General features: G+C 43.0%; 1 protein-coding gene and 1 long non-coding RNA gene across 2 annotated transcripts; one reads left to right on the forward strand and one right to left on the reverse strand.

Moving 5' to 3' along the window:
• Positions 1-5,645: 5,645 nt before the first annotated feature.
• LOC132868550 (uncharacterized) lies at positions 5,646-13,732 on the forward strand. Its single transcript, XR_009650854.1, has 2 exons — positions 5,646-5,898; positions 13,348-13,732. It is a non-coding gene; the product is annotated as an uncharacterized LOC132868550 (long non-coding RNA).
• A 9,784-nt stretch (positions 13,733-23,516) lies between these two features.
• dhps (deoxyhypusine synthase) lies at positions 23,517-46,440 on the reverse strand. Its single transcript, XM_060901513.1, has 10 exons — positions 46,327-46,440; positions 44,373-44,572; positions 42,937-43,089; positions 42,705-42,826; positions 40,845-40,941; positions 38,747-38,833; positions 38,354-38,459; positions 34,906-35,009; positions 34,685-34,810; positions 23,517-24,891 (listed from the first exon to the last, which is right to left on the reverse strand). The coding sequence occupies exons 2-10, from the start codon at positions 44,565-44,567 to the stop codon at positions 24,802-24,804; spliced, it is 1,080 nt and encodes a 359-aa protein (XP_060757496.1). The 5' UTR covers positions 44,568-44,572; positions 46,327-46,440; the 3' UTR covers positions 23,517-24,801.
• Between the last annotated feature and the right edge of the window lie 15,913 nt (positions 46,441-62,353).

Below are 62,353 nucleotides of genomic sequence, written 5' to 3' on the forward strand. Positions count from 1 at the left end.
TTGTCATGCACTTTTCCAACATGATAATGATCCTAAACACACATCTAAGGCCACTGTTGGATTTCTGAAGAAGAACAGGGTGAAAGTGATTCAGCGGCCAAGTATGGCTCCTGATCTGAACCCAATTGAACACCTATGGGGAATTCTGAAGACACAAGTTGAGCATCACTCTCCATCCAGCATTCAGTCACTAAAAGAGGTCATTGTTGAAGAATGGAAAAAGATTGATGTTGCAAAATGTCGCCAACTTGTTCATTCCATGCCTAGAAGACTTGGTGCTGTCATTAAAAATCATGGAGGCCTTACAAAGTACTAGATGTAGTAGTTTTTGTTGTGGGGTGTACTCATTTTTGCACCACCCTAATTTGAGTAAAACTGAAAAAATGTGTAATCTAAGTTATATTATTAACCTTACTTTCACGTTATAAGTTAAACAGATGTTATATTAAACTTTGTCTGGTCAACATTTTGGAAATTGTTTGTGTTCATTGATATTTTGTTTAAAATGTTACTTTTCAAAGGGGGTGTACTCATTTACGCTGAGCACTGTATACATAGTATCAGAAAGTTACACCAACAACTATAACCCCTTCAGACACAAGCAAAAATTCTCTGGAACTTCATGTGTACAATTGTACACATTATATCCGAAGGGGATAATATAACTGCTGAGTAGTGTGCACTGTTACCAAAAAAGACCATCAAACGACTTCAGCTGGTTCAAAATGCAGCGGCTAGGGTTCTCACACGAACGAAAAGAACAGAGCACATTACTCCAATTCTAAGGTCCCTTCACTGGCTTCCAGTAAGCTACAGAATTGACTTTAAAGCATTGTTGCTGGTGTACAAATCTCTAAATGGTACAGGGCCCAATTACCGGTACCTCTCTGATATGTTGCAGCGGCCTAACCCAATCAGATCTACCAGATCGCAGCAGCAAAATTCACTGGTAAAACCTGTAAAACCTGTACTTCACCAAAGTGTGGTGAAGCAGCTTTTAGCTACTATGCAGTACAGCTATGGAACCAACTCCCAGAGGACATCAAAAATGCTCCTGCTGTTGGCAGCTTCAAATCTAGATTAAAGACCAAGCTGTTCTCAGATGCTTTCTGCTAACTGATAAATGTCATTATCTTTACATGTTTTAAACTTTACTTAACTTTTACAGTCTTTGCATGTTTTAAATTTTACTTAACTTTTATTCCATTTTATCCTGCTGTTTTTTACTGAACTTTTACTTCATTTTATTACTTTATTTCTGCTATTGCTTAATTCTCATATTATTTTTATTTTTCTCTCTTCTTCCCCTTTATTTTATGTAATTTTATTTTTTATTGTTTACTGTTTTGCCTTTACCTCTGTAAAGCACATTGAACTGCGACTGTGTATGAAATGCGCTATATAAATAAACTTGCCTTGCCTTGCCTTGTTACGTCGACTGTTACAGAACAGATGTGTATAAAGATCATCCACTTCATCGTATCATGACTGTTTTAACAGGACATCCTCTCTCAGGTTTCACAGGTGCAAGACAATTACATTTGTATTATCATAGATTTTCAAATGATTGATCATTCCTGATAGATGATACTGTTTTTTTTCTGGGTTTGCATCTTTCAACACAAATTATGATACATGGATGATATAAAAGCTAGACTTTATAATCTTACTTGTGTAAGCCAATATGAGCCAATGCTATAGTACGTGTGTACTTACAAAACATCTATTGCTGTAAATCTTCTCAAATAGTCAGTATGTTTACATGCACACTAACATTCCACCATTATTTCGAACATGACATTATTTGTAATTTGATACGGGTCATGTAAACAGCATATTCTGTTTGGATATTCTGAATTTAGCATTTTCAAATTAAGACATGTGGAATATGCCAATATTACTGGGATTTAGGAGCGTGTGATTGTCCACTGATGGTGTTATTTCCAATTTCTCAGTTAATTGTTGATGTTTATTTCACAGATGTTTACATACGTCACAAGGATATCACATTTTCTGAAGTTGGTTTATCAACTTAGGAATCAGTAATTAGATTAAAGAAGTTGCTCAGCCTCTCTGTGTAGGCACATGCTTAGTTTATATACATTATTGTCAAGGAACTTCCTATATACAGTATTTCCCACCATCCATCCATCCATCCATCCATCCATTATCTATACCACTTATCCATCAAGGTCTCATAGGGGCAATCCCAGCTGACCTCAGGCGAGAGGTGGGGGTCACCCTGGGCAGGTCACCAAACTATCACAGGGCTAACACAGAGACGAACAGCCATTCACACTCACATTCACACCTATGGGGAATGTAGAGTAGTCAGTTGACCTAATCCACATATCTTTGGACTGTAGGAGGAAACCGGATCACCTGGAGGAAAGCCACACAGGCACAGAGAGAACATGCAAACTCCAGACAGAAAGGCCCCAGTTGATCGCGAGGTCCAAACCCAGAACATCCTTGCTGTGAGGCGATAGTACTAACGACCTGTGCTGTAGCAACTGCTGTGGGAAAACAGATATAGGTACTGATTGTGCTGGTATTGAATTAGGACTGAGAGAGAGAGAGAGAGAGACCTGTTTCCTCTTAGGAATGCTTGTATAATTAGATCCCTGCTGTCATGACAACCAAACTGGATTTTTTTAGGGGCCTGAGGCTGAGAGTAGAGTCAGTTATAGCAGTATGACTCAGAGTCTGAGACACACAGTCATACTGACACCGCACATGACACACGCACACACAGAGTTTTGACACTTATGTTGTTTTACACACTATACTCCTGAACAGAACATATTTGTCAAACAGGACTGTGAACTTTAGGCTTCTCACATTTGTTTGTTTAATCTCTTAATTATCACACACACACACACACACACACACACACACACACACACTCATGCATGCACGCATGTACACACATGCATGTTTGCCTTACTATATGAGGACCTTTCATTGACATAATTATTATTGTAGTGAATTAACTCTATACCTACACCTAAATCTAACCCTAATCTTTAACGCTAAACCCCTAACCCTAACTGTAAAAGAGCATTTTACCTCATGGGGACCAGCCAATTGTCTGCATGAGGTAAAAAGTTTCAAGGTCATGATCCATAGATACTAGGTCTGATGTATGTATGGCGCTTACACTGAACAAATATTTTCTTAACTGTATAATCCAAAGGGTGGCACGGTGGTGTAGTGGTTAGCGCTGTCGCCTCACAGCAAGAAGGTCCGGATTCGAGCCCCGTGGCCGGCAGGGACCTTTCTGTGTGGACTTTGCATGTTCTCCCTGTGTCCGCGTGGGTTTGCTCCAGGTGCTCCGGTTTCCCCCACAGTCCAAAGACATGCAGGTTAGGTTAACTGGTGACTCTAAATTGACCGTAGGTGTGAATGTGAATGGTTGTCTGTGTCTATGTGTCGGCCCTGTGATGACCTGGTGACTTGTCCAGGGTGTACCCTGCCTTTCGCCCGTAGTCAGCTGGGATAGGCTCCAGCTTGCCTGCGACCCTGTAGAACAGGATAAAGCGGCTAGAGATAATGAGATGAGATGAATATAATCTGAAGTAATGGTGTGTAACCACCGATCTCCACAACATCATATCTGCCAAGAGCAACATTCTGACCTGTCAACACAAACATCTCATCTCATCTCATCTCATTATCTCTAGCCGCTTTATCCTGTTCTACAGGGTCGCAGGCAAGCTGGAGCCTATCCCAGCTGACTATGGGTGAAAGGCGGGGTACACCCTGGACAAGTCGCCAGGTCATCACAGGGCTGACACACAGACACAGACAACCATTCACACACATTCACACCTACGGTCAATTTAGAGTTACCAGTTAACCTAACCTGCATGTCTTTGGACTGTGGGGGAAACCGGAGCACCCGGAGAAAACCCACGCGGACACGGGGAGAACATGCAAACTCCACACAGAAAGGCCCCCGCCGGCCACGGGACTCGAACCCGGACCTTCTTGCTGTGAGGCGACAGCGCTAACCACTACACCACCATGCCGCCCCCAACACAAACATATAGCATTATATTAATATAGTCTTCTGTATGTAACAAATCTAAATCCAAAATGAGTCATCTAATACTACAGCATGCATCTGGCTTCTTACAGCAATACACCATCTCTCTCGCTCTCTCTCTCTCTCACACACACGCAAGTACATGCACCCAAAGGACTGAATGAGGGTTATTATACAGTTCAGTATCACAGATAAATAAACTTTTAATCACATTTCAGAAGTTCCCAGATCATTCTGCTTGCATGTGCATTTGTGTGGGTTGCTAGGAGACAGTGTGTGTGTATGTGTGTCTCTGTGTACGTGTGTGTATGTGTATGTGTGTGCTGGGAAGAGGAATGTGTGACGTGTGTACAGCACTTAGATGGGCGTAGATGTCTGAGAGGCTCTGTTCTCACCGATAGACCGAGGGTTCTAACTGGAGGAGAGACGAAAGGAGGGGACGAGGAGAGAGGAGGCGAGGCACTGGAAGTCGTAAAGTGTGTAATAGCTCTGTCGGTAAAGAGCAGCTTCCCCTTGGGGCCTTCAGCACTGGGGAAGGGTGTGTGTTTGTTTTGTCAACAGTACCGTACATAGGTGCAGGGTTTAAGTAGCCTTCTCATAAGGCCTAACAAGACTCTCACAACCTGATCTACACAAATCACTTTAGAGAGCCACTGAAGGTGAGCTCGCATCATACCAAAGCTGAAGTGCATGTGTGTGTGAGGAAACCCATGGCTGGAAAGATTTTGTCACATTTTGTATTATTCCAGTGACTGTCTTTGGTTCCTAACTGCATAAAATAACATGTGTGCTTCCATGAACAAGGATCTGATATTAGACCACTCACATGCTAGATAAGTTAATTAGCTAATGTTAGCTAATTAACAATTAGCAACTAGCCAGTTGCTAATTCAACTTTACACAACTTTATTCAACATTACACAACTCCACTGGTGGAACAAATGAAATTGTTGGGCTGTTAATATAATTTTAATTTTAAATTACAAGACTTAACTAGCTTGCTATTACATTAAAAAAATGTTTTCTAGCTTTTCTGTTTACTCTTAACAAATGAATGTATGGCCTGATATCAGGGACGTTTAAAAGTATCATTTCCAAGACAAATATTTTACTATAATACATTTAAAGTGTTTCCATTTTAAGAACCACATTTCCCTTTCCAAATGGGTTGTATTTAATTTGTTTCAAGGTGATAAAAGTAGTAATAAAAGAGCTCAGTTTCTCTCAAACTCCAGGCCCTGTAATTCACATCCGAGGAGCAAACTGATTTTATATCCATGTGCATCAGTAAAGAATTGGTTTGACAAATGTAGTTTTTGGAAGATCAAACATCTCACACGCATGCACACACATGGACTGGCTAGACTGAGAAGCAAATGAGTAGGTGGAACAGCTCATCAAACAGGGAAAATAAAAGGCTGAGTACGTCGTGCGAGTGTGTTATTGCCTGCTGTCTACTGCCTGAAAGAGGGGAAACAGGCTTGCTCTTTTATTAGCAGCACTGTGGTGTAATTGCACCCTGCCTCTTCCTGTACTCCACACTGCCAGGGAGTGGAAGGAGGGAGGGAGGAGGGGGGACTGGGCTTCTGACGTTATACAAATCGGAATTCCCTTCCGATGCACACTCGTTCACTCACTCACACCCTCGCTCTAACCCCGTCTGGCTCCCAGACACTCACTCACTCTCTCTCTCTCTCTCTCTCTCTCTCTCTTTCTTTCACACACTTGCACACATGGTGTCTGCGAGGCTGCCGGACGCTCCCTCTGAAAACTCACTGCGATCTTCAGGATTCTCTCAGTCTCTGAGTTTTAGGAAGGGAGAGTGGGAAAAAGTGCAAAAAAAGTAACAGGTAAGCATTTGAGCCTTCTCTTTTACAACTTTAAAAGTTTGGTTCAGGTCTGGAGACCATTTCTGGCATCTCACTGGAGCTCTTGTTTATGTTAAAATGTCTGTGTGGCACTTAAGCTCTGAAAGTACACTCGCTGGGTGTGTGATGGGGATGTTTGTGAGAAGGGAGGCCGGCCTTTTCAGGATGGTTTGTCCTTAGTTGGTCATGCATGCATGAGCACTGCAATTAGGAGCGAGGAATCACCCCAGTCCGCGGTGCCCGTGAAGTCCCGTCTGCCAGAAAGGTCATCTGTAAATAAGTCCTCTGAATGGGATTTCGGTCTGTCTGATAGTGTGGGTCTGTCTTTGTGTGCGCACTGACGTCTGTCAGCCAGACGTGCATTTTTGGCCGGGCAAAGCGGAGGTCGTAAAAAGTTCTGGAAGAGTGGGCTGTGAAGCCACACAGAGCGCTGAAACATTCCAGTCATTGTTCTTGGGGCTCGTAAGGCCGAGCCAGATGCCGCACAGCCTAAACAACTCGGAAGAACGGGGTATGAAGTAGGAGTGAGAAAAATATGCCCAAGGTCCCACTCTGGAGACATAGGAAAGACGAGAAAACTCTATCAGGGTGATAATTTGTCTCACATTGTGCTCAGTAAAGACCAAAGTGTTACTGCATGAAGAAAAGGAGCATGAGAGATGGAAAAAGGCAAGACTTATGGCCTTAAACCTGTCACTCTTGTCACTTTACGCTAGCTGTGGACTGGGACAAGAACCAGGAAAGAGTGTGCTAGTGGAACAAGTGCAGTGTGTGTGTGTGTGTGTGTGTGTGTGTGAGGGGATAACTTGACCCCTGACACTTCCATGGCTTTATGATGTGTGGAAGCATGGCTGGGAGTTTGGTTTACACACACACACACACACACACAGAGAGAAAGAGAGTAAAGGCGAAAGCTTTAATCCAATCTTCATTTTTCATGTTTCTTTCAGACCAAACTTTTTACCACCTCAAAGCATTTCAACCATGAGCTTTAAAAAGCAGCTTATTAAATGGAATTGGATTTGACTTTATTTGGCTTAATCGTATTTGAGAGAATAAAGTCTTTCGGCAAAATGAATCCACTTCACTCAATGTCACTCACTGCGGCAAGAATGCCGGTCGCTGCACCCTTTGGCTACTTTTGTTGAGTCATGAGTATAACGAGCTGTATATTTACAGCTTGGAATTTACAAAGTTTTTAAATAGTCTTTGACCCATAAAGTCCTCAGTAGGAGTTTCACTGCATAGTAATCAGCCTCCGAATCATTTTCAGGACATTTTCAATTTAGTAACCCATAAAAATCGGCATCCACACAAAATCTCGTAACAGAATCAAACTTGACAACGTTAACCAGCCTTGTGAGTAGAGAAAAAGAGGAACATAAATTGACAAAAGAGATTGAGGTTTGGACAGGGTGTGTACTGTTAATCGGCTTCTGTGCAACACACACACACAGTACACACAGGGGACAAGCATATCTAAAGTGTGTGGAGAAGAGGACCCAGCTGTTTCAGCTCTCCATTGGGGAAACAGCCATTATTCTCTCTCTCTCTCTCTGTGTGTGTGTGTGTGTGTGTGTGTGTGTGTGTCTGTCTGTCTGTCTGTCTGTCTGCAGGCCTACACACTCAGGCACCCACCATGACACACTGTAGTCATAGACGATAGCACATCCGAACTACACACTGATACTTTTCATCAAACTGGATAATTTAGTATAAAAGTAGACTGATCACTTCTCAGTTTTTTGTGCAATTTGTTGCTGTAGCTCAGTTCTAAAATGGCACATTGCAAGGATCTACTTATATATGAATTAAGGTGTGTCTATCGGCCTGAACGGCGGGGCGTTAGACTAAGTGCTCATAGTGTGGAAAACAGATCTCTCAGCGTTCTGAGGAAAAGTTGGATTTGTCCCTTTGCCTCAGTCCTTGCTATGTTCTCTCTCCTCTGGCATCTTCAGAGGCTGAACCACTTTTGCCACACCACCCTATGAGCTGTCACTCACAAGAGGGAAAGACTGAGCTCATTGGTGTTAAAAACCACCACTTCAACCAAATAGAGGAAAGCGGAAAGGAGGGAAAAGATCTGATGGAAAATATTAATGGATGGAGTGAGCGAGAGAGAGAATTTAAGTGTCAGGATCCTCCCTTCACCCATCTTTGCTCCATCAAGAGTGGAGGAGAAGCTTTCTAAATGGCTCAGTGTGGTTGGTGGAGGCAATTGGGAAAATGCATTTACTCTCCTTCTTCAAATAGCATCAGTGACTCAGATGATCTCTTTACTCATTTCTCCTCCTGTATTGGGTTTTGCATCACTCCAGGCCATTTCAAGTGAAAGTTCCTGAAAAAGTTTTTTCTGATTTTAGGGAATATGTGGGGAAAGAGCAAATTTATGAAAACAAATATTTCAAATAGCAGGTTTTTTTATTTTGTTGATTCAATTTTCTTTTTACAGTTTTCGCTGCACAGCCTCGTCCTGTGTGTGAAAGTGTGTATGAGTGATAACGTATGTTATCCCTTCACAGCCAGTCACACTTCCCCTTAAAAACCTCCTCTTGCATAGATGTAGAAAGTGTCTCTCTCACACACACACACACACACACACACACACACACACACTGCACTCGCCATATTCAGCTGTGGATTGAGTGCTGTAAATGTAAGTGCTGAGGGTCATTCAGCTTTTAGCATTAGACAGTAGCAACAGTGAAAGAGAGGAGGAAAGAGGTTTGGCCAGCACACTTTACTCCTAGTTTGCTTGTTGCAGTGGGACACACACACACACAATGTACACATATGCACACATAAAAGAAGGGGTTTGTTTAGGTTTAGGATAGGAGTTCCCCATGTGGGCGATTCTGCTCTTGAAATGTTCCTGTCACTGACTGTGTGGGATCGAGATGGAGTTCGAGATCAGAAGATTACTTTCGTGATAATCCCTCTTTACAAAACATCAAACAGTAATTATGAGAGCCCAGTATTTAAAAAATGAGCTTGATAATAATATATTGATTTGTGATCAGTGTATAGATTAAAAAACTACAATTACAGAGTACCTTTAAATTTATGTTAGTATTTATAATTATTATTATTTTATATAATTATTATTATGTGATTAATGGCGGCACAGTGGTGTAGTGGTTAGCACTGTTGCCTCACAGCAAGAAGGTCCTGAGTTCAAGCCCAGTGGCCAACGAGGGTCTTTCTGTGTGGAGTTTGCATGTTCTCCCTGTGTCTGCATGGGTTTCCTCCAGGTGCTCCAGTTTTCCCCACAGTCCAAAGACATGCAGGTTAGGTTAACTGGTGGCTCTAAATTGACTGTAGGTGAGAGTGTGAATGATTGTTTGTCTCTATGTGTCAGCCCTGAGTTGATCTGGCAACATGTCCAGGCCACCTCTTGCCCATAGTCAGCTGGGATAGGCTCCAGCTTGCCTGCGACCCTGTAGAACAGGATAAGCAGCTACAGATAATGGATGGATGGATTTGGCCAATGTTTTGTCCGATATCTCGTTGGGCGTAAATCCGTACAAGCAAATTATGAGATCACCTGCAAAATTCAGCAATTCTAATGAACAAGTGATTTCTTTCGATTTTACACATCTGTCATTTTACTGTCTGTGTGGAGTTTCTTATGTTCTCCCCCATGTGGGTTTCCTCTGGATTCTCCAGTTTCCTCCTTCTGTCCAAAAACAGATAGGCAGATTGGTTACGCTAAATAGCCCCAGGCGTGCGTGCGTGTGTGTGTGTGTGTGTGTGTGTGTGTGTGTGTGTGTGTGTGTGTGTGTGTGTGTGTGTGTGTGCGCGCGCTGCCCTGTGATAGACTGGCGTCCCCTTCAGGGAGAATTCTCTCATCTTGTACTCAGTGTTCCCAGCAGCCTCCAGATCCACTGCATCCCTCATCAGGATATATTAATAATATTATAAAACATTTTTTCAAAATTGATATCAATAAATGAATAAATTATGAATAAGCTATAATTATTGCTGAACTTATAATAATAATAATAATAATAATAATAATAATAATAATAATAATAATAATAATAGTTATTATTATTATTATGGAATTATGATTCAGGCAGACATATTTTGTCTAATACCCTCAATATCCTTCCAGCAAAACAAGAGCTCATATGCAAAATGTGTAGGGATTCTAATCAGCAAATGATTTTGTTGACGAATAAGGTCACAAGACAAGCTCTGGCCCTCTCTCTAACCTTGACAGTTATTAACCAGTGTGAATTTTTATTCATTTGTACTCATGAGGCTGTTCTGGTAGAAGTAACTAAATGCCTGTGACGTTGCTGTCCCTTTTGTAACCAGGCATCAGAGAGATTCTTTATCTCAAAGTAGAAGTTGATCCCTCCTGAATGAAAAATCAAGCTGATCCTGAGACGGAGCTCAGCTCATACTTCCTGTCTGACCTCACTGAGAGAAGGCCTGTCATTGAGAAGCTATTTTTATAAGCTCACAGGAAGCCTGGGTACCGGGCATTGCGAAGCTCTAAGAGGACAAGAGGTGACCACAATGATCTGCAGCTGCACGACAAAGAGAAGACTCACACTCTGAATGTACTATACGGAGCCGAACGGAGCCCGATGCCTCAGCTAGGATGACCTCACACACGTTCACACGTACCCTTCCCTCCTCCCCCTCTTCCCCCCAGTGTACCTGCTGCTGGCCAGGGGAATTCCTGGCAGAGTGATTTTTAACCTTAATGACTGAATCACATTGCCAGGGATTTCCAATGGCTGGTTTGAAGAAACAACCCAGACAGTGCATGCTTCCCCTCACAGACCCAGACAGATGCACAGACACACAACTACACATAAACATGCAGGCTCTTAATCCTACTGGAATGTGTGTGTGTGCCCACGTGAATACTGGAAGGCGCCGACACACCCTCTCGAGCCAGTATGTGCATGCACGAAGCTACTTTTACACACACACACACACACACACACACACACACACACACACACACTAATGCATATACACATACCAGAAAAATATACAGTATTGCCTCCTGGCTCCGTGGTAGCAGGACTTAACCACATGTGAACAGTGTACTGAACCTCCATGTTCACAGTGGTTAAGTTCTGCCCCCCAGAGTCAGCACACGAGTCCAGACAAGGCTTGCCCATGAGCATCTGCCAAACCATCACCCTGATCTTGATTTCTACTTTATTAAACAGATTTCTGAATATAATATCATATCTTTCCCATTATCCCAGCTAATAACATATTATTTGAACAGTTACTACGTAATCAAAAGGTTCTAGGAAGGTTAGCCTGTAACATTCCAAAAATGTTTTTGTGGTGTTCTTGATAAATCTCCATTGTGAAGTAAGGGTTTGCTTCACAATGTTATTAGAATGCTGCTAACACTACACTCCAAGCTTAACAAAAACATTATGGAAACATTAACATTCCTATGTTGCATCAATGTTGTAGGAATGTTTACAAATGTTATATAAAAAGTGCCCAGAAAACTTGATGTTCTTTGAACCGAACATTCCTGGGACTGTTTAATTAAAGAAAAAAAAGTTATTGTACCTAAAATCTAACTATATAAATGACATTTTTTCAGTCATAATATGAGTTAATTTCTTTAAGACCTTTCTTTAAAATTCTACTTTTGACACATTATCACCTTTTCCTGCATGTTTTTTATTTATTTATTTATTTATTTATTTATTTTGCACACCCAACTTCATACTGCTGACTGGTGTTTCACTGTAAAATCTCAATCTGAATCAATCTGTGGTGTCTGTCTATTTGCACATCAGCAATCTGTTCTCATTTTGTGTATTTTGTAATGTGTACCAGTTTCAGCTAGTCTTCAGTCTTTAGTTATCATCCGTCATGCATCATCAGCTTTCCTTTCAAAGCGCTGCAGAACCCAGTCAAGTCAGTCAGTCAATCACAAAAGCTGTTTGTCTGCCCAAACACCCCAAGCTGGAGTGGAAAGAGTCCTGAGGAAATATTCACCTAGCTGCCAAACTGCCAACAATAAATGTATTTAAAAATAGACCTTGTGTTAAAAAATGTTTTAAAAAACCTTCATGATGTTTATTTTTCTATGCACTACCACTTTTTTTAATATATAGTTTCAGAATGGAACTAATCATCAAAACTATCGAAAATTATAGAAATAAAATCAAAGCAAATATTTTTTGTTCATTTTGGCTGTGCAGAAAAAAAAGCATAACATATAATGCTATGAAGCAGATTTTGTAGAATTATATTTACACAAATAATTTTGCCCATGATAATGTAAGTAAGCAAGCAAGTCATTAAGAAGTATATGAAAATAAACAAACAAGATAGATAGATAGATAGATAGATAGATAGATAGATAGATAGATATTTCTCCATTACAACAGGTCTTATTGGTAATCTTTCATTTTATATGACATCTTTTGCCTATCAACACCAAATGCCATCTATCATTGATCAAAAATCTGTTCAGAATATTTCTTAACGCATATTTTCACACTACCACACCCGACATCCACATGGCTAAGTTTTCGCACTCGTGTATTATTCTTGGACAGACTCCTGTAGGTGTGTGTGGTATGTCTCAACAGCTGACTGTGTATGCGTCTGTCAGGTGTGGTTTTAGGAGACTGAGACTTTTTTTTAAAAAAAAATTCTTGGTTTATTATTATGTGCTCTCTGGAGACGGATATGCTACAACATTCAAATTCATATGTGAGTGTGCGGAGCCGACAGAATGAGTGCAACTTTTTGCATGAGTATGGATCGAAGGTCTGAGCGTGCTTAGTTCATCATCTCGGAAATGATGTCTGTTTGTCTGCAATGCTGAGTAAAATATATCCCAGTATATCTGGTATTCATCCATGTCACGCAAGGCTTGCAATTCTTCTTAATTCTCACTATAACTGAGTGAACAGTTATCTAGTCATGTCTGTTTGTTTGTAAAGCACATATTTAAAAAAAAAATAAGAGGAGTTGTTCATAGGGTACAGGGAGGAATAATGAATCAAGTAGAGAAGAAAATAAGAAAATGAAATAAAATACACTACAAACACAAGACACGGTGACAGACAGGATGGTGAAAAAACAGCGCACGCACAATATTTTATTGGGTATTGTCATTTTTAATGCATGAATTTTATTTTATTTTGCGTGTGTGTGTGTGTGTGTGTGTGTGTGTGTGTGTGTGTGTGTGTGAGAGAGAGAGAGAGAGAGAGAGAGAGAGAGAGAGAGAGAGAGAGAGCATTAAAACAATTTTAATTGTGACAATAAAAACGAAAATAAAACAAATGTGTAAAAATATAGAAATAAAATTAAGTATTAAGTTGTTTATTATTATTATTATTATTATTATTATTATTAATCACACACACACACACACGTGCAATGAATATGGATGCTCACAGATTCTCTCTCTCTCTCTCTTTCTCGCAGTGTGTGCTGGTGTTTCTTTCTGGTCTGTATCAGTGGGCTGGTCTCCTGTGCCTGCTGTGCTGATAATCAGTGTCTCTCTTCAGCTGGCTCAGTTCAGCAGGAACAGGGGCCTGGTCTTGCCAACATAACACCTTAGAGATACACACACACACACACACACACACAGATGCACGCCACCAGCCTACATTCTGAGAAAATCCACTCTCCGGCACCTTCCACAGCTGGGATCCAGAGCGAGGTGGATATATACAGTTTATTGAAGTTACGTATTAATGTGATCATATGTGATAATACGAATGTAGACGACTAATTATGGGCTGGCGCCAGTGACTTGTCCTGTGACCTCAATAAAACCGAGACATCAATAAAAGCTAAAAGGCTCCAAGTCAAACTGAGTCTGTCGCATCTGTTTCCTTGTGATCTGAGATTATCTGAAATGAGTCCAAAGCTCCAAGGCGTTCACTGTCTCTTCAGCTGTTACAGTGAGTCCTCTTGTCGTTTGTAGAGCTCAGTTTCCACCATGAAAGCAGTTGAAAACCCAGTTTAAAAAACAACATCAAGAAACACCAGTCGCTTTGTGTGACCATGGAAACCAAATACACATACACTCATTTGTGTCGGCTTACCAAATGAAGAGGAAATGCCGGCTGGGTTTGAAAATCAATCCACATTCATTTCAGTAACGTCTTGGCCTGGTTATTCAAAGATAAAAAAAAAAAATCAGTAATATGTCCATGTATTCGTGTACAGCTGTAATATAGGCTATTCACTGTTCTACCTAGTCATTCACACAGAATAAAAAAGACTAGAAGGGATTCCATGTGGTTATGTAACACACAGTTGAACTAAAGCACATTGGCACCTCAAACACCATAAATAAATGATGGGCCATTTGAAAAAAAATTTTTTTTTAAAAAGTTAAGTTTAGATGTTTCTTTCTAGCAGTGATGAAAAGGGAAGCCCATCATATTCCATTGAGGAGACACACTATTGCAGTTTCCAAAACACACACACACACACACACCAGATTACACACCTTGCTCAGTAAATAATATGATCAGTTGTCAGGATTTAATTTAGTCATCATTTTTTATATTGAGTCTGTTTTTAGCCAGGAACCATTCAGAGGAAAGCCATTAATGTGCAGGTGTGGTGCTGTGATAATATAAACGGTAAAGTGTGTGTGTGTGTGTGGAGGGGGGCTTCAGGTCCGGATGTTTGCTTACACCGCAGCCATCGCCATAGCAACAGAGAAAAATACTGGCCGTCAGCAGGAGCAGATGGCTGCGTCAATGTGCAGAGTGACATCACCACACTTCCTGTTTCGAAGAAAGTCATCGACCGCTTGCTCGTTGTCATTCACAAACGTTCACCGTCTTTCTTTCATTTTCAGTTGTAGGCACGTACCTTCTATCAGCCTTCCCCTTTTACTGCTTTATTATCTCTTTTTACTCCACATAAGCAAAAAAGGATAACCTTAAGCAAAGTGTGGACAACCACATAAAAATCCCCATCGTTTTTGCAGGTTTACTATTCACTAAATAATAAATTTAGCAAATTTCCAGTTATAAAACTATGAAAATGTAACATTTCTAAATATGACATGTAACTAAGATTAACTAATATAAATAATAAAATAAGATGTTAAAAATAAACAAGGGCGGCACGGTGGTGTAGTGGTTAGCGCTGTCGCCTCACAGCAAGAAGGTCCGGGTTCGAGCCCCGTGGCCGGCAAGGGCCTTTCTGTGTGGAGTTTGCATGTTCTCCCCGTGTCCGTGTGGGTTTCCTCCGGGTGCTCCGGTTTCCCCCACAGTCCAAAGACATGCAGGTTAGGTTAACTGGTGACTCTAAATTGACTGTGAGTGTGAATGGTTGTCTGTGTCTATGTGTCAGCCCTGTGATGACCTGGCGACTTGTCCAGGGCCTTTCGCCCGTGGTCAGCTGGGATGGGCTCTGGCTTGCCTGCGGCCCTGTAGAGCAGGATGAAGCGGCTAGAGATAATGAGATGAGAAAAATAAACAAAATGCTGCTCTACTTCATCATTACAGACTTTATTAACTCAATTAAATCAATATGATAAATGATTAGGTCCAATCCAAATTATCAGGTCTTTCCAAAGTAGTTGTATATTTACAAAATGCCAAAAATGGATGAAGCAAAGATTTGGTGTGTACAGGACTTCATTAAATAATACTTTATTGTGTAATATAACATTATAAAATGCACACCTTGCATTTTGCTCGATACTATAATAGCATGGGATAAATATCAAACACTTTCCCATTTGAAATCTTGCACAAATTTAATGTAGTAAGAAACAAATAAAACACAGAATTGCCAAACTGGTGAATGAAGGATCATATTTGATGAATCAGAGTATAAATAGGTTTAATGTTGGCACAAACACTAGTGGACTTCTAACCTAGTCTCTCTCTCTCTCTCTCTACTACACACCTGCTGACACCTTTTGAGGTTTACAGAAAAGGCGGGAATCACCATGGGAACACAACAGGTAAATACAAGCTGTGATAAGGGTGTGAGGAGGTCGTTCGCTGAGTAACACACACACACACACACACCAACAGACGTGCCACACCCCACAGCTGGATAATGCTCTACTTTCCACCTTTGGCTCACTCTTTTCCACCATTATGAGACATAATTGCCATTATTGATGCAGGGGCAAACTCTGTACTGCACGACATTATTATAGCATGACAGCAACTCACTGCCTCAGGCATTCAGCCTCCAAACATTACAAGTAAGCGTATCTCTTACAGTTAAACATACACACACACACACACACACACACACACACACACTGTGTATAACTTCAGTTCTGTGACACTCTGCTCAGCAAGTCAAAAGTGATTGTAGTTCCACTTCACGCTGTACTAAGACACACTCTCTTCCACTACTTCTAATAAAGTTTTCCACAAACACTGGCTCTATCATATGAAGGTTAGGAAAAATCCATAGAGCCATGAGCCTGCGTCGGCAAGCTAAAGCCAGGCCCTGAGCAAACACACGTTACTGTAATGCAAACAGTGGCACTAGGAGAAGCGGCCCATTAGTGGTAAACTCAATGCAAAGCCACAGAGAGGGGGAGGAGGGCGGCGGCTTACTGGAAACAGGAGAGCTGGGAAAAAATGAGCCGAGTCCTCCATATGCAGATTTCAAGGGAACAGTTTCAAGGGAAAAGGCTGCTAGTCTGTGACACATCCTGCAAAATAGAATATGGGATAATAAAGATATGAATCCAGCATCACCGCAGGCAGGCCATTCAACAAAGAGCAACATTGTACACCTAAAAAATTTGGTTAGAAATCTTTTCTAGGATATTATAGAAATTTGAGCTTTATTATCTGAAGTTTCTCCTGAAATGTTTGATTTAGGGGGCATGCCATTTTTTTATGCCAATAACCCACTATTACAAATTTCCTTACATGAGAAGTACAAGTTAATTAGCACAGGAGATATTAGCACCACAGCTCTACAATTGTGTGCTCTAAAAAGGGACACTTTGAATGTACTACATAAGTGCCATACTTAAGCAACAAGAAAAACAGTATCTATATCTGAAGCAGTTAAACTCAGGTAAGTAAGAAGATCCAAAGCCGAGACTCGCACAACAGCCACTTGATCCAGGCTCCTGGAAGATTGGAAGAACTCCACACTTACATTCCAGGCAGAACACACACACACACTTACTTACTTTCTCCTGTCAACACCGTCTTTGTCATCTTATCTACCTATCTAGCAAGACTGGCACACAAACACTGGCTTTCTCTTTTCTATGCGTCACTAGACAAAAATGCACACAGCCTCACATACTGATAAGCCAGAAGATCCGAAGACCCTTTAACTGCAGTCTCATACCAACATATTGTACCTCCAACCTTTACTTGAACAAAGGAAATCAACAGTTGCTTTATAGACACGCATATACTGTATACATATATTTTTAATCAGCCCTGAAATATGTTTACTTATGGAATAAAAGTATTTAACAACTGCTATCTGATTACAAACTAAACTCATTAGGCTTGTGTTCATCCTGCTATGCAATGTCTCATCTCATCTCATTATCTCTAGCCGCTTTATCCTGTTCTACAGGGTTGCAGGCAAGTTGGAGCCTATCCCAGCTGACTACGGGCGAAAGGTGGGGTACACCCTGGACAAGTCGCCAGGTCATCACAGGGCTGACACATAGACACAGACAACCATTCACACTCACATTCACACCTACGGTCAATTTAGAGTCACCAGTTAACCTAACCTGCATGTCTTTGGACTGTGGGGGAAACCGGAGCACCTGGAGGAAACCCACGCGGACACAGGGAGAACATGCAAACTCCGCACAGAAAGGCCCTCGCCAGCCACGGGGCTCGAAACCAGACCTTCTTGCTGTGAGGTGACAGCGCTAACTACTACACCACCGTGCCGCCCCGCTATGCAATGTAATTATCAAAAAATTTGATCAAGTCATGAGAAAAGCACAAATAACTAGAAACTTTTTAGATGTACAGTATTTAGTGAGACTGACTGCATTTATAGCTGTGCTTGTTTTAAACTGGCTCCTTATCCAACATGATCTTTGCAGACAGATGCCAAGGCAAGGTAAGAAATAGCTGAATTAGAAACATTTCTCTATCATTTAGTAAAATACTGTATAATTCTATTACAGTAGAGATGTCAAGGTATATTGTTGGCAGTAAAACTCAGTTTTGGTCCTTGTTTTGTCATTTTTTGGCTTTTTCAAACCTTAGTCACAATGGCATCTGACGGTTTTCACAGACCATCACAATGTAGCCTACCTACATCAACTCAGGTCAGTCTCACTGCTGAGCCAAAGGGAGTAAAATGGGGTAAAGGGAGAACGAGACATTGCACAATCCGTTTTACTTCCCTGTAATCTGCCAATGAGTGTAGCTATAAGTGGCTTTTGAGTGCACATACTATATAATAGTTTACTGTACTATATAAACTCACCAAACAATGAACAATAAATATTTCTATCATGACATTTCATACTTCAACAAACCACTACAGTGCCTCTTCAGGAGAGGTGTGTCGTGTGTGTTGTGCTCTAGAAGAACACCTGATGCCACTGGAGTCTGTGCCCTCAAGGGCTTCCCGTAGAATACAAAAGGATGATGAATGCTGACATTTGAGACAGCATAAACCTGGGACAGGCTTATAATTAGGTCAAACAGGTTATGTTAAGAACCTGCTGATGTGTATATTGTAGGTTTGATAATTGGATGTCAAATATTAGAGACAAACAGTAATGCAGAGACCACATGCATGCTCAGAAACACACAGCATGCCTTTAAAGTCAAATCAGATACCTCAGAGGAAAGACTTCAGCAGAATTGCTTGAGCTTTGCCTGAGAACAGCTGATCGCAGGATGAAAGGAGTGTGCGTGGTGAAAGAGAGCCACCTGGTGGCAAAACATTGACACAGCAGGCAGGAGAGGGCGGATAAGTAGGATACAAGTGTAACAACACAGTGGCCAAAGTTGAAAATCTTTATGAAAATGTTAGCGAGCAAACCTCATGAATCATTTTAATATTATTTATTTACAAAAATACAAACATTATTATTGTTGTCATTGTTACTCTTTTTTATTACATCTGCCAACTTTGTTGGAGGAGGGTATGTTTTCACCTCCGTTTGTTTGTTCCCAATGTAACTCAAAAAGTACTGAACAGATTTTGATGAAATTTTGAGGAAAGGTGAGCCATGAGCCAAGGAACAACTGATTAGATTTTGATGCAAATCCGGATATGTATGTGGACCCAGGATCCAGATATGTACGCAGATCCAGAATTTTTTTCTCCTTTCCCCAGCATAACTCAAAAAGTAGTGAACGGATTTAGATTAAATTTGGTGTACAGCTTTATTATCCTATGTTCAAGCGACTTGATTTTGATAATACAGTGGTATGCAAAAGTTTGGACACCCCTGCAGGGCTTTCCACTAAGGCTCATACTAGCCAGCCATGACAAATAAGTGGGGGGGGGGGGGGGGGGGGGGGGGGGAGTAAACACAAAATAAACTCCTGTGCACGCAGTTCCCAGGATTAAATGTATTTTCCACAGACCATTTATTTATTCACTTTACTCAAATACAAAGTAAAATGGCATTAAATCTTCTTTCTTTTCTTGCGTATTGCATCATGAGGCGTTCCTGGCTTGTAAATCTCTTATTTTCGGTGCATGAGACATTCACGCAGCTGAGCATGCTATGAATTAACAACGACAACGGTCTGCAGTGGTGGCTACACAATTAAACGCTCAGCGAACATTTCTCCATTTGTGTATGAAAATACACTCCAACGACTCAGTTTGGTTTCATTTACAACCAACGGTGTCTTTTGATGCCAGCACGTAATTGAACGAGAGAAGACTGGTTTACCAGAGACAAAATAAGCGTCATCTCTGCTTCTGTCCCCTCCGACGGCCCCGACACAGTACTGCCTCCGCCGAGTGCGCGCGCACACACCGCATGTCGGGGCCGCGGATGAGTTACTCTCCCTTGATCAACGAAGTCGGTGGGGAATTTGTGGTTATTATCAGTACAAACAGCGCGAATCACAACTTAAATGAGTGCAGTTCAGTTTGACATTATTGTCAGTCCGTTAGATAAACATTTAATTTTATTAAAATCGAAAATTAATATTTAGAGCCTGTGGTCTACAAAAATAATAGTCATTAAAGTAGCCGGCTGGACTTAATTGTGTAGTCGGCTGTATGGCCGGCAGCCGGCACTTGTGGAAAGCCCTGCCCCTGGTCAAAATTGCTGTTACTGTGAACAGTTAAGCAAGTTGAAGATGAAATGATCTCCAAAAGGCATAAAGTTAAAGATGACTCATTCCCTTTATATTTTAAGCAAATTTTTTTTATTTTCATCTTTTACATTTTCAAAATGACAAAAAAGGAAAAGGGCCCAAAGCAAAAGTTTGGGCACCCTGCATGGTTAGTATCCAGTAACACCCCCTTTGGCAAGTATCACAGCTTGTAAACACTTTTTGTAGCCAGCTAATAATCTTTCAGTTCTTACCTGGGGGATTTTCACACATTCGTCCTTGCAAAAGGCTTCCAGTTCTACAAGTTCCTTGGGCTGTCTTGCATGCACTGCTCTTTTGAGATCTATCCACAGATTTTCAATGGCGTTTAGGTCAGGGGACTGTGAGGGCCATGGCAAAACCTTCAGCTTGTGCCTCTTGAGGTATTCCATTGTAGATTTTGAGGTGTGTTTTGGATCCTCTTTTAACTTCAACTTTTTTACAGATGGTGTGATGTTTGCTTCCAGAATTTGCTGGTATTTATTCGAATCCATACTTCCCTCGACCAATGAAACGTGCCCTGTGCCACTGGCTGCAACACAACCCCAAAGCATGATCGATCCACACCCATGCTTCAGAGTTGGAGAGGTGTTCTTTTCCTGGAATTTGGCACCCTTTTTTCTCCAAACATTTTTTGGCACATTGTGGCCAAAAAGTTATATTTTGATTTCATAAGTCCACAGGGCTTGTTTCCAAATTGCATCAGGCTTATTTAGATGTTCATTTGCAAACTTCAGACACTGAATTTTGTGGCTAGGACACAGGAGAGATTTTCTTCTGATGACTCTCCCATGAAGGTCATATTTGTTCAGGTGTCGCTGCATAGTAGAACAGTGCACCACCACTCCAGGGTCTGCTAAATCTTTCTGAAGGTCTTTTGCAGTCAAACAGGGTTTTTATTTGCCTTTCTAGCAATCCAACGAGCAGTTCTTTCAGAAAGTTTTCTTCATCTTCCAGACCTCACCTTGATCTCCACTGTTTCTGTTAACTGCCATTTCTTAATAACATTACAATCTGAGGAAACGGCTACCTGAAAACACTTTGCTACATTCTTGTAGCCTTCTCCTGCTTTGTGAGCATCAATTATTTTATTATTCAGAATGCGAGGGAATTGCTTAGAGGAGCCCATGGCTGTTGATTTTAGAGACAAGTTTGAGGAGTCAGAGAATTTATACAGCTTTGAAATCTGCATCATCTGACCTTTTCCTAATGAAGAATTTGAACAAGCCACAGCTCAAAAAGCTAATTAAGGTCTGAAACCTTGATAAAAGTTACCTGAGAACTCAAATGTATTGGGGTGCCCAAACTTTTGCATGGTGCTCCTTTTCTTTTTTTCACTCTCCAATTGTACAAAACAAAAATAATACACAAATCTTGCAGAAAACGCTGAAATGTCATGTCTTCACCTTTATGCCTTTTGGTGATCAGTTCATCTTCTGCTCACTTAACTATTCACAGTAACAGACATTTTCAGTAAGGGTGCCCAAACTTTTGCATGCCACTGTATGTGGTTTGGCAGAGGTATGCACGCTACATTTACATTACAGGTATTTAGCAGATGCTCTTATCCAGAGCAATGTACAACAAGCACACACACACACACACGACCTGGGGAGCAGCTGGGGGTTAGATGCCTTGCTCAAGGGTACTTCAGCTATGGACTGTCCTGCCAGTCCTGGGAATTGAACCAGCAACCCTTTGGCCCAAGACTGCTTCTCTAACCTTTACGCCATGGCTGCCCATCCCTAACCTTGCCCTAACCCACTCCTGCCAACTAAGAACAGGAATCTTAGACTCCAGAGCAATTTCCTGTTAGAGTGGCCTATTAATGTATGTGTTGATGACAGACAATCTCTGCTGCAATACTGACCTACTCTGGCCATTTTGTTCTTCAAGGAGTGAGCAAGTGAGTCCATGATTTGGATGCTATTTACCTCTTGTAAATCTTAAAAAAAGAAGCTTCATCATTTTCAACATTGAATTTAAGAAACTCTGTATTTACCAGTTCTAAAATGTTTATCCAAGGTTGAGGAGTTTTTAAAGCATAGAATTAGAAAAATATACTGAATGTGATTAACTAGCATCCATGCTAACTGCATATGGACACTTTAATCATGTACTTAAAATGTATTTAGTACTTTGAATTGATAATTTGAGTAACAGCTGTACTTTTGAAAGTGGCTTTGTCAGTCAATATCATTAAAAGTAAGTAATGACAGAACTTAATTTTCTTCTTTACATGATCTTCAGGATAACTGGGTGATGAAACATCCTGTGACATGTGGAACACTCCAAATATTTCATGGGGGTGAATGTGCTCAGGTAACAGGATAAAGTGAATGTTGAGAGATAAAAATGTACATATTTCATAACTTGTAATTGATGACTCATGGAAAAGGGTGATTCAAGCACAAGTTAAAGAAATTGAATTATTTTTAATTTGAAATATTAATTTTATTTCAAAGTAAAGTGTAATTATCGGGCTTGGACAGTGAAAAATGCCATTCATAAATTTTGTTTTAAGATGTTTACATGAAACACAAAAGGTATACAGATCTATTCCGTTTTACACATTTAAATTTTTATAGGATTCATTTCAAAAGGATTACATTTACATCTGTCATTTACATTATATAATCTTTTTTGGCCATATCCTATACCCATAATAACAAAGCAAGAACAAGTTTTTAGAATTTTTGCAAAAATTTTATTTTAAAAAAATAAAAGCTCAATTCTCTCATTTAGCTAAGTCTTCATACACTTGGCTAAAGCACTCCAACCTGAGCCCAGTCCCACATTTTGTTTGCCCAGAAACCAGTGATGTGAGTATATAGCATGTGCTAATATTAAAAAGAAAACTTCCCTGCTTTCTTGACTTTGAAAACATTAACATGTACATCTCATCTCTTATTATCTCTAGCTGGTTTATCCTGTTCTACAGAGTCACAGGCAAGCTGGAGCCTATCCCAGCTGACTACGGGCAAAAGGCAGGGTACACCCTGGACAAGTCGCCAGGTCATCACAAGGCTGACACATAGACACAGACAACCATTCACACTCACATTCACACCTATGGTCAATTTAGAGTCACCAGTTAACCTAACCTGCATGTCTTTGGACTGTGGGGGAAACCGGAGCACCTGGAGGAAACCCACGCGGACACAGGGAGAACATGCAAACTCCACACAGAAAGGCCCTTGTCGGCCACACGGGGCTCAAACCACTACACCACCATGCCGCCCCAACATGCACATAATGTTAATTAATCTGAACCATTAAAAAAACAAACAAACAAAAAAATCAATCACCTGTAAAGACTGAATCTTTTTATCATTTAATGTGTGAAGTACAGCAGATTACAGGATTTGGGAAGGAGTAGTGAGTGAGATATCATTGTGTGAAAAGCCACCAACAAATGAACCTTGGATGAATGAAGTCACCAAACAACAAACACTGGTGACTGTCACTATCAGCATCCTTCTGAAACTATATTTCCATCAGGCAACTATAAATAATAAAACCAAGAGCCCAGAGACACAGCCTTGCATGAACTGCATGAATCCAGTAGATTATAGTCTTGAAACACTTCACCTTGTGTACATGCCCAAGATCCATTTAGCAATTTGACCCCACATCATTCTAATTATTACAATAATGAGACCTAGTAATATAATAGAGGACTTATTTGTAATACTTTCATTGTTGACCTATTGATCCTTTTAACCTTTCCATGTAGCATCACTGAATAACACCATAATCAGTATGATAGCACAACTTGGTTGGTGTTTTGGAACCAGTTTTTTTTTTCCCCCCATGAACCTGGATGTTTAGATCATAAATGGGGCCATAAGAGGATGATATACGGTATTATGTCATGCAAATGTAAAGCAACACTTCATATTCACTATCTACAACAATAATTTAAAATTCACATAAAACAAGTGAATGGCTAAAGCAATAGCGCATCAGTCTGATCAGTTAATAATGACTTTTCCTTGTGGTCAGTAATTTTTTTTTCTATTATTAAAATAATAATAGACTTTAGTGCGGGGCGGCATGGTGGTGTAGTGGTTAGCGCTGTCGCCTCACAGCAAGAAGGTCCGGGTTCGAGCCCCGTGGCCGGCGAGGGCCCTTCTGTGCGGAGTTTGCATGTTCTCCCCGTGTCCGCGTGGGTTTCCTCCGGGTGCTCCGGTTTCCCCCACAGTCCAAAGAAATGCAGGTTAGGTTAACTGGTGACTCTAAATTGACCATAGGTGTGAATGTGAGTGTGAATGGTTGTGTGTCTATATGTCAGCCCTGTGATGACCTGGCGACTTGTCCAGGGTGTACCCCGCCTTTCGCCCGTAGTCAGCTGGGATAGGCTCCAGCTTGCCTGCGACCCTGTAGAACAGGATAAAGCGGCTAGAGATGATGAGATGAGACTTTAGTGCAACAATGTAATGTAAGATTTTTCAAACTACTTAAAACACTCAGCCTGTTGCAGCAAAAAAAAAAAAATCCATAAATTTCGATCTTCTTACAGCTTCTTTCAATGGTTATAGAAGGTGCAATCAGGACAGATGAAATGAACGAGAAACTACAGGAGAAGAGCAGACAGTGCAAGTCACTTTTTTTCTGCCACCAGTTTGCTTGCATGACGTGCAAACGTTTCAGCCACCAGCAGGGGGAAGACTAGAGAGGCATCGGCATAGACCTGAGACAACAAAACACACCACACAATCAAAACCAAGACTTTAAAATAAAAGAAAACACAAACATTTATATTACACCATTGTTTAACCACATACACTTATTACTGCACTACACTGCACACCAATAGGACCATGTACCAAAGGTTAAACTTGTTAACAGCCAACGTACCTATACTGCATAGCATAATAATGAAATCTGAAAATTTATATATAAATCAGTTCCAGAATTACTGGCACCCTTAACGGGGGGGAATGACCTATAAATAATTTATGCATGCAGTGATATTTTGAATTTTAAACCTTGGTTGTCGTCAGATAACACACATTTTATTACACATTTTGCATGTTTATAATAGAAAATACTATTATGCTTTTAAGTTACTACAAGAACAAATCTTGTGTTTTAGTAACAATTTAAAAGCTAGACTGCCTTTCGATTTCATAAAATCAGTGAAATTTAGTTCCCTCTGAAATTTGGTCATTATGATAGGTTTATTTCTGTAATACCCCACAAAATATTCCCAGCCATTTTGTGGCTGGGAAGTTATGAGGAAGTCCATGTGCGCATGCACAGGCTTACCTTCTTCTTCTTTTGGGTTTTATGGCAGCTGGCATTCACAGTGTTGCATTGCTACTATCTACAGGTTTACCTTGACCGTGCACTGACAGTTACATCATTCTGTCACTAAATGAACACCTGATCACACCGAGGTGCTCACTGACCGATGATATTTGTTAGTTTGGTCCTGCGTTTCCTTTCCTTTGCAACATAACGTCTTTTCTTCTCGCTTTCCGTTACTGTAGTCAGTCTTTCACATTTCATTCGCACACTCACATCCTCCATTTTTCTCTCCTGTTTCAATTTTTTATCCCACAATGCCTTGTGCGAACAGGGAAAGCTCACCACGTGATGCACGATGTAGTATCTTGAATTGGGTCATGGTGAAGCAGGAAAAAAAATAGCAGAGAATTTAGGGCCACGTGGCCCCAAATTCATTAATTGTTCCATTTTCAAAAATAATAATAAAATTAGAAGTCTGTGATTCAAATTCAGTAGCTTTCGGTCCACTAAACAAAAATAATTGGGTGTCAGGGAAAATTATTTTTCTGACCTAAACTTGAAATCTGAAAGGCAGTCTACCTTTAAGTCATTTCTACAATTGTCTGAGTGTAAGGTTTCAAATCATTGTGTGTGATGCATCTTACCACCTTGTGCTAAATTCTCATGATATACTGAAAACTGTATTGGGCAAAACTGTATTAGAGTAGAGTAAAGAGCATTATCATAGTGCAAATTCTACATACATTATATTACCAGAAGTTTGTGAACACCTGACCATCACACCTATACTTGCTTGTTGAACTTCCCATTCCAAAACAATAATTATTAAAGTGAGTTGGTCTCCTCTTTGCTGCTATAACAGCCTCTACTCTTCTGTGAAGATTTCCCACTAGATTTTGGAATGTGGCTATGGGGATTTCCATCCAGTCAGATACAAGAGCATTAGTGAAGCTGGGCATTTGTGTTTGACAAGGAGGCATGGGGCACAGTCTGCATTCCAGTTCATCCAACACAGAGGTGTTCAGTGGGGTTGGGGTCAGGGCTCCATGTAGGCCACTCAGGTTCTTCTACACCAACTTTGGCAAACCATGTCTTCATGGAGGTCACTTTGTGCACAGACGCATAGTCATGCTAGAACAGGTTTGAGCCTCTTAGATCCAGTGGAGGAAAGTCTTGATTCAAAAGCAGACATCCTAGACATCATAGACAGTTGTGTGTTTTCAACACTGAACACGGAAGGCCCACATATGGGTGTGATGGTCCATCCATTCATCCATCCATTATCTGAAACCGCTTATCCTGTGCAGGGTTGCGAGCAAGCTGGAGCCTATCCCAGCTGACTATGGGCAAGAGGTGGGGTATACCCTGTACAAGTCGCCAGGTCATCGCAGGGCTAACACATAGGAGACAAACAACCATTCACGCTCACAAGTGGAGGCCATCCACATCCACATCGGATCTGCTTTAATATCAACAGATCTTCGTTTAAGAGTACGTGAATCTTTTCATCATGGCACACCTTCTGCCTGTTCAGTGTGCTGAGTGCAGGATGTTTAGTCATTCTTCCTCCGTCGCTAGCGATAGCTTTATTAGCTTTATTTGTGATAAGTGCAGATTAGTTAGCTCTCTGACAGAGAAGATTACAGTGCTAGAAGTGCGTGTCCAGGCTTTAGAGCAGGTTAGTGAGCGTGAGAACAGTGTAGCTTCTGTAGGGGAAAGTCTGGATGCCCTAGGTGGAGTTAGTAATCCCCCAACTCCGGCATTAGAGCCCTTACAGCGGGGCGAATGGGTGATGGCTCAGCGGCATAAGCGTAGAGCCAAAGCTACCGCTGAGGCTCGCCCACAGGAGCACCACTCCCCTCCGCGTCACGTGCCGAACAGGTTTGCTCTCCTTAGTGATGCATCCGCTGAGAAACCTGAAAGAGCTCTGGTTATAGGGGACTCTATCATACAGCACGTGAAATTAGCTCAGCCTTTAGGGGCACCAGCAGCTTTAGTCAGATGTATACCGGGAGCCAGGGCGCCAGACATAGCAGGTAATCTTAGGGTCCTAGGCAAGCACAGGTTCTCAAAGATAGTTATCCATGCAGGAGCTAATGATATACGCCTTCGTCAGTCTGAGGTTACTAAGAGTAACTTTGTAGAGGTGTTTAAATTAGCGAAGGCGATGTCCGATGCTGTAGTATGCTCTGGCCCCATCCCAATGCAGCGTGGCGATGTAGCTTACAGCAGGTTATGGTCGCTGAACTGCTGGCTGTCCAGGTGGTGCTCTGAAAACAGTGTGGGCTTTATAGATAATTGGGCTAATTTTGAGGGCACTGCTGGCCTGTTAGGGCGGGACGGTATCCATCCCACTCGGGAAGGTGCTGCTCTCATTTCCTGCAGCATAGGTCATAGTCTCAGAACAGGCCTAATTAATTTCTGACAATCCAGAGCCAAGGCCAGGGAGCAGACGAACAGGCTAAACCGACTGTCTGCTAGCTGCACAGAGTCGTCACTCAGGGTCCACTACACCGAGACTGTGTCTGTTCCCCGAGCTCAACAAAAAGGTAGAAATTTTCAGAGAGTTTGTTCCAGTAACCTAATCAATATAAAATTAGATCATACTGACTGTACAGCTGCTGCCAGCACCTTTGATCTAAAGGTGGGGCTATTAAATATTAGATCTCTTACATCTAAAGCACTAATGGTTAATGAACTCATTACTGATCAGGAGTTTAAGCCAAATGAATATATAGCATTAAATGAAGCGAGTCCTCCTGGATACAGTTATATACACCAGCCTCGTCTAACTGGCAGAGGAGGAGGCGTTGCGGTTATTTATAACGATTATCTAGGTGTAACACAAAAACCTGGTTATAAATTTAATACATTTGAAGTTCTTCATACTCATATAATGTATGTAGCCTCAAAAAATAAGTCTACCCAGTTAATTCCATTGCTTATTATTTACAGGCCCCCGGGGCCATATTCTGAGTTTCTTTCTGAATTTGCAGATTTTATCTCAGATCTGGTTATTTCCTTAGACAAAGCTTTAGTTGTTGGAGATTTTAATATTCACTTCGATAACCCAGAAGACCCTTTAAAAACAGCGTTTGTGTCCATCTTAGATTCAGTCGGGATTAAGCAGAATGTCATAGGACCGACCCATAATGGTGGTCACACCCTTGATCTAATACTAACATTCAGATTAAACGTAGACAATATAGTCATACTTCCACAGTCTGAAGTTATCTCAGATCATTATCTCATCTCATTCAAACTATGTCTGAGTAATAATATATGCACCTCACCACGCTACTGTATTAAACGTACTTTCACGTCAACTACTGCACAGAGCTTTATAAATGATCTCCCAGAGTTGTCAACTTTGATTGGGTCACTGTCAGCCCCTGCAGAACTTGATCAGGCAACTGAATGCTTAGAGTCAACATTCCGCCATACTTTAGATAATGTAGCTCCTCTAAAAAGGAAAATGGTCAGAGACAAAAAATTAGCACCCTGGTATAATGATGACACTCGCACATTAAAACAGACCACTCAAAAATTGGAACGTAAATGGCGTCAAACAAAATTGGTAGTGTTCAAATTAGCTTGGAAGGAGAGCTTCCTGAAGTATAGAAAAGCTCTTAGTACTGCGAGATCAACATATTTCTCCTCCCTAATAGAAGATAACAAAAATAATCCTAGATTCCTATTTAATACTGTAGCAAAATTAACCAGGAATAAGTCCACTATCGACACATGCACACCTGCAGTATGTAGTAGCAACGACTTCATGAATTTTTTTAATGACAAAATTGAGAATATCCGACAAAAAATTCAAACTACTAATTTAAGGTCAGACAATGAAAGTGACCTTGTACTTAACTATATAACTGTATCAGATCATCAGTTAGAATGTTTTACTCCCCTTAAAGAAACTGAATTACTTTCATTAATCTCTACATCAAAAGCCTCAACTTGCGTACTAGATCCCTTACCTACATGTCTATTCAAACAGATAATGCCTGGAGTAATTGAACCGCTTCTAAAAATAATAAATTCTTCTCTTACGATTGGCTATGTACCCAAATCCTTTAAACTAGCAGTTATCAAACCCCTGATTAAAAAACCTGACCTTGATCCCTGTCAGCTGTCCAATTATCGGCCAATATCAAACCTCCCCTTTATCTCCAAGATCCTTGAAAAAGCTGTGGCACAGCAGTTATGCTCATATTTACATAGGAATAACATACATTTCATGGATCAGTCAGGATTTAGACCTCATCATAGCACAGAGACAGCTCTGGTTAAAGTAGTAAACGACCTACTGTTGGCGTCTGATCAGGGCTGTGTCTCGCTACTTGTGTTGCTTGACCTTAGTGCAGCATTTGATACCATTGATCATTCCATTCTTCTGGATAGACTAGAAAATGTGGGAGTTAAGGGAATGGCCCTCTCCTGGCTCAGGTCTTATCTAACTGATCGTTATCAGTATGCTGATATAAATGGTGATATTTCTAGACGTACTGAGGTAAAGTTTGGTGTTCCACAAGGTTCTGTCCTGGGTCCACTGCTTTTTTCTCTATATATGTTACCTCTGGGTGATATTATTCGTAAACATTGTATTAGTTTCCACTGTTATGCTGATGACACACAGTTGTATGTCTCTGCAAAACCTGATGAGAGACACCAGCTTAATAGAATTGAGGAATTTGTTAAGGACATTAGACACAGGATGCTTATTAATTTCCTTCTGCTTAACTCTGACAAGACTGAAGTACTTGTACTAGGACCACATACAGCTAGAAGTAAGTTTTCTGATTACACAGTGACTCTGGATGGCCTTTCTGTTTCTTCATGTGCAGCAGTAAAAGACCTCGGAGTGATTATTGACCCCAGTCTTTCATTCGAAACTCACATTGATAACATCACCCGGATAGCTTTCTTTCATCTCAGAAATATTGCAAAGATAAGAAATTTAATGTCATTGCGTGACGCAGAAAAACTAGTCCATGCTTTCATTACCTTCAGGTTGGATTACTGTAATGCCTTACCGTCTGGGTGTTCCAATAAGTGCATAAACAAGCTCCAGTTAGTTCAAAATGCAGCAGCAAGAGTCCTTACTAGAACTAGAAAATATGACCGCATCACGCCTGTCTTATCCACACTGCATTGGCTCCCAATCAAATTTCGTATTGATTATAAAATACTACTATTGACCTTTAAAGCACTAAATGGTCTCGCACCACAGTACCTGAGTGAACTTCTGCTCCTCTATGACCCGCCACGCCTACTTAGATCAAAAGGTGCAGGCTATCTGCTGGTACCTTGTATAGTGAAAGCTACATCAGGGGGCAGAGCCTTTTCTTACAAAGCCCCACAGTTATGAAACAGCCTTCCAAGTAATGTTCGAGAATCAGACACAGTCTCAACATTTAAGTCTAGGCTGAAAACATATCTGTTTAGTCAAGCCTTTTGTTAATGGTGTTTATGAGGTAAAGGTGTAGATCTAGAGGGTCCTCAGACATAGAGTGTTTGGTAAACTGGGATGTATGGATGCTGTCAGTCCCCACTCGCTTGCTCACTCGAGTTTGTTGACGGTGTAGTGGCTGGCTGCTTTATGTCCCGGGGCTCCCTCATGCCTGTGTTACCTTCTGGCTCTCTCCTTTTAGTTATGCTGTCATAGTTAGTTGCTGGAGTCCCTGCTTGTACTCGGTGCAATATGTATACTGCTCCTACTTATTCAGGTGACATTGGGCATACCTAACAACCTGTGTTTTCTTTCCCTCCCCTCCCCCACCCCACCCCAAATCTGTCCCTCTGAGTTACATGGAGTCAACAGGAAATCTTTTGGTGGAGAGGGTGGAGACCTCGACTGGCTATCGTAGCCTGCAGGGAATCGGCTGTCAGACTTTCTGTCGCATGTCCCAGACCCAGTGAAATGTCACTGAATTGTCTTGGCCAGCCCTAAGGGTCCCATCTGCATCTCATCATTGCTGAGGAGTGTGCTCCCATCACCCAATCAAGCATCCAGCCAGAGCAGGTCATAATATATTTTTTACAATATTAACATGCCATTGTTGTGTGTTATGCCTGATGTAAAGACACTCGTCTCTGCGAGCCTACCACACAGATTTAATACTTGTCATTTTTAGGGCATACCTAACATGTGTTTTCTTTCTCTCTCTCTTCCCCCCCCCCCCAATCTGTCCCTCTGAGTTACATGTTGGTCCTGGGATTGAGATGCTGGCCTCTTCTGCCCCTCGGACCTGCTTGATCCATCCTGGTGCCCTGTGTCTGGTCGGAGTTTTATCGCACCGCTCCTGTGAAGGACGGCCCCATGAGGACAGTTGAGGGTTATACCTGGAGGATGCTCTGGACTCTTACAGTAATGCTTTTATGGCTGAGGACTACAGTTGTCTTGCTAACTTTAGGACTGCAGTTGTCATGAACAGTTTTGCACTCAAGTTTCCATCAATGAAGAGTTATAACATCAACAAAACTGTCCTCATGTTAAAACTGTTAATATTATAGTCAGGCTGTCTGTTGTTGCCCAAATGAGGATGGGTTCCCTTTTGAGTCTGGTTCCTCTTGAGGTTTCTTCCTCATGTCGTCTGAGGGAGTTTTTCCTTGCCACCGTCGCCACAGGCTTGCTCATTGGGGATAGATTAGGGATAAATTAGCTCATGTTTTAAGTCGTTCAAATTCTGTAAAGCTGCTTTGCGACAATGTTTATTGTTAAAAGCACTATACAAATAAACTTGACTTGACCTACGGTCAATTTAGAGCCATCATTTAACCTAACCTGCATGTCTTTGGACTGTGGGGGAAACCAGAGCACCTGGAGGAACCCCACGCAGACACAGGGAGAACATGCAAACTCCACACAGAAAGGCCCCTGTCAGCCACTGGGCCCAAACCCAGGACCTTTAAAAAACCTGACCTTGACCCCTGTCAGCTGTCCAATCATAGGCCAATATCAAACCTCCCCTTTATCTCCAAGATCCTAGAAAAAGCTGTAGCACAGCAGTTATGCTCATATCTACATAGGAATAACATCCATGAAATGTATCAGTCAGGATTTAGACCTCATCATAGCACAGAGACCTACTGTTGGCATCTGATCAGGACAGTGTCTCCCTGCTTGTACTCCTTGACCTTAGTGCAGCTTTTGACACCATTGATCATTCCATCCTCCTCAACAGACTAGAAAACGTTGTGGGAATTATGGGAACGGCCCTCTGCTGGTTCAGGTCTTATTTAACTGATCGCTATCAGTTTGTTGACGTAAATGGTGATTTTTCTAGACATACTGAGGTAAAGTTTGGTGTTCCACAAGGTTCTCTCTTAGGCCCACTGCTTTTTTTCCTTTATGTATGTTACCTCTGGGTGATATTCATAAGCATGGTATAAGTTTCTACTGTTATGCTGATGACACACAGTTGTAGGTTTCTGTAAAGCCAGATGAGAGACACCAGGTTAATAGAATTGAAGAATGTGAAAGGACATTAGACACTGGATGCTTATTAACCTTTCTTCTGCTTAACTCTGACAAGACAGAAGTACTTGTACTAGGATCACATGCAGCTAGACGTAGGTTTTCTGATTACACAGTAACTCTGGATGGCCTTTCTGTTTCTTCACGTGCGGTGGTAAAAGATGATCATTGACTCCAGTCTTTCATTTGAAACTCATATCGATAACATTACCCAGATAGCTTTCTTTCATCTCAGAAATACTACTAAGATAAGAAATACAATGTCACTACATGATGCAGAAAAACTATTTCATGCTTTTGTTACATCTAGGTTGGATTATTGTAATGCCTTACTGTCTGGATGCTCCAATAAGTGCATAAACAAGCTCCAGTAAGTTTCAAAATGCAGCAGCAAGAGTCCTTATTAGAACTAGAAGATATGACCATATCACCCCTGTCGTATCCACACTGCATTGGCTCCCTATCAAATTTCATCTCATCTCATTATCTCTAGCCGCTTTATCCTTCTACAGGGTCGCAGGCAAGCTGGAGCCTATCCCAGCTGACTACGGGCGAAAGGCGGGGTACACCCTGGACAAGTTGCCAGGTCATCACAGGGCTGACACATAAGACACAGACAACCATTCACACTCACATTAACACCTACGGTCAATTTAGAGTCACCAGTTAACCTAACCTGCATGTCTTTGGACTGTGGGGGAAACCGGAGCACCCGGAGGAAACCCACGCGGACACGGGGAGAACATGCAAACTCCACACAGAAAGGCCCTCGCCGGCCCCGGGGCTCGAACCCAGGACCTTCTTGCTGTGAGGCGACAGCGCTAACCACTACACCACCGTGCCGCCCCATCAAATTTCATATTGATTATAAAATACTACTATTGGCCTTTAAAGCACTGAATGGTCTCGCGCCACAGTACCTTAGTGAACTTCTGGTCCTTTATGATCCACCATGCCTACTTGGATCAAAAGGTGCAGGCTATCTGCTGGTACCTCATATAGTGAAGGCTACATCAGGGGGCATAGTCTTTTCTTATAAAGCCCCACAGTTATGGAACAGCCTTCCAAGTAGTGTTCGGGACTCAGACACAGTCTCAGCATTTAAGTCTAGGCTGAAAACATATCTGTTTAGTCAAGCATTTTGTTAATAGTTTTTATGAGGTAAAGGAGTAGATCTGGAGGGTCCTCAGGCATAGAGTGTTTTGGTAAACTGGGATGTATGGATACTGTCATCCCCCCCGCTCACTCACTCGAGTTTGTTGACAGTGTATTGGTTGGCTGCTTTATGTCCCACTTGTAAGATGGCTCTGGACACTTACAGTAATGCATTTATGTCTGAGGACTACAGTTGACTTGCTAACTTTAGGACTGCAGTTGTCATGAACAGTTTTGCACTCAAGTTTCCATTAATGAACAGTTTATAACTTCAACAAAACAGACTTTATGTTAAAACTATAATGATTTTCCTGTTTTCACAGTTATACTTTGTGACTCTATAGAATATAGTTATAGAAATGAGTTATTTATAAATCATGCTATCTGTTATCACCCAAATGAGGATGGGTCCTCTTCTGAGTCTGGTTCCTCTTGAGTGCTATACAAATAAACTTGACTTAACCTTCTTGCTGTGAGGCAACAGTGCTAACCACTACACCACTGTGCCATTCCAGTGTGATGGTCAGGTTTCCATATACTTTTGGCAATATAGTACATCATTCAACTCATAGTTAAAGGTAAAATCAAACATTACTTTAACAGGTTTGGCATCCATGCGGATTTTTCCCCAAGACACAGCCTCATCTGGTCTGGCCCCCGAGTCTGAGCCATCAAACTCCTGCCCTGTGTTCACGTACACAACATAGTCTGCACCATTTCTCTAAGAGAAAGATCAAAAGAGATTTTAGATTAGAACAGTGCTTTCAGATCCAGTTTGCCCAAGAGCTAAAACACAGCATGTGCTTCATTACGCACCATAAGATTGGCATTGGCAATGTGGTGCTTCACAAGGCCTCCTCCCAGGATGATCATGCCTGTGCTTTTGGCAAATACAGCTTTACTATTCAACCTCCGGATATCTACATGACAAAACCAACAAGAAACAAACGTAGTTTAAAAAACTCTGCAATATGTTCAGACAGGCAATATCTTTGGCACATCAAAATTTCATATATTTTGGCCATTCAGACTGCAGAAAACAGTTTCTGCAGTCTGAATGGCCAAAATATATGAAACCCAACTTTTTGATACGTTTTCAAGCCCAATTAAAAACTGATTTCTGAATGGACTTCCATGTATCAGTCAAACAGAAATTTATATGGTGCTTTGTACATTATTCAGCACATGGCAGTGTAACGCACTCAAAGTACTATTTGGTGTGTTCCACATACATCCCTGTGATTGACAGGAGAAAAACTGTCACAGTACAATTCTGAATTGGTCAATTCACAAATCACTTGTCAAAGACAGAAACTGGAGTGTGCATATGTGCAGGGCTTTACACCAACTATCAGGTGCATGCCCTGGTTGTCAGGTGGTCCATAGATGCTCTGATGTGTGGAAGCCTTATGCCAGACTTGTTCTGCTCTCCACCACCATATACTGAAGATCTTTTAAAATCACCTCAATGGCCATTATGTTGCCAAGGAGGAAGATTGTACAACCTGCCATGGTTCCAGTTTTCAGGCATCATCATGCTTCGGTGTAGTCTTACACTAGCCTGGGCCCGCCCATCCCAAGTGTGACGCAACACGGGGGCCTGTTGCGAGCTTAGTCTGGCAAGGCAAGCTATCTCCAGCTCTTCCAAGCTCCCGAAAAATCGGGAGCCAATCAACTTTGAGCATTTCCAACAGCCCTGGGTAGAGGCGTGTTCAAGGCAGTGACGTAGTAGAACTGCGACCAGAAGCCATAGATTGTTTACAGAATCTATGCCGGAAGTGCTTCATTCACTAGAAACATTACGAACATGGAGCAGCGGCAAGCCTTTGACACAGCGGTAGATGCTGTATTGAAAGCATTCAACGGGAAGTTCTCATTGAAAACGGAGCAAAGAGCAGCCCTGGAGGTATTTATTGAAAGGAAGGACATTTTCGCCTTGCTCCCAACCGGCTTCGGTAAGAGTTTAATCTACCAGTTAGCCCCGCTGATAGCAGTTTCCGTCGCATCACATACGTCAGAGGAAAGAGTGATGTGATTGGTTTAAGCTTCGTCACAGCCTTTTCTGGCTTCGACCAGTAGCAAACTGAGGCATTTCAGGGAGGCGGGTCAACCACGCGCTTTGGGAAACGGTTGGGCTTAATATCTTTGCCAGACCAAATGCTCGCAGAGCTTTGAAGTTGCGTTAGCCAGACTAGTCTTACACAGTCACACATAGCAAGGCCTAGACAGTTTGTGAGGGTCTCTGGAACACCAAAGTACTTTGACACTGACTGAACTGTAATGTATGTGTGACAAATAAAGGCATAATCATCAGAGGAAGTTGTGGGGATGTGAACCAAAAGCACTGGCAAGATCCAGAAATACCATGTGGATGGTTCTTTTGGCCATTTTGGAAGCTTGGATGTGATGCCACATGATGGTTTAGTGTCCCAGGCACTCAATTTTGAGGACACTGATATGGAGGAACTGGCTGATGTCAATTGAGTTCTTCTGCTTTGAGGTTTATGCCATGATATTGGGATCTGCTGTTCCCAGTGGATTCACAGTATGTCTGGTGCATGTTTGTAGAAACTGTATGACACTCCACAAGTCTCCTGGAGACTTGTAGTTGGTATTCTGCCTAGTGAACTGGTTGCATGTCAGGTGGAAACATGACATACTCATCTGTCATGATCTGTCAGAAGGTGTCCCCAAGATGTGGTAAAGGTCAGAATTGACTTTCCTCCACAGAGATTTTGACCACTTTTTAGTGGATTCTGCCCCTGGATCTTTTCCCTTGGTGCCATTTGGGGTGGGCTAGATACAGGCTGTTCAATTCTTCCTCCTGTGGGGCTGGGTCACTGAAGCCTTACTGACTTTGATTTTTATCCTGCTGCTGGACTTCATTTGACAGATTCATAGAAATTAGTCGTCAGTACAAGTTCACTCTTATCCCTTTAATCACTTTGCCTTGCACAGGTTTATCTTCACACCCACATCAGATGTAACTTCTGTATGGATGATTTATCTGCTATTAGTTGTTAACGTCTCAAGTACAGTCCAGTACATCCTAATCATTATCTGTTTGACTCCTTGGTTTGGTAATTGCCTGCTGATGAGTAACCTTCAACCCCTGTTCTTGCTGACTGGAGGTATTGCACCTTTGGTACAGTTCATAGCCAGGTGTTGGTGGGAGTCCATCATTCACAATGCTGGGTCTCTCTACCACGAGTATCTATCTCATGACAGCCCCAGCGGGGTCTGTTCCCTCCCATCAGCTGTTTTTTGAGGCTGTTACAAGGTCTTTCTTTAGTTGACAGCTGTTCGTTCACAGCAGTCTCTGGGATAATCCACATGATTAACTTTGTTTGGGACTAGTTCTTATAATCCCTGTTATGTTTGCTCACACCTGATACTTGCTACCTCAAAGCTTCTGGTGTAACGATTATAGCCACCTTCTGAAGAGCCCACTACGTCTCTAGAGGGATCAGCTGTGAGACCTGGTATCTCAGGTTCACTCCTTTTGATGCCTGGGACCCTTGCTCTTCCCAGAAGCTTTGAAGGGGGGGCTTTGATGACTTGCATATGAGACTAGGCTCATCCTCGTAAATCTTTTAGAAGCATAGAAAGGTTTCATTTACACTTTGGGTGTGTACTTCTTAACTATTTAAAAAAAAAAAAAAGGAGAGGCAGGATTTTTTTTCTGCAAGCACCTAGTAGTTACCATAAAACCCAATACATATGCACAGTCCAGTTTCTACTGTGATAGGCTTGACCACACTGTTTAAATGCATCTGCACTGACCACAGATTAAACATCACTTTTAATCAGTATTTAATTATCATTATAATTTTTAATATACTATGTAAAAGTATGAGAATTGACACTTCATCACAGACCTATTTAAACTTTATATTTAGTCAAAATGGGCTCTTTAGGCCAAAAAAAAAATATTTTGTTTTGGATTATTTTTGGCATCCAATGTTAGCCAAGTCATACATTATTAGATTCCATTTTACATGAATGAACTTAAAACATTTTCCATTTAAGTTGACAAAGTGAGAGCACTGCCCAGTGAGATGGCAGAAGGGGACAGGTCTCCTGGGATCAGTTAATATTAAACAGTTCAAAACAACAGTCAATTATATCAGACTGTTCTTGAGTGTTAACCTCAAACAGCTTACCCCAAATGCAGAGTTCAAACGTAAAATGCATAAAAGTTAACAGGCCTGAATTTGGGCACTTTACAAAGATTTAAGAAATAAACCTATGATAAACTGCGCACCCTCCACAATGTCCAAGACCAGTCCCGGGTTCTTATAGGAATGGAAGTAGATCATATCACCCAATGAACCATCAGTGAGGGCGGGACTAAATACTGGGATGTCATTCTGGGAGGGAAAAAAAAAAAAGTAGAAAAATCAGTACCTCTGACATTTCAAGATGCATCTGCCCCTAAAATGCACAATCTATTTAAAAAAAAATAAAAGTTGTTCACCGGCGCTCACTTAAGTTAGTCAGTGAGCTTACAATGAAGCTCAATGTAGTTGGTACTGTTGGACTGACTTGTGTCCTGTGACATTACTGATTATTTATAAGTGTTCCAACAGAACAGTAAAGAATTAAAAACAAAGCACATGAATGAAAGGAGGTGAAAGTGTTTTAACCAACATTCTACCTTGTAAGCCCAGTAGTAAACAGAGTCAGGGTTGTTGATTTCTTTGCCTAGTCTGTGGATCATTTTTGATGGAGTCCAGCATGTGCCCTAAGTATGAAATAGCATACATTTAGACTCATCCAACAAAGAGTAGAGTACAAGCTTATAATCAAAAAAGTCAAGCCAATACTGACGTGGTTCACTAACACTACGTTCAGACTGCAACCTGAAACGACCCATATCCGATTTGTTGTGAAATCCGATTTTTTTGTTAGGCCGTTCACATTACCAATTATGTACTTGTATGCGGTCTCCAATATGAACGGAAAACGACCCAAAAGTGTCCCGCATGCGCAAATTGACACGTAATAAGCACATCTACGTAATACGTAAACAAAAAACAAAAAAAAGCGCACTCTTCATGTTTAATGATTTCTTTTTTTTGTTTGTTTAATTATCTGGTTAGTGTTAAAGTGTGAGGTCTCGTGTGTGTTTTTGTTTCTGAACTGAAATGAAAACGTGTAGCCTGGTAACGAGGGTTGACTCCTAAAATGTCTCTCTAATTTCTATATAAGTGCACTACATGTTACTAGGAAGTAATGGATTTTTAAACTCTATATAGTGCACTCGAGCTTCAGTAGGCAGTCATTTGGGATACGGCCGCTGTATTACCAAACTCTTAATTCAGGCTTAATAATTTGCACATATTTATTTCATCATATTAATAAACTTTTTCTACATTTTTATAAATATTTATTTAGATTGTTTATAGCCAGCTGAATCCTGCAACTTCTTTCAGCGCTGGCTCAAGGTGCATAAACACCAGTGCAGTTTGCGATGGAGATGAGGCGAGACCTGGCGATGTGGTTTTTGTGGCGGCGGCGGCAGAACTCACACAATAATCTGATTAACAGCAGACTAATGAGACCGAAGGTGTCAAATTACTGGAAATTTCCAGAACAATCTTATAATCTTGTAATACAGGATGGTTTAAGTTATAAATCAGTTATAGAAACTGTTTTATTTAATCAGGCTAACAGATCAACATCCAGGTCCCTACCAAATCCACCATTAGCTTGATCAATTCTATAAAAGTCTATTTAAATTCTGAAAACTGTACAAATGTTGTTGTTTTCCACCAAAGAGGCGAGATTAGCCAACGCAGAATAGTGACGTTTGTCCCTTGTTGATGACATGTAGGTCGCATGAATGCGACCTGTCCAGTCAGACTGCAGTCGCATGTGAAAATATCGGATATGCATCGGATTTAGGACCACATATCCAAGCGGCCTGGGTCGCATGTGAAAAAAATCGGATCGGTGTCGTTCAGATTGTCAATAACAAATCGGATACAGGTCGCATATGGGCAAAAAAATCGGATATGGGTCGTTTCAGGGTGCAGTCTGAACGTAGTCTAAATAATGGCATACACTTCACTGTTCCAGGGTGCCTGGTTCAAATTTGTGCTCGGGTTACTGTCTGTATGGAGTTTCACAAGTTTTCCCTGTGTGTGGGTGGGTAAGTTTCCCATCACCTAAAAAACATGCCCATAGGCAGACTGACAATTCCAAACTGCCCCCAAGCGTAAATGTGTATGCATGACCGTCTGGCATCCAATGCAGGGTGTGTTCCTACTTCATGGCCAGTATTCCCAGGATTGACTTTGAATCCACTATAATTAGTGTGAATCCATACTAATGATGAATAAATGAACAATCGAAAGAGCTATACGATTTTTATCCCAGATTAAACTGGGCCAATTTTCAAAACTGAGTTTCCAGGGTTGGAGCTTGATTGGGCCAGATTTAAACCTTGTGATCTGCCTCCAGAATGATTGGAGGCCTTCAAATATTTTCAAACATGCACAATGATCAGTGATGTAACCAGACTACTGATGCATCTAAATGTGTCCAACATTTGTGTCCTGTGATAACAGAACTGTGTACAGGTCTTGGACATGCAGAATTCTGACTTTTCCCCCATTAACTGTATGTTGAGACTCATTGTGTGCCATGTCCAATGTTTTACATTTGTGGTATGCATGGTCTTTACAACCAAAAAGCAAGCAAATTCAAATTTAATTAATAAAAACAACTGCAAGTCGTGATGCGTTTCTGACCTCCGTTTTCTGCTCCAACACCATTTGGTCCAGGATGGGCATCAGCCAGTCCTCAAACTTGCAGTAGTTGTCATTAGGGGCAAGCAGGTTGCCAATTCTAAAATGAGAAATTTCTACTCAAACATGTCTACTCTCAGAAGGACTAATGAAGTGGAAAGTTACCAGATGCAAGGTGGAAACACTGGAAAATGAAGTTGCTTATAACTAGTGAAACTACACTGTGCACTATGTGGAAGAGACAGACAGTTAGCAGGTCACTGATCAACTGTGCTTCAGGGAGCACCATAAAAGGGCTTTACTGTCTAAAGACAGGTTGGCTCCTTTGAAGTGACTATGCAAGCATACTTTAACAAGTGTCAAGAGATGCCATCTTCCCTTAAAGGCCATTTGACTATGTCTATGGCTATCTTCTGGGCAAAGAAGTATTACTTACAGACACATCAAGCAGCAATATAGAATCCATTGTCCATCTTTGGCAAATTTTACAGACTGTGCTCAGTGGTGTGTTTAAGTAAACCTTATTCTCAAGAGAATCAGGTATGAACCCACTGAGCAATTCTCATCCCCAAAAGAGTAAAATACCAGCACTATCAGGGCCTCTGCATGCTCTTGCGACAAGGCTTTCGCAGATAGCTTTTTGCAGACAGTTGTAATTTATCGTTGAGCGGGGAGTAATAGGCGTGCGCGATGTTATTCACCGTCACAACGCAAGGGGGCGCGAAATCGCTAGGAGTAGTTGGTGGGTGTGGTTAGTGGAGTGTTTATCCTCCAGTTACTTATAATGACTAGAACTGGAGTCATATAGATGTACGTACTTCCTCACTTCCTCGATCAACCGCTCTTCGTGCTGCTCCATCTTCGCTCGTGTTTTTAAAAATGGCGGTCGTAAAAACAAAACAAACCGGGAAAGTAGGGAAGCGGAAGTGCGTGTACAGCGGATGTAGAGTGGACCAATCAGAGCCCTCTTGTCTGCGACGCTGTCTGCGAGGCTTCTGCGGTGGTCACAATTTTTGGGAGGTGCGCGCAGAGCGTCTGTGAAGGTGGGGGGGCTACGCAGACGCTGTCTGCGACGCCATCTGCGAGGACTGGGTTGTCAGCATAAATTGGCCTTCAGAGTGCAGCATCAGAAAGTTGAGCGATTTTTATCATCAATAAAGAACAGGATCAGCACAAGAGTGAATTTCATCGTGATTGGCATTATTTGAGTGCTTTCTGTTATTGTCTGGTGAGGTTGTTATAGTCTAATCATGATGTGTTCCAGACTCTTCAAGTGGTCTTGTTCAAAAGGAAGTAGAATATAAACTTGCATATGCAACCATGGTTTTAAAACTGAGTGGAGGAACACCATGACCATATGGGTCACTCAGGTTCACGAGAAGGCCCAGAGAATGAGCATGAAGGTTGCATAAGCCTGGTCAGATTAGTAGGGAGATGACTGTGCTATGCATACTTGACAAGGAAATGAGCAAATGGGATAACGATGCTAGTTTAGGAGTATACCACCATCTGGTGGATAGACAATCCATTTAACATTACAGGCTTAGCAGATACTCTTATCCAGTGCGATGCACAACATACCCAAAGCAAGCCTGGGGAGCAGTTGGGATTTAGGTGCATTGCTCAAGGGCACTTCAGCCATTCTTGCTGGTCCAGGGAATTGAAATGGGTGACCTTTTGGTCCCAAAGCTACTTCTCTATCCATTAGGCCATGGCTTCCCCCAACATCATCTGGTCTCAATTCTGAATATACATCAGTCAGTCAATCAATCCAGGAAAAAAAAAAAAAAAAAACATACCAGCTCATACATACATTAGAACAGCCAGGAAGGCACTGGCAATCCAGCTTAGTTAGTGGCTCACCTGTTGATACCTCTCTGTCGTAGCTCTTTGCCTGGAAGGCTAAACTCACCCAGATAGGTGGGAGCCAAACATTTAATGATATCTTCCTCAATACCTCCTGCTGTTGTCACGATCACATCCACCTGCATTAACAGAGCGAATAGCCAGGTGATGAGTACAAACATACAAAACATACAGTCAGCTTAACCTACAAAGGAGTCATGACTTTTTTTTTTAAAGAACCATTTCCTACCATTTTGTGCTGGACAAGGTAGCGGATGGTCTCACGGACGCCGGAACTGATGAGATTGGATGTGTAGCCTAAGAAAATGGTACATCCTGACTGTCTCTGCTGAGAGTCACAGAGGTTTTCCTGCTCCTCCACAGGCTCCAATCGTTTGGTAATCTAAAAGCAAGACAAGTATCACAATGAAAACATTGATTAGCCCTTCTCAACTGACAAGAACCCCCTGTTAAAATTAGGGCTGTGCAATATGGTGATACATATTATAGGAGGCCAGAACAATGTCTATTGATATAAATTATATCGGAAAGTATCCATCACCAATATCAATTTTTTGGCAGTCGATTTAAGTCACTCAGGTCGGAGCTAGGAGCTACTGGCAGCATGGTGTAACAAAAACAAGCACTGAAGTGTGTGACAGAGATATACAGTAAGCCCAACTAAAAGATGAGGAACTTGCACCAAAAAAGTGAGGAAATTCTGTCGTTTTGGATTCCTAAAACTTGAAGTTGAATAGTGTTTTGATATTTATATTGATTGAAAACACCTGACTAATTTCACCTTCAGATTAACTACTCATTCTAGATGTTCACATACTTTTGCCACTCACTGATATGTAACATTGGATTATCTTCCTTAATAAATAAATAACCAAGTATAGCATTTTTGTCTCATTTGTTTAATTGGGTTCTCTTTTTCTACTTTTAGGACTCGTATAAAAATCTGATGTTTTAGGTCACATTTATGCAGATATACAGAAAATTCTATAGGGTTCACAAACCTTCAAGCAGCACTGTAATGCATTTTCTCTGATGAAAAAAATTATCTCGACAAATAACTGCATGAAAGGCACTTTTTCTTTTCTCCTTTTATTTGGAAGTGACACTGAACCACAACACTCACAAATGAGAACAAGAAACACAACACTGTCAACTGGGAACAATATGAAAGCAGAATATAACTAAAAAAAAAAAAAGCACTCGGAGAGCGCAGACCTCCGCCAAGAATCCTTTAAAAAAATCCAGGATCCAGAAGGTGATCTGGATCACTGCCAAAATTTAATGGATTGTTACTTGTGCCCAGTCACACCTCTGGAAAAAACTTCAGCGCAATCCGTTCATAACTTTCTCCATAATGTTGCTAACAGACAAACAAACAAACAAACCAACGCTACCAAAAACATAACCTCCTTGGCGGAGGTAATAAAAAGTAAATCTCTTTAAAAATAGCAAAATAGTCTTCAAAACTAGCATGAAAAATAACTGTGATCATATCATGGATCATGATCCGGCCTGCAAAATTTGTGATGTGACATTTTAACCAGCTTGGCCATCTCTAGACACACGCATATTTTATAAATTATATGACGCTTGTGTCTCAAAGATAATTTTGTAAAGTGAAGATAAATGAAGCAGTTGGAAAAATAAGAAGCTGATTGAACTCACCATATTATTGACCTCCTGTACAGCCATGGCAAAACTAGTAGCCTGGAAGCCTGTGGTGAAGTAGGACTGCAGTAGAGCTCTGTGGTCGACTCCCTGATTAAAATCATAACCTCTGATCTGTGGCATGTCCTCTGGGAGAGTGCAACTCGCTTTTAGAACAGCATCTCTGGCCACGGAGGGGACCTGACCTGCCATATTTACTGAGAGGAAAGAAGAAACTTGACCACGTAGGGAAAGAACACACACGGACAACTCTTTACCACAGGGGTTTCAAAACTTTTTTTTTTTTAAAAAGGGGGGTTGCACATGGGTCACTTCATGTACAAATGGGGTTATGCCTTATGCTTCCCCATTTTTCTTGCTTCAAACGCATCAACTTCAAGACCTGACTGCTCACTTGCTGCCAATACGTCCCAACCCTTGACAGTTTTATACACACACCGGATGTAGTGTACCAAATGAAAATATAAACAGCAGTCAACATTTACACTCAAACTTTTTAATCGCTGCTTGCCATGATTTTGTGTAACAGTGTATTAGGGCCACTGTAGGTATTTACAAAACAGAGCTAAGTTGGGGGAGGGGGGGGGGGGGGGGTTAATATTCTGAGAAAAAAAAACCAATGCATGTAGTAACTGTCAACTTGTTCACTTTCGCCTTTAGTGGACTTCAACTGACCTGACAGTCAGTCAGCGTGAACAGCCAGTCTCAGTTGGAGAGGAGCTGTAAAATACAGCAGTCAAACTGGACAGTTTCTCCTTCCTGTGGTAGTTTGAAACGGACGTGACTAACGTGAGATGGAATTGTTTTCCTTATTGTAGTTTACAGTTAATACAGTTGAAATTCCCATTTTCTTTTCATTAAATTGAAAATGATAACTGACAAATAAATCATTGTTGGGATACATTCACATATAGTCAGTGTTGAGTGTTTTCTGCACATGTTTATCATCTGTCTGCACAACAGAATTTAATAATTCAAATGTGTAATGCAGTATAATGGATCAGTACATAAAGCTGTAATACATAAAGGTAAACTATAAAAGGTAATAAAGAATGGAAAAATATAAATAATTAAAAAATAAAATAATAAAGGATCAGCAACGAACAATGTGGGGGCAAAGGTAATAAATTCTTTACAGAGTTTGAATATCCGCCTTACCGACAGGGGGAAGCAATGAGCGGGTCTGAAAGGAAGACAACTCACCGAATAAGATAAAACACAAGAACATAAAAGGTGGGCAGCAGTTTGCAATTTAAGAGAAGAGTTTCTTTAATGTTTAATGCTGATGTTGGAAAAAAAAACCCGTCTAAAATCGTTTTAAAACGGTCTTTTGTATTTCGCAATTCGACTACTCAGGTACTGGACTCGGTTTTGCACATGCGCAGTCCGCACGAACACAAACAAGGGCTAATACACACCGCATCCACTGAAGTAAACAGCACTCGGACCTTGACTCAGAAAACTGCAGCCGTTTTGCTCCCATGAGGTTTTAATGTTATATGACATGGTGACGTTCTGCAGCGCCGACGAAAGTCGGACAAAATGTCTAACCTTTAATTCACTATTTTTCCGGGGGAAGTCTTCGGTTATTCGGAAGCCCCAGCTAAATTATGGGATATCGGGTAATGTGGAACGTTTGTATACCGCAGGTGTAGATCATCCGGGTACTGCTTGACTATATTACACTCCTACTGCGTGTTCTGTGCCCCGCATACTGCTGTATAAGTACTAATAGTATGGAAGTATGAGTATTCGGACGCAGCCATTGATTTTGCCTTCAACGAGGGGCAACGTGAGGGTATCTTAGAAGAGAGGAAACGATGTCGATCAGTTTCGAGCGGCCCTTCAAACCTCACTGTCTGAGACACTCGTGGGGCAGTTTCTCCCCATTTCAAACGCACCCTAATTAAACACACTTTACTAAATAAAGACAGTTTCTGTGATCACTTACCCTCTGTTATTGTAGCTGAATTCAGACTAGTCTGTAGAGATGGGACACTCGATACTGACGGCTCGATGTTGAACTTCCCAAGCGCAGACGACGAGAAAGGCTGCCCCACAATGTCACGTGACTATGGCTAAACTCAGCTTGGGTGCGTTTCACCCACGTGACAGGATAAACAAATGGATGGCTGTAACAGTTTTGGTGTCTCAATTGATTAAGGTTCGAGTACCAGTATCCTCAGTGTGAGACTTTGTTTCTTAATTTTCCCTTATTGAACTTAATTTTCTATAAGCATAAATAGATACGTTAACTGAAACATGTTCCACAAAGAAAACACATTAAAGGAGTCTAAAGTACACTCAAACTCAGCCTTGTGTTAATAGATTATTTTCCTAAATGTCATTCACATGAAACTAAAATACCAAGCAATTGAAACAGCTTCACAGATGTTAATAAACACAACAGAAACCTTTATTGAAACACACTTTTCATTACATTACATGCATTTAGCAGATGCTGTTATCCAGAGTGATGCACGTGTTTTTAAGGGAGATTGGCAGCGATAGGTTGGGGAGGTTATAGCTAACATTACAAGAAATAACACACACACACAAAGGTTATGACATCTTTATTACTGATTTTTGCACTGCTCTTTTTAAGGGTATGTACAGTGGTGCTTGAAAGTTTATGAACCCTTTAGAATTTTCTATATTTCTGCCTAAATATGACCTAAAACAACATCAGATTTTCACACAAATCCTAAAAGTAGATAAAGAGAACCCAGTTAAACAAATGAGACAAAAATTATACTTGGTCATTTATTTATTGAGGAAAATGATCCAGTATTACATTATCCATGAGTGGCAAAAGTATGTGAACCTTTGCTTTCAGTATCTGGTGTGACCCCCTTGTGCAGCAATAACTGCAACTGAACATTTCCGGTAACTGTTGATCAGTCCTGCACACCGGCTTGAAGGAATTTTAGCCCATTCCTCCATACAGAACAGCTTCAACTCTGGGACGTTGGTGGGTTTCCTCACATGAACTGCTCGCTTCAGGTCCTTCCACAACATTTTGATTGGATTCAAGTCAGGACTTTGACTTGGCCATTCCAAAACATTAACTTTATTCTTCTTTAAGTCGTTCTACCAAAGAATGGTTATGTGCTTAGGGTCGTTGTCTTGCTGCATGACCCACCTTCTCTTGAGAGTCAAGTCAAGTTTATTTGTATAGCGCTTTTAACAATAAACATTGTCGCAAAGCAGCTTTACAGAATTTGAACGACTTAAAACATGAGCTAATTTTGTCCCTAATCTATCCCCAATGAGCAAACCTGTGGCGACGGTGGCAAGGAAAAACTCCCTCAGACGACATGAGGAAGAAACCTCGGGAGGAACCAGACTCAAAAGGGAACCCATCCTCATTTTGGCAACAACAGACAGCATAACTATAACATTAACAGTTTTAACATGAAGACAGTTTCATTGATGTTATAACTCTTCATTGATGGAAACTTGAGTGCAAAACTGTTCATGACAACTGCAGTCCTAAAGTTAGCAAGTCAACTGTAGTCCTCAGCCATAAAAGCATTACTGTAAGAGTCCAGAGCATCCTCCAGGTATAACCCTCAACTGTCCTCATGGGGCCGTCCTTCACAGGAGCGATGCGATAAAACTCCGACCAGACACAGGGCACCAGGATGGATCAAGCAGGTCCGAGGGGCAGAAGAGGCCAGCATCTCAATCCCAGGACCAACATGTAACTCAGAGGGACAGATGGGGGGGGAGAGAGAGAGAGAGAAAACACAGGTTGTTAGGCATGCCCTAAAAATGACACAGTTCATGGACAGAGTCAGTTCATGGACAGATGTCCTGACATTTTCCTTTAGAATTCGCTGGTATAATTCAGAATTCATTGTTCCATCAATGATGGTAAGCTGTCCTGGCCCAGATGCAGCAAAACAGGCCCAAACCATGATACTACCACCACCATGTTTCAAAGATGGGATAAGGTTCTTATGCTGGAATGCAGTGTTTTCCTTTCTCCAAACATAATGCTTCTCATTTGAACCAAAAAGTTCTATTTTGGTCTCATCCATCCACAAAACATTTTTCCAATAGTCTTCTGGCTTGTCCACATGATCTTTATTAAACTGCAGACAAGCAGCAATGTTCCTTTTGGAGAGCAGTGGCTTTCTCCTTGCAACCCTGCCATGCACACCATTGTTGTTCAGTGTTCTCCTGATGGTGGACTCATGAACATTAACTTTAGCCAATGTGAAAGAGGCTTTCAGTTGCTTAGAAGTTACCCTGGGGTCCTTTGTAATCTCACCGACTATTACACGCCTTGCTCTTAGAGTGATCTTTGTTGGTCGACCACTCCTGGGGAGGGTAACAATGGTCCTGAATTTCCTCCATTTGTACATAATCTGTCTGACTGTGGATTGGTGTTGTCCAAACTCTTTAGAGATGGTTTTGTAACCTTTTCCAGCCTGATGAGCATCAACAACGCTGTGGCAGCAGGGGCGTGGTCAAGCGCCGGTCTGTGACAGGAGGGCGGAGTCAGGGAAGGTAAGTGGCAGAATCACTACACCTGAGAGCAATTAACCTGTTTGTGTGTCTTCCCAGTGACCGCGCCCTACTTAAGGAGGGAGAGCAAGAGCAGAGGGAGCTCTCCCGAACCAGACAGCTGATGTGTGTGCGTGTGTGAGAGTGTTTGCGACTGAAAAGTGGAAATAAAGAGTTTTGTGAACTCAGTTCTGGGCTGGCGTCTTCTGTGCTCCGCCCATACATAGGAACTGTCACAGTGGTGCTGAAACCCGGGATCTGGAGCACAGAACGCTGAACCGCCCCATGGAGTCTTCCCAGTTCGCCGACCTGGTCCACGACCTCGCCACGGCCCAGCAAAGCCAGCACCAGGCGCTCGTCATGCTCCGTAAGGAGCAGGAGCAGCGCTTTGAGGCCCTGGTGTTGGCCCAGCAAGAGGACCGACAGTCATTCCGGCACCTCCTCGCATCGGCGGGGACAATCGACGCTTCCACCGCGGGCCCGTCCCCCTCACCCTGACAAAGATGGGCCCGCAGGATGATCCCGAGGCTTTCATCACACTCTTTGAGCAAGTCACGGAGACCTCGAGGTGGCCGATGGATCAGCGCGCGGCACGCCTCCTTCCCCTGCTAACGGGGGAGGCGCAGCTGGCCGCGCTACAGCTCCCCGCCGACCACCGGCTGGCCTACGCGGACCTTCACCAGGCCATCCTCCAGCGTGTGGGGCGCACCGCCGAACAGCAGCGCCAGCGCTTCCGCGCTCTGTGCTTGGAGGAAGTCGGCCGCCCGTTCGCGTTTGGCCAGCAACTCCGGGACGCCTGCTGGCGGTGGCTGAGGGCCAACAACCGCGACGCTGAGGAGATCGTCGATCAGGTGGTGCTGGAGCAGTTCGTCGCGTGCTTGCCCACAGGAACCGCGGAGTGGGTCCAGTGCCACCGCCCGGCGTCGCTGGATCAGGCCATCGAGCTGGCGGAGGACCATTTGGCGGCTGTTCTGGCGGCAGGACAGCAGACAGTCTCTTCTCTTCTTTCCTCTTCTCTCTCTCTCTCTCCCCCTCCTTCTGTGTCCCGTCATCGCCCCATTCCCCCACCACGGAGGCGGGGGCCGGCACCACCCCAGCCGGCCCACCTCACCCACGGTGCCCTCCCGTTTTGCCCTTCTGTGTCTGTCTCTCCCCCCCCCCCCCCTCAGGTGAGTGAGCCCCAGAACACCGGTGCAGAGAGGAAGCCCAGGTCGGTTTGCTGGCGCTGCGGGGAACCAGGCCACCTCCAACAGCAGTGCATGGCAAGGGAGGTGGGCGCGGTGGTTCGGATCCCCGACACGCCAGAAGCCGCCCTCGATCGGGCCGGAGCATATCGCATACCGGTGAGTATCCAAGGGGATACATATCAGGCGTTGGTGGATTCTGGTTGTAATCAGACCTCAATTCACCAAAGCCTGGTGCAACACGAGGCATTGGGGGGTGCACAGGGGGTGAAGGTGTTGTGTGTGCACGGGGACGTTCACAGCTACCCACTGGTGTCAGTCCACATTTTTTTCCGAGGGGAAAAATTTATAGTGAAGGTGGCGGTTAATCCTCGCCTTACCCACTCTTTAATTTTGGGGACTGATTGGCCGGGATTTCGGGGTTTAATGACACACTTAGTAGATAGTGGGTCCTGCCATTTGACAGGGGGAGGTCCCGGTGTCGCTTTGGCGGGTGCAGCTGTCACAGAGCCGTCTACGTCATCTCCGCGTCAGAGTGAGGAGCAGCAGGCTCCTCCTCCCTCTCTCGGGGAATCCCTCGCAGATTTCCTATTAGAGCATTTGCGAGACGAGACTCTGTGACATGCGTTTGACCAAGTGAGAGTAATCGATGGTCAAACGCTCCAGCCAAACGCCACCCCGTCCTTCCCCTACTTCGCGATTGTGAAGGATAGGTTATACCGAGTGACGCAGGACACTCAAACTAAAGAGCGAGTCACACAGCTTTTAATTCCAAAGAGCCGCCGGGAATTGGTATTCCAGGCAGCTCACTTTAATCCCATGGCTGGACACCTAGGGCAGGATAAGACACTAGCCCGAATAATGGCCCGATTCTATTGGCCGGGGATTCACGGGGATGTCTGTAGGTGGTGTACTGCGTGCCGCGAATGCCAGTTAGTGAATCCAGCGGCCATTCCAAAAGCACCTTTGCGCCCTCTTCCATTAATCGAGACCCCGTTTGAAAGAGTTGGGATGCATCGCGTTGGGCCATTAGATCGGTCAGCACGAGGGTACCGCTTTATATTAGTTCTGGTGGACTATGCAATGCGATACCCGGAAGCAGTGCCTCTGCGCAATATCTCAGCACACAGTATTGCGGAGGTGCTCTTCCGCATTATCTCCCGAGTTGGAATCCCGAAAGAGATTCTAACTGATCAAGGCACCACGTTTATGTCACGGACACTGCGCGAACTGTATGGGTTATTGGGGATTAAGCCGATCCGCACCAGCGTGTATCACGCACAAATGGACAGTTTAGTGAAACAGTTCAATCGCACCCTTAAGAATATAATTAAAAAATTCGTAAGTGAGGATGCACGTAATTGGGATAAGTGGCTCGAGCCCTTGCTGTTTTCAGTGCGAGAGGTCCCCCAAGCCTCCACGGGGTTCTCCCCGTTCGAATTATTATATGGGCGTAAGCCGCGCGGCATTCTAGATGTGCTGCGGGAAAATTGGGAGGAGGGACCTTCACAAAGCAAAAATGAAATTCAATACGTTATGGACCTGCGCGCAAAACTCCACACCCTCACCCACCTAACCCAGGAGAATTTGCGGCAGGCCCAAGAACGGCAAGCCCGCCTGTACAACAAGGGTACGCGCCTTAGGGAGTTCACACCGGGAGATAAGGTACTCGTACTGTTGCCCATGTCGAGCTCCAAATTGATCGCCAAGTGGCAAGGACCCTTTGAGTCACATGGCGAGTTGGGGACATCGACGATGAGGTGAGGCGAACGGACAGGGGTGGGGCGCTACAGATTTACCACCTCAATCTGCTTAAACTCTGGAATGAGGAGGTCCCCATGGCGTTGGTGTCGGTGGTTCCGAAGAAGGCAGAGCTGGGGCCGGAGGTTCAAAAAGGGGCATTGGCATCACGTACCTCTCCGGTCCCCTGTGGAGACCACCTCTCCCCGACCCAACTCACAGAGGTCGCCCAGTTGCAGACCGAGTTTTCGGATGTGTTCTCGCCCCTGCCCGGTCGCACTAACCTCATAGAACACCACATAGAGACCCCCCCGGGGGTGGTAGCGCGTAGCCGCCCTTACAGGCTACCCGAACACAAAAAAAAAGGTGGTTCGGGAAGAACTTGAGACCATGCTCGAAATGGGCATCGTCAAGGAGTCCCACAGCGACTGGAGCAGCCTGGTGGTCTTGGTACCCAAGGCCGACGGGTCGGTCCGGTTCTGTGTGGACTATAGAAAAGTCAACACAGTGTCTAAATTCGACGCGTACTCAATGCCTCGTATTGATGAGTTGCTCGATCGACTCGGCACGGCTCGCTTTTATTCGACACTGGATTTGACGAAGGGATATTGGCAGATCCCCTTGACTCCACTATCCCGAGAAAAAACGGCCTTTTCCACACCGTTTGGTTTACACCAATTCGTCACACTTCCGTTTGGGCTGTTTGGGGCGCCCGCTACATTTCAGCGGCTGATGGACAGGGTCCTCCGCCCCCATGCCACCTATGCGGCCACCTACCTCGACAACATCATCATATATAGTAATGACTGTCCGAGGCACCTTGAACACCTAAGGGCTGTCCTTAGGTCGCTGAGGCGAGCGGGTCTCACAGCTAACCCGAAGAAGTGTGCGATTGGGCGGGTGGAAGTTCGGTATCTGGGCTTCCACTTGGGCAACAGGCAGGTGCGTCCCCAAATTAACAAGACCGCAGCAATTGCAGCCTGCCCGAGGCCCAAGACCAAAAAGGGGGTGAGACAGTTCCTGGGGCTGGCTGGCTATTATCGTAGGTTTATACCTAATTATTCAGACGTCACCAGCCCACTGACTGATCTCACTAAAAAGGGGGCACCAGATCCGGTCCAGTGGATGGAGCAATGCCAGCAGGCTTTTTCTGAGGTAAAGGCTGCACTGTGTGGGGGGCCACTTTTACACTCCCCTGACTTTTCTCTCCCCTTTAGGTTACAGACCGATGCGTCGGACAGAGGGCTGGGGGCGGTTTTGTCCCAGGAGGTGGAGGGGGAGGACCGCCCTGTCTTGTACATCAGCAGGAAGCTGTCGGTGCATGAGGGGCGCTACAGCACCATAGAGAAAGAGTGTCTGGCCATCAAGTGGGCGGTCCTCGCCCTCCAGTACTACCTGCTGGGGCGCCCTTTCACCCTCTGTTAGGACTACGCGCCCCTCCAGTGGCTCCACCGCATGAAGGATGCCAACGCGTGGATCACCCGTTGGTATCTGGCACTCCAACCCTTTAATTTCAAGGTGGTCCACAGGCCGGGGGCACAGATGGTCATGGCAGACTTCCTCTCCCGGTAAGGGGGGGGGGGGGAGTCGGCTGCAGGCTGGACAGCCGCCCGGCCTGAGTCGGGCAGTGGGGGTATGTGGCAGCGGGGGCGTGGTCAAGCGCCGGTCTGTGACAGGAGGGCGAAGCCAGGGAAGGTAAGTGGCAGAATCACTACACCTGAGAGCAATTAACCTGTTTGTGTCTTCCCAGTGACCACGCCCTACTTAAGGAGGGAGAGCGAGAGCAGAGGGAGCTCTCCCGAACCAGACGGCTGATGTGTGTGCATGTGTGTGAGAGTGTTTGCGACTGAAAAGTGCAAATAAAGAGTTTTGTGAACTCAGTTCTGGCCTGCCGTCTTCTGTGCTCCGCCCATACATAGGAACTGTCATAAACGCTTTTTCTGAGGTCCTCAGAAATCTCCTTCATTCATGCCATGATACACTTCCACAAACATGTGTTGTGAAGATCAGACTTTGATAGATCCCTGTTCTTTAAATAAAACAGGGTGGCTACTCACACCTGATTGTCATCCCATTGATTGAAAACACCTGACTCTAATTTCACCTTCAAATTAATTGCTAATCCTAGAGGTTCACATACTTTTGCCACTCACAGATATGTAATATTGGATCATTTTCCTCAATAAATAAATGACCAAGTATAATATTTTTTTCTCATTTGTTTAACTGGGTTTTCTTAATCTACTTTTAGGACTTGTGTGAAAATCTGATGATGTTTTAGGTCATGTTTATGCAGAAATATAAAAAATTCTATAGGGTTCACAAACTTTCAAGCACCACTGTACTTCAGTTTCTGTCTCCTTATCATCATCATCATGATCATCAACACCCATCAGTTCTCAGGAAACTGAGGCATGTATCAATTGACTTAAATATCACTAGTAAAATTTATCATCAGTTTAATAAAAATATATAATTTCCCACTCACATCGCTATTTTAGGACCACAACGACAAATTCTAAGCTACATTATTATATTACAACATTCAAAATCCCAGATGACATCCCATCTCACAAGACTATGATCATAAATATGTCTTCCAAGTTTCTCTCACACACGCGCACACACACACAAATACCATTTTCTCCACTGCATCCAGGCTCAATGGAATGCAGCAGCTCATTTGTGGTGTCTGGACAACACATTTATGTTGACATTAATATTGTGTGGCAAAACAAAAAAAAAATCTATTTTATCCCTATATCTGCCTAATATGTCAAAGGCTGGCTCTGAGATGGTAGGCTGGCTGGTTCTACGTAGGCTACATGTAGCATTAAAGCATATGGTTAAGTCAGGGCAACTATTGGTGTCTACATGAACACAAATTGTTGTTGACCTGTGAAAGGGATCCTCCAGTGGATTTACTCTTAAACTTAAGTTAAGTAAAAGTATTCATAGATTTTAACAGTCAAACATTCATTTTTGGAGACCAAACTGTTCTAGAAAAATTAAATTTTATTAAAATACCAGGTGGGCCTCCCGTGGAAGTGACATATGCAATGATGTAGCATAGTGGAAGCTTGGAGCAACTGGGCTGTTTATATCTGCTGCTTACATCGTGGTTTTGCTAGTAGAGTTTGAACAAATCATTGAATGAGATGCTTTCATCTCCCAACAAAGAACACTGGATAATCTTGTCTTCCAAGACAACTGTCTCTGTCTGGATTTCAACACTGACTGGTTCATCTGTTTACACAGCAATATCCCTCTGCTGGTCAATTCACATTCCTAGCACAAAAATGAAAATGAAACTACCATGAAATAAAATTTCGGAAATTTCAAATGAGGGAGTTTCATGCAAAGTGTTCAAAATAGACCCCGAAGCCGCCGCCAGGCGCCGCTAAAACCGCCATTTAGAATTTGAGCCGCCGCCAGCCAATAATTTTGTAAGCCAATTTGAGCCGCTATCTAATAAAATTTGGCTGAGCCACTAAGAATTGTGTACATCAAATAATGGGTTTATCCACATCATGAGCTACAAGAAAAGTGACACAAACATGATCAACTGTACACACTAGTAGTAACACAATAGAGACGTATAGGCATACACTGTAGAGATTTAGAACTGATATCACAGCACAGAGAGCCACCACAAGCTTGCCGTTGTGACTACCTGTCTGGCTTCCCGCCCCTCACACCGTTACCACGATACACTGGGGAACCCGGGAACCCACCCAGAGCATCAATCGACTCCGATATCGACGAGATGGCTGCATTCTTTGCCGCTGCTGAGGGAAAGTGTAAAGGTATTTTTTTTGTTTGTTTGTTTCACATACTTCGAGATTTGATAAAAATAAAAAAGTACTCCACCACTCTACTTTCATCGTAGTAAGATAGCTGCCAGTCCTTCACTGGTCATTGCTAGTGAGAGTAGATAGCTAGATGCCTTCCTCGAACAATCCAGACTAGCTTATTATTAGCATTGAACTACAATCTTGCTAGATTTATATTTACAATGAAGTAAGAGACCAGGGGACCTGTGGTAAATATGATTTCACGTTAAATGACCCGTGTGTGTGTGTGTGAGAGAGAGAGAGAGAGAGAGAGAGAGAATAATAATACATCTAAGTACTTATAATAAATAAATGTAATAAATAAATAACTTATAATCAATAAATGCTATCATAAATACACCATTTGTTGTAGTACAATCAGTTTTTTAACCAAACTGTGTTGTGGAAATAGCCTATGTATCTGTGTAACCAGTACACTGCATCTTATAATCAATTGAACGTAGACCATAGGCGTGAAGAAACAGTATCAGCCATTTGTAGCCATAAACATTTTGGTGGCTGCAGCAGCCATTAAGGTTTTGGCTGAGTCAGCTAGCCAGCCAATAATTTCATCAGCCAGCCATTATCCTGAAAACAAACGGCTTCGGGGTCTAGTTCAAACAACCCACAGATCACCCTAACAACCGTTTAGGCTGCTAACACCGTTCACACCTGGCCTCCAGTGAACCTAACACCTACAGGATGACTGAGAGGGTCAACAACCCATGTGACCTCAACGACTCTCCTTCGGGTTGCTTTTGGTCCACTAGAGGATAAATACCTGGAACTCCCCACTAGTCAAACAGAACTGAAGAAGTCTTTCGGATGAGATGTGAAACGTCTTCAAGAATTTCAAGCAAGTCCAGTTGCCTTCTTTAGCACCTACGGTTTACGATGACCTGGATCACTGAGGACCTTCACAGACATTTTTGATCCCTTTAAATAACCTTAGTCAGGGCAAATAGACCACCACTATTCATTAAACCACTCAAACTTTTGAGCTCGCCTGGCACACTAATCATACAGACCCTACACTGTAAATTCAACATAGCCAGGCTACACGGAGTGGTTTTTGCGCATCAACATAATTCAATAGGTTACATAATCCAACAATAGTGGATTTTTTTTTAAGTTGTCTTCCAATCAGTTCTGAATGGTCTTCTTTTGGCAGTTACCAACATTTTGAATGTACACTGTGCAGCACTCAATTATTCCCCCCCCCCCCCCCATCTTTGGATGCTGCAAGTCAAGTTCCAATTGGTTTCAGTCAGTTGTTTTCTAATAATCTCTTACTTTTTTTTGAGGGCAAAAATACCCAGGGCTTGGCTGAAAATACCCAGGGCTATAGCCACGAGTGATAGGGCTTAATGACACCACTGCTTCTGAATTTGATTATGTTGATTAGTAAAGTTGATCGTCATGGTTCGTATGACCGAACCACTGGTATTTGTTAGAATGCAGGCACTTACAGATGTATGTGTGGAGGAGAGTGGGATGCAGACTGACAATGAAGCCAAAACGAGGGACAGGAATCAGTGTCAGTAAACAAGCAAGGATCGGGCGATTGGCAAACAACACAGGGTAGATAAGGCAAGAGCGAAAACGTGTGAGAAATAGCGAAAGGGTCAGAATAAACGAGAGACAGTCAGAAGAAACAAGGCTTGGTATGAACTGGAAAAACAGAATGATACTTTGCACTGGAGTGTTTGTTAGGGGAGCTTAAATAGGTGAACAGGTAACTGAGGAAATGAGAGACAGCTGACTTTCAGTAGGAGGGAGACAGGGTGCTATGAATCTTGGGAGCTGTAGTTCAAAGTGTCCATGTTTGTAGTTTGTTTACTCTCAGAGAGTTTACTGACAGAACACCCCCCGAGGAGCTACCTCCAGGAGCTACCTTTTTTCCTGGACGACCCCTGCTTCTGGGTGCTGGTTTGTTGGGATGCTGGATGTGAAACTCTTGTTTTAACAGGGGATCTAGGATGTCCTTGGCTCTGACCCAACTTTGTTCCTCGGGTCCATAGCCCTCCCAGTCCACCAGGTACTTGATTTGGCCTTATCTTCGTCTTGAGTCAAGGATCTTATTTACCTGGTAGATGGGCTCTCCCTCGAGCTCGAGTGTGGGATGCTCCTGGACCGGTGTGTTGCTGGCAAGGGGTCCCGGGATAGCAGGTTTTAGATGTGCTAAGTGGAAGGTGGGAGATATTCGGCTATGTGGGGGAAGTTCGAGACGATATGCTACTTCATTAATGTGACGTATTACCTTGAATGGCCCGATGTAACGTGGCTGAAGTTTTCTACAGGTGTTGTGTTCTCGTAGGTTCCTCGTTGCTACCCAAACTCTGTCATCAGGGGAAAAGTTCGGAGTTTCTCCTCTATGCTTATCTGCATACTCCTTGTACTTGGTGCAAACTGTTACAAGACACTGATGAACCTCTTCCCAGACAGATTGACTGTGTCTGAACCAGTCGTCAACCACTTGTACCTGGCTAGGAGTGTCGTCCCAGGGGAACAAGGGTGGTTGGTAACCGAGTATGCACTGAAACGGCGGTAACTGGGTGGCTGAGTGTTTGAGTGAGTTTTGTGCATACTCGGCCCAAGGAAGGAAGTGTGCCCAGTCCCCCTGGTTACGCATGCAGTAGATTCTTAGGAAACAACCGATTTCTTGATTCGCTCTCTCTCCTTGGCCATTAGACTGGGGGTGATAGCTTGACGTGAGGCTTACCGATACTCCCAACCTTTCCATGAAGCTAGTCCAGAATCATGAAACGAATTGACGGCCCCGGTCATCCTTGGGAATGCCATAATATTTGAAGACTTGTTGAAACAGCAGTTCTGTGGTTTGGGCGGCTGTGGGGATGCCAGGCAACAGGATGAGTTTAAGTGCTTTAGAAAATCTGTCGATGATTACCATTATGGTGGTGTTTCCTTGAGAGAGAGGGAGGTCCGTGACGAAGTCAATGGCTAAGTGTGACCAGGGTCTCTGGGGAATCAGGAGGGGGCATAATTTGCCTGCGGGAGGGGTTCTCGGGAATTTAGCTTGTGCACATTCAGAACATGAAGTGATAAACTGGTTGATTTCTGTGAGCATGTTCTCCCACCAATACTTATTTTTCAGTATTTGGTACATGTGTTGACTGCCTAGATGTCCAGTGGTGGGAGATGCATGTGCCTAGGTGATGAGTCGGCTGTAAAGGTGCGTGGGTACGTAGAGAAGGCCAGGTGGGAGATGAATAGGACGGTTTTGCGGCTGTGACTTCCTTAGTTCCTTGTCCAGTTCCCAGGTGATGGATCGCACAAAGCACTGTGGAGGAAGGATATTGTGAGATACTGGGTCTTGGAGGGATGGACTGAATGCTCTAGACAGCATGTCTGGTTTAGTGTTCTTGGAACTTGGACAGAATGAAATTGTGAAGTCGAACCTGGTGAAGAACAATGCCCACCTGGCCTGACGTGGATTTAATTTCTTGGCTTTCTTGAGATACTCCAAATTCTTGTGATCTGTGAGGATTGTGAAGGGGTGAGTAGCCCCCTCTAAACAGTGCCACCACTCCTCGAGGGTTAATTTGATAGTGAGGAGTTCTCTGTTCCCCACGTCATAATTCCTTTCTGCTGAGGATAATTTCTTAGAAAAGAAGGCTACTAGGTGTAGCTTGTATTTCTCCCCAAAGCGTTGGGAAAGAATGGCCCCAACTCCAGTATCAGATGCAACCACTTCAACGATGAACGGCTTAGTAGGGTCAGGATGCTGGAGTATGGGAGCCAAGGTGAAAGCGAGCTTGAGCTGATTGAAGGCTCCCTCTGCAGCGGAGTTCCACTGTAGACGTTTAGGTCCCTTCTTCAATAATGCTGTTAGAGGGGCTACTATGGTGCTAAAACCCTGAATGAACTGGCAGTAGAAGTTAGTGAAGCCCAAGAATCGCTGAAGGTCCTTTACGGACTTGGGTGTTGGCCAGGAGGTGACGGCGGATTCTTTGGTCGAGTCCATGCTTACCCCTTCTGCGCTGATAATATAGCCAAGGAAGGAGATCTTACTTTGATGGAACTTGCATTTCTCTGCCTTTACGTAGAGGTGGTTCTTCAGTAAACATTTGAGAATGGCTCGGACGTGTTCCTGGAGAGTCTTGATATCTGAGGAGTATATCAGAATATCACCTATGTACACAATAACATATTTGCCCAACATGTCCTGTAGCACGTTATTAATAAGGCACTGGAACACACTGGGTGTCGAAGAAAGGCCATAAAGCATTACCCGGTATTCGAAGTGTCCCACAGTTGTGCTGAAGGTGGTCTTCCGTTCATTCCCCTTTCTGATCCTGATCAGGTTATAAGCACTTCGGAGATCAAGCTTCAAGAAGATCTTTGCAGATCTGAGTTGCTCAAGCACCGCAGGGACTAATGGAAGAGGATGGGGTATTTACCATAACAGTAACCTGGTTGAGACCTCTATAATTAATGCAAGGCCTTAGACCACCTCCTCGTTTCTCCACAAAAAAGAAACCAGCAGAAGCAGGGGACTTGGAAGGATGGATATATCCCTGTTCGAGGGCCTCCTGAATATACTCCTCCATAGCAACATGCTCTTTCTGGGATAGAGGGTAAATAGTAAGTCAATCGCTCAGTCATATGGCCGGTGTGGTGGTAGCCCGCAGGCCTTCCCCTTACTGAAGTCCTCCAGAAGGTCCTGATAGCAGTCAGGAATGTTGCCTATGGAGTCTGGCTGAGGACTCTCTACTGAGGTGGAAGACACCCTAACCTGAGGATGAGAAAGACAGCTCTGGAAGCATGTGGGGGACCACTGCAAAATTTCTTTACTTTGCCAAGAGATTAACGGATCATGTAGCTGCAGACAGGGATATCCAAGGATGATGTCATGATTAACGGTTGAGGTGATGAAAAGAGAAATGAATTCCTTGTGTAATGCTCCTACTTGAATTTGGATGGGATGGATGTGAGTGGTGACAAGCCCGTTGTCTATGGGTCCTCCATCGATGGTTCTAATGCTGGGTGCGCTGTGCAGAGGGATTGTAGGCAGGTTGAGCTTCTGTATGATGTTGTTGCTCATAAAGTTCCCTTCTGCCCCTGAATCAACAAATGCAGATAAGGATGTGTGTGGAGGATGCCATGTTGAGTAAAACGGGAATTTTAAAGGATTTAGAGCTGAGTTTTCTTATCTGACTCGTAGATCTGGCAGGAATTTCTGCTGGAGGCCCTCGGGACAGATGGATGGACTGGACATAGCTGAATGTTATGCTCTGTGCTCCCACAGTAGAAACATAAACCCTCCTTGCGCCATCAAGCACGTTCAGCGTAGGTTAACCTGGTACGGGCTACCTCCATGGGCGAGCTATCTTCAGATGGCTGAATGGGCCTAGCCCCCTTGTAGATGGAGGGTCAGTGTTTTAACTGTTGGTCCAGACGAATAGCTAGGTCTATGAGGGAGTCCAGTGTGAGGTTCTTGTCTCTACAGGCCAGTTCACTGATGATCTCTGGGTGCAGACCTTGGCGAAAAACTGCTTTCAACACTGGGTCATTCCATCCACTGGCTGTTGCTAGTGTCCCTTTAGTCCAGAGCATACTCAGCAACACTTCGAGATCCTTGAGAGCAGGTGAGTAGACTCTCTCCCACTTCAATCCCTTCAGGTTCATGATCAAAAACCCTTTTGAATAGGGAGAGGAACTGCTCATATGAAGTGGTTTGTTTCCCGCCCTTGTTCCAAATGGCAGTAGCCTGGTGGAGCACTTTGCCAGTGAGAAAAGGCAAAAACTTAGCGATCTTGTGCTCATCGGACAGATTAGGCATGGTGGTGAAATACATAGAACACTGAAGTAAAAAACCTTTACATGCAACGGCATCTCCAGCGAACTTCTCCAGTGCGGGGAGTTGTAACACAGGACTAGGAGGAGACTCTGGGCATGCTAGGAGAGCCTGCGACATCACAGTTGCGTGTTGTGTCATCCGAGTATTGAGGTCAGCGAGCATCTGCTGATGTTCCCCTAGCAAACGCCCCTGCGCATTGAGAGCAGTCTGTTTCGAATTCTCCACTACATCCATGTTGCGGTGAAGTATCCTGTTAGAATGCAGGCACTTACAGATGGATGCACGGAGGAGACCGGGATGCAGACTGACAATGAAGCCAAAGAGAGGGACAGGAATCAGCATCGGTAAACAAGCAAGGATCGGGCGATCGGCAAACAACACAGGGTAGATAAGGCAAGAGCGAAAATGTGTGAGAAATAGCGAAAGGGTCAGAATAAACATGAGACAGTAAGAAAAAACAAGGCTTGGTATGAACTGGAAAGACAGAACAATACTTTGCACTTGAGTGTTTGTTAGGGGAGCTTAAATAGGTGAACAGGTAAATGAGGAAATGAGAGACAGCTGACTTTCAGTAGGAGGGAGACAGAGGGCACTGTGAATCTTGGGAGCTGTAGTTCAAAGTGTCCATGTTTGTAGTTTGTTTACTCTCAGCGGGTTTACTGACAGTATTTTGTAGTTGTAATATTCAGTAAGACACATAGTCTATTATGTGCTCCGAAGCGCTAAAGCCTTGGACACGATGATTTAACACAGAAGCAGAGTACACAGTACAATAAGTATTATTCTATCCACATTCACTGGATATGAGCAATCACGCACTCTGATTGGCTACTCTACTACTAGGCTATCCGCTCATATACCTTGAGTAGAGAAAAACAAAATGGCTGA

This window comes from Neoarius graeffei, chromosome 20 (assembly GCF_027579695.1).
Source record: "Neoarius graeffei isolate fNeoGra1 chromosome 20, fNeoGra1.pri, whole genome shotgun sequence".
Lineage (NCBI taxonomy): Eukaryota > Metazoa > Chordata > Actinopteri > Siluriformes > Ariidae > Neoarius > Neoarius graeffei.

Excerpts from the sequence above, each read along its gene's own strand:
- dhps (XM_060901513.1), bottom strand. The coding sequence starts at position 44,567 with ATGGCAGGTCAGGTCCCCTCCGTGGCCAGAGATGCTGTTCTAAAAGCG. Across the intron at positions 43,090-44,372 it reads TACAGGAGGTCAATAATATG|ATTACCAAACGATTGGAGCC; the intron begins GTGAGTTCAATC and ends TCTTGCTTTTAG. Across the intron at positions 35,010-38,353 it reads GGTCTTGGACATTGTGGAGG|ATATCCGGAGGTTGAATAGT; the intron begins GTGCGCAGTTTA and ends TTTGTCATGTAG.